Raw genomic sequence first — 72089 nt, 5'->3', positions numbered from 1 at the left:
AACTTAATTCACTATTAAACAGTCCTATAACGGAAAATGAAATTTTTAAATGCATCAAAAATCTTAAGAATGGCAAAGCTTGGGGCGATGACTTCGTCATTCATGAATATATTAAGAGCACCACTCAGATTTTCATGCCAATCTATGTAAAACTGTTGAATATTGTATTTGATACTGGAAAAGTGCCTGAACTTTGGCTTGTTGGTAATGTTATACCTTTTTATAAAAACAAAGGTGACCAGTCAGATCCACAAAACTACAGACCAATAACTATATTAAGCTGTATGGGTAAACTTTTTACGTCAATTTTGAATTTAAGACTGAGTAACTTTTTGGAAGAATATTTGTTGTTAAATGAAAACCAGTTTGGTTTCAGAAAGGGCTATTCAACTATAGACAGTATTTTTAGTCTGCATATTTTATTTGAATTACTGAGACAAAAAAAAGAAAAAAACTTTGTTGTTCTTTTATTGATTTTGCTAAAGCTTTCGATACAGTTTGGAGATCTGGTCTTTGGTCAAAACTCATTTTACATACAGTGAATGGGAAGATGTATAACACTATATCTAATATGTATAAAAATGTAAAATCACGAATTTTTAGTGATGGGGAATATTCAGACTAATTTCCATGTAATGTAGATGTAAGACAGGGAGAACATTTATCTCCCATACTTTTTTCTATTTATTTAAATGATTTAGAAAGCTTTTTTCAGAACAAAAATATAAATGGTTTGAAATCTTTATCCGATCAAATAGAGAACGAGCTAAGTATGTATTTAAAACTGTTTGCTGTATTGTACGCAGACGACACTGTACTTATGTCAGAAACACAAGCAGATCTTCAAAAACAATTAGACGCTTTAAAAGAATATTGTGATACATGGAAATTAAAAGTCAATGTCTCTAAAAGCAAAATAGTAATTTTTTCTAAAGGTAGACCACTACAAAATGTTAGTTTTAAATATGCTGATATTGAGTTAGATGTTGTTGAAGAATTTACATATCTTGGTGTATTATTTTCTAGAACAGGAAGTTTCACAAAAGCAAAAAAGGTACAGGCTGATAAAGCAACAAGGGCTATGTACGATATTCTAAAAAAGGGAAGATTACATAATTTGAATATTAAATGTCAAATAAAATTATTTGACAAAGTAGTTAAGCCTATATTATTATACGGGTGTGAAGTCTGGGGAATGGGTAACACATCTGTTATAGAACGTGTTCATCTAAAATTTTGTAAATTACTACTTAATCTTAAAAAATCCACGCCTGATTATATGATATATGGGGAACTTGGCCGATTCCCACTGGATATTTTTATTAAATTACGTACAAATAATTATTGGGAAAAGCTTGTAACTGGGGAAAATAAGAAACTTCCTGTTATTCTATACAATCTTGTTACTGGTAGTTATAATGGAAATATAGCTTGGTGTAAGAATGTAAAATCTGTGCTTGATAATTGTGGACTATCAAATATATGGAACTCTAAATATTTTATAAGTAAAAACTGGTTGTATGATACTGTTAAATTAAGATTAACTGACCAGTTCAGACAGACATGATATGCTACTGTACAGAATTCTCCAAAAGCTCTAAATTATAAATTATTCAAAAATAGTATAAATTTCGAAACCTACTTTGATATTTTAGACAAAATATTGCTTCTTTTTTTAGATTTAGAACGTTGAACACAAAAATTCCTATCAAAATTGGTAGATGGCAAAACATTCAGAGAGAAAATCGTATTTGTACTTTGTGCAATTCCGGTGACATTGGCGACGAGTTCCATTATATTTTAGAATGCTCGACAATAGACGATAGATGACAACTGCTATTAAAGCATCATTTTATAAACAGACCAAATATTTTAAAATTTCAAGGTCTAATGAATAATAGCAACCCGTCTGAACTAAACAATCTGTGCAAGTTTATAAGAATTATTATTAAATGCCTAGAATCTCCTGGGTAATCACTTTATATCTCTATTTTACATTTGTATTTGAAATTTATACTATGTTAATTTATTTGTATATGTCTCTGTACCATTGTACTTTGGTTTATGAGAATAAAGATATATATATATTACTTTGTGCACCAAAAGAGTCAATCATGAATCTTTTGAAGGGAAATTATTAATAAAACAATTTGATATATTTTGTCATAAATTGGTCGATTATTGGTTGCCTAATGTCCAGTGACAAATATTTCATGCATGTAAACTATTTACTAGACTACCTATGGGTACATACCAGGGGCAGATCCAGCCATTTTTAAAAGGTGTTTCAACCAAAGATATCGGAGGGGATCCAACTGTTTGTACTCTGCATTCAAAAGCATTTTCAATATAGTTATAGTTTGTATTTGAAATTAAAAAATGTTTTCAAGAATGTAAAGCTTCCACTGCAATTTAAGAATTGTCTGCTTTCGGTCAGTTTATTTTGTCATCTTACCAGGTAAATAAGTACATGTATAGTAAAACACCACTTTATATCAATAAACATACTTACACCAGCAGCTACCATCTTTTCATTCTAAAGTCAATTTCAATTCTTTTATTACTTTGAGCAAATGATGCTCATCAGTACAAATATAATATATATGCAAATACAATATATCATAAATAAATACATAAAACATACATAACTGATAAATGAATACATCCGAGAAGAATAATAATCTATATTAAGTATTGGTTATAACATGTCTGTTCTACGTTTAAATGCATGGAAAAGAAATTTACAAAGGTTACATATGTCTTTTACATTTTCTGTGCTCAACAACTGTAAAAGCTTAAATGACTAGGTGGACGCTTATAATAATATGACTTAATATACTGTCTCCTAATTGCATTATAACAATCACACTGTAAAATGAAATGAAACTCGTCTTCTATCTATACTATTAAACGAGAAGACCTCATTTTGGGTGTCGCTTCTCTTCTTTCCACAATAAAGTAATCATCATGCCTCTGTGTCCTATAGGTACAGTGCATAGTCGCTTTTGTCATCCATTTTTATGATTATTCAGATTGAGTTATTTTGGGAGAAAAACAAGAAAAAACGCATCCGGATATTGATTCCGTCATTGGGCGAAATTTTAAGTCATATTAGACTTCCGTTTTGCGTTTTTCTGTATTCTTTGAACTAACCCGAATAATTCAGTCGTTATATTCCGCTGATCTACGAACGGACACGGAAAGGGCTTGAATTATTCGAGTTATCTTTGAACATACATATACTACGAATAAAGTGTATTTTCTATCTGCTATCTTTTTTTCAAGTTTACTATCCACGGCGGTCACAGGGTAAACTAAAAAGAGAGAGAGAGTCTGTATAATATAGAAATCATCGGACCGCCGTGGATCGATTAGTAACCTGAGAACTGAAAGTAAAAAGCAAATACACTGTATAATTGTATACAGTTAAGCGCTAAAAGTATGCATGTGTTATTAATGTTAATACAAATAAATAAAAAAAAAATTAGCAGGGCTAGGAAAACAATTGTCCTGTCCCAAAGCACCTGACTTTTGATACCTTTTCTGAAATTCTCCATCAATTAAATCTTCTACAAAAATTCATTATAACAAAAACAAAGAAGGTGTGGTATGATTGCCAATGAGACAACTCTCCACAAGAGACCAAAATGACACAGAAATTAACAACTATAGGTCACCGTACGGCCTTCAACAATGAACAAAGCCCATACCGCAAAGTCAGCTATAAAAGGCCCCGAAATGCAATGTAAAACAATTCAAACGAGAAAACTAACGGCCTTATTTATGTACAAAAAAAATGAACGAAAAAAATTTATGTAAGGCTTAGACATAAACAAACGACAACCACTGAATCACAGGCTCCTGACTTGAATGTTCTTAATATACTAAATGTATGTGCATATTGAAATTAATAGAAAACAAAAAAATGGGAATTTGGGAAATAAAGGAAGTACCTATGACTTTTGATACTTTTCCTGAAATTCTCCAGTCATTAAATCTTTTGCAAAATTTTTCCTACAACACTTTACATATACTTTCAACCACGCTCTGATTGCCCGCGATTTCGCGGGTGTGTTCTAGTTGTATTTAAAGTACAGAGAGTGCATTTTCTTTCAGATCTATTAACACCGTGATATCGTCCTGTTTCAACAAATAAGTTATGTGAAGACAATCTTATTCTTGTTAGATACACTCTAAAATTCACATGTTTAGTAAGGTAAAATTGTAAACGAACATTATTTACACAGTATTTATATAAAAAACACTTTGGCGAGCCATCCAATAATTGATTCAAATGTTGATTAGCTTGATCAAATATTCTAGTTTTGACAAAATACTTAAGAGTGTCATTTACAACTAAATTATCTTGGTTATACCAGAAGTCATTCAGACCCAAATTAAACAATAAATACTTCAGTTGATAAATCCAACTATTTCTGTTATTCCATTGATTCCGTACCTGCTCTTTGTAACAATTTTCAAGAATACAATTATTCGTTGATAAAAGTTTAAACCAGTATCTTATAATATTATACAATCTAGAATATATCAAAGGATATCTTCCAAGCTCATAATACACCATTACATTTGTTGTACATTGTTTGACACCTAAAATATTTTTGCAAAAATCTAACTGAACTTTTTCAATATTAGGAGCTTTATGAAAGCCCCATATCTCACTGCCATAGCATAAAATACTACTTATATATGTATCAAACAAATTAAGGTATGTGAAAAAATTCAAATATAAGGATGACACTTTTGATTTCAAGGCAAATACAGCTTTCCTGCCTTGCTCAGCTAATTGTTTTTGAGTTTTTAAAAATTTTCCGTTATAATTCAACAGAATACCTAAATAACAAAATTCATCAACAATGTCAATAACACTACCATCAAAATACCACTTTTCTTCAACCTTCACACTACCACCATTTCTAAATACCATTATTTTTGTTTTAGCATTGTTCACAGTTAAACCCCATTTTTGAGTATACAATACAAGTGTGTCTACCATATCTTGTAAACCTTTCTACAGAATCAGAAAATAGTATCATATCATCGGCGTACATAAGCAAAAATAGAGACAATTCCTGTACTTCATACGGTACATTACCGTTATTTAAAAATTCCATTTCAAAATCGTTTACGTACAATGAAAAAAGGATTGGAGATAGTACTTCCCCTTGCATTAAGCCAACTGTACTCGTGAACTGCTCTGAATAAAAACCATCAATTCGTACACATGATTTCACATTTGAATACATTGACTTTAGTATTGATAAAAGTTTCCCTGTTATACCAACTTTTGACAATTTCAACCATAAATTCAGTCTACATATTGTATCAAACGCCTGTTTGTAGTCTACAAAACAGCAATACAAACGATTCTTACTGGAGAGTGTTTTTTGAATGACAGTTAATAAACTAAACATCGCATCAACTGTACTGCTGCCCGACCGAAATCCAAACTGTGCATCAGTTATAATGTCATAGGTATCGGACCAAAGTATTAATCTCATATTAATAATGGACGTGAACAATTTGGCTAAATTACTAACCAAACTTATGCCGCGATAATTTACAGGATCAGACGGATCGCCTTTTTAAAAACTGGAACAAGTATCGCAACTGTCTATGTTGTCGGAAAGTAACCAGAAGACAATACCCTGTTGAACATTTCCTCTAAGAACGGAATCAGCACATCCTTATATTCAATTAACATTTCGTTCAGAATCCCGTCAATTCCATGACTTTTCCCACGTTTCAATTTGGAAATACATTTCAAAATTTCGTCCTGCGTGATAACACGGTCAAGTTCTTCGTATGTAGTGTCTTGTATACTCTGTGTGTCATTGACTATTGGAGTGTTACTTGATAACTCTTTAAAATGTTCAAAAAATGACGAAAGGGGGACTTCTGTATTATTAGCGCGCTTCTTTTGGAACATTCTATAAAACTTTTTAGGGTCGCTTTTACGTAGATGCTCCAGCATGTCACCTTCTTGACGTTTATACTGCCGTTTTAACTTATTTTCGAACACTTTGTATTGTCTCTTCGTAGAGATTAGTCTCTGATGATTTTCTGCTATTTTGTTCTTATTAAACATATTTAACGCACTTAAATAAACATGGCGAAGCCTTCTACAATCGCAATTGAACCATGGCTTATCAGTAGTTTTACATACACATTTTCGGCTAGTACGTTGAGCTCGAGAGTCAATTGATTTACTACTGGAAATTCTAAAAAATGGAGCAACAATATCCGTTAACTGAGTAGTAAAAGTTTCAATATAATTGTCAATACCATCTTGCGATTTTTTAGAATCACTAAAAACTATTTGGCTGAGTAACCCACTATTCAAAATTAAGGATTCGTAACACTGTTCTTTTAAGTCATCTTTCCACCGAAAACTGTCAAATGTACTTGAAGATACATTACGGTTTTGTTGTTCATGTGTATAAGACAGCGTTTTGCATTGTAGACGTATGTGAAGAGGCGCATGATCACTGAACGAAGTAAAGTTACTAACTATAAACTGTTCAACGATGTGAAAATAGTCAAACGGTACTATCAGGTAATCAACGACACTCATACCACGCGAACCACAAAAAGTAAAATCGTTTGCCGTTCCATCTTTGTGTCGACCATTCACAATTCGAAGTCCAGTACTTCTACACAAATTTAACAGTTTTGTTCCGTACTCATTAGTACCTTGATCAGGGTTCCTTCGGACAGGTAGATTATTGTCACTCATATAGTTAAAAATGTGATTGAAATCGTCAAAAATTGATCCATACAAACTATCATGTTTAATAAAATCATTACCTATTGCAGTTCTAGCATTCATATCACCTAATAAAAATACCTTAGAAGACTCAGTTGAATATTTTTCAACACAATTAATCAGTTCATAAAATATATCACATTCATACATTTTATAATAATTTGAGCTAACTGGTGGTAAATAGACACAACCAACATAATAATCTTGACCACAAATTGTCACATCTTTTGATACTTGTAACCATATAATTGTATCATGGAGAACTTTAACAACTTTAATAAAGTTAGTGTAACAAAAATTGGTCATAGTTTATTTATTTCGATGTGAAATTCCAGTTGTCTTTCCTTATTAATTGTGCTTCTATATGTATACAAGTTTCTCCATAGTTGGAGCACCATCTATTACTAAAAACACCCCTAAAATTGGTATAGTCTTGATTTTCACCCCTTCACGTATAATGGACCGTTCCATATGGTAGTATATAAGCCAGCTCAAGACAGAGAAACTTTGTCAGTTATATGTGGACCGTTGAAGTGATAACATCAGGGATTATTTTCCAACTGGTAAGTAGAGTGAATTAAGTGATTCCAAAGGATATATAAATAGTGTTCGGATTTATATGTGAATATTGCAATAGTGATTGTGATACAATGTATAAAGTGAATCTGATATATATAAGTGGTTATTGTATTAATGAAAATACAAGGTGTATACTTGCTGGTGTTGCAAGTTGTACTATGTGGAAGTGTGAATACTTCATAGATTTGTATTAGTGAGAATACAAGGTGTTTACTTGCTGGTGTTGCAAGTTGTAATATTGTGGAAGTGTATTAGTAAAAGTGCACTGTGTTAAACCTTACCAGTTGGATAATATTCATTGTGTGGGAACTCAAAGGGATAGTTAGTGTGTGAGTTCAGCTGTGTTATATATATATTCCTTGTGAATTGAAACATTGTGCAAGTGTAATTGTGTCATTGTGTTATTGTGGTTAGTTGCAGACTAACAAGGTGATACTACATATTGGTAGATTTTGTGTTCATACGTTTTGTGTAATACTTAATTGATGCATGTTGCATAGTAATCCGTTGGTGACATTGTGTAATTAAGTGTCTGATGCATGTTGCATAGTGATATATTAGTGACATTGTGAATACTCAGGCTTAATACATGTTGCAAAGTGATTGCATAGTGACATTGTGTATATATATTCTGTTATGAAACATTGTGTTTATGCATTGTGTATGAGGTACATCACCCTGTAATTTAATTTATGTGCATTGTGTAGCTTATATATTTGACATTGTGAATTCATATAAGGGTGTGCTAATTGTTTTAAATAGGACAACTTGTTGTGGTGCAAATTTAAGTTGAACACTTGAAATCCTGATTTATTCAGATACGGATCCATTGATCGCCCGATTACACGTTACATTAGAAAAACAGTTTTTAATCATGAGGAAAATACCTCCTCCCTGTTTATATTTACTTTTTAATAAAGGAACGGCTTTACATGAATAACCATCTATAACATTATCATATGCATTATCAATCCAACACTCAGATAAAATAATTACATCATAAGAACAAATATAATTTAAAAAGTTAGGCTCAGACAGTTTGTCATGTAGACCCCCATTAATGTTCCAATACAAAAATGACAACGATGAAATACTTCTCGATGTTTCCTAATCAGATTCAGTATGCATTTCGGCTAATATTTCAAACCGGGACCCATTTTGAGAACTAGAACTAGCTTTCGGACTACTAATCTTGGAAGGAATTCGGGACTTGGTTGCCTTCTTCTTGGTCCCTGAATATCCTGGAGCTGACTGAGCACCTGTTGTCGAATTATCTGACTTGTGAGTGTTTTTTGTAGACCTACTCGATTTTATATGACTGTTTATGCGTGTGGTTTGGTTTATTTGTTCATCTGTATTCACAATTAAATTCCCTTCTATATACAATTTATCCCTTGTAAGAAATGCTGATTTTCCTTCAAGTTTTGCTTTTTTATACATTGGAATCAAAGTTTTACGTTTTTCATGCACAGACTTTAGAAAATGTTCTGAGATTGAAATGTTTGTATCCTTTAGCTTAGGAGAAATTTTTCGCACTTTGTCCCTCTGTTGACGTATCATAAATTTAGCAACAATCGGTCGTGACTTGGTAGTTTGAGTGTTATCAGAATTTGTTTTACCAACACCTTTTTTTCCCATCCTATAAGCAGCAGAAATTTCCACTGGTTCAGAAATAGACAAACTTGTTGAACAAATATTTTTAATAATATCAACACATTCTTCACCTTCCCCTTCCTCAACACCAAAAAACAGTAAATTGTCCCTTAAATTTTCACAACGAAGGGTTTCAAGTTGTTCTGAAATTTCCTTGTTTATGGATCGAAGCTCGACCATTTCAGTAGCAATACTTTCAACATCGGATTTATTTTTCTCAAAACTCTTAGAAATAAATTGCTGACTTCCCTCCATGTCACCCACACGCCGAACGAGACAGTCGACATCAGATTTCATTTGCGACAATTTGGAGTCAATGCTATTCACAGAAGATTTTATATCATCTACCGAGTTCAAGGGCCTTTTGTAATAAGTTTATTGCAAATCAGCATATAATATAATGCTATAGCATCAACAACATATATAATATAGTAAGCGACATAATATAAATGCAAACAGAAAGCAAAATAATAACAAACAAAAAACAAAACAAAACCATCATATTAAACATTTTTACAATGATATTAGTGAGTAGATTTACAAAACTACGTAAATGAGCTACATCTAGTCAGCCTAAACATGTCAAAAGACTAATTAAAGGATTACTCAAGTTGTAAATATGTGCTAAATTGGATAATGTATAGAAAGGTATATAATATTATTTACCTTTCTATACACTAACCGAGACAAATTATGTTGATGATCAAATTCAAACGCTTAATACCAGAAAGGGCACCGAATAAGCAAATAAAAAAAATGATCATGGAGTAAAGCAGAACTAACATCTTTTGAACATATCTAATTTATTTAGGCGTAGTAAAGTAGTCCCTCGCAGTGTACGTTTTGATGATTTCTTGCTCAAAATACATTTTGTTAAACATTGATATAGTTTAAATGATTCTCCCTATTTACTTCGAATTCCTAGCTAAACACCATTGTTCTGCATAGTATACCGATTTATTTATTAATAGATTATAAACACAAGAAAAAAGATTTAATATATTAATATGATGATTTATATTAAATAATTTACATGTGTTGCTGATTACTGCGTGCATTTATTATTGTGATTTTGTCATTTAAGACTGAACAACTATTTTAATTTTTACGATTTTGAGAAAAATTCTGTTTTAATTCATATTAAATATTTCAAAATGCGAGTTTAAGTTTAGATTATTGCGTTTACCACCCTGTCGCATTTTTGCATTAATAAAAACCTCGCAATAGTTTTGAATTTACAGTAAACTATATTTAAATATCCTAAATCATACGACTGTTGTTTTATCAAGATGCAATGAAAATAAAAGGCATCGAATTAGTAATTACAGCTCTAAGTCTAAATTATTATTAAGTAAAGGTCACTATGGGATAATTTATTTATTTTAATAAGATTTACACCAAATTTTAACAATAAGAATGTCCAAAAACTGCTTTGTTTTCATCATTGTGAAATTTGTAATTCAGACTATGCTGTACGTGATAAAACATCCATAATATTAACTAGAACCCTTTTACTTTATTTATTGTAACAATTGAAAACAACCATGTAAATGAATAAAATGGATCAACAAAAACAAGACGCCAAATATCAGTGATGGCACATAATAAGCAAACAAAAAAATACAAAATGGAGCAAAACAGAAGAAACATATCTTTTGAATACTTTCAATTTAAAGGCGTAGAAAAATTCTCCTTTCAATGCTCCCCCCCTCTTCAATGTACGTTTCGGTGATTTTTTGTTTCAGATATGTTTTGCTTAGCATTTGTATATATATTCCCAAATTATGTAACATCAATGTGAGCAGTTCCCCGCAAAAAGAATTGATAAAACCATGAGAGAGAGACTACGACACGAGTTACAAAAACGGGACCAAGTTCCCGCATAATATATATCATAAATGATTTTGAACAGCACGCCTGGTAAACCATCTAATCTCAACCAAATGTTGAGACGGAAAAAAGTATTCTGGCACTTCCTGTTGAGGTTTTCTGGTTCAAAATATTCAAAATAAACAAAGGGTAGGTCGACTTTTCGTCAATTTACTGAAAATCAATGACTTTTTTGTAAAATAGGAGAATGTCATGCCATAGATAAATGATAATTATAGCTAATATATCTCTGTTTGGTTCAAAATATCTAAAATTGAAGTCACAATCACTTTTCTCCTACGGATTATCATGTTTGCTTTCATAGAATCCGATAAAACTGCTATGATATTAATGACCTAGCAAGAAAATATGTCAATTATTTGTGGGTTTTTTTTTATGCTTTACGATAACCACGTCTGTAAATTGCAAAAATATTTTTTGTCAAGCCTATTCTAAGCAGAAAAATGAAAAATTCTAAATGGTTGAGATATAAAGGTACTGGTTGAGTCTTTCTGTCACAATGTTGAGACTTTCTGGTAACTTTGTGTCATAAAGTATATTATTGTTCAAATATTGGCGCTGAGGTTTCAAAGTTCAAATTAACTACGACTAGCAATCCTAAACGCATGCAATATTACTATATAAAGACAAAAACTGCTAAAATAGCTATGCTTAAGTTTAATTTAAATAATTAAATGTAATTTCTGTTGTAAAAATAAAGTTATTTCCCAAAATGAACAACGAAACTTTATCAGTGAGCGGTACTATTCGAGTTTACCTTTTTGCGGTTAACCTGATATATGTTTTCTGTCTGTGGTAAGTTAAAATCTAAATACTGATACAATTTCAAGAATGGCCAATAGAAAAATGCATGCTTTACAAGTATAAATAAGATTATTTTACAATATTCATTTATTATTATGTTTAAGATGATTTCGATTCCTAAAAGACTTTATTTAATGTCAAAAATGCTTACATTTATAAAGAAATAAAATAGTTAAAAACTATTCAATCGAACAGACCCCCTTTTCTAGGTTTAATTTTTCATACAGGATGACTTCTTAATGGTGATGATAATCTATTTGTTAGTAAAATATGTCATTTTTGTCATTATATTACTTATCACAAAAAAAATTATCGATTTTGAAACTGCTTTATGCAGTCCAACTTAGCGTAATAACACGTGTTCTATTGAAATGATTATAACTTAGATTGTTTGTTTACAACTGTATTCAGGGCACATCCTTAATATTTGGTAATATTCAGCAACATTTATAGTATACCCCAGGCCCCGTCACACTAGGCCATGATCGCACTACGATCTCTATAAAAAAATAATGCTTTTGACGATTGTACTACGATTGTGTAGATCGCAGTATTTGTCGTGGTACGGTCTTGAGGTCTTGAAGATCGTATTGAGAGTAGCCAACATGTTCAAAACAAAAGTGACATGTCGTTGCGAAATCATGTCTAAGTAGGAGCGCGTAAAGGTCGTAGTCCACAAAGATCGCTGTGCCATCGTATCTTGAGGGCGATTCAAGTCGCAGATACATTTACTGCGCTATACGATCTAACGTCGATGTTACTACTACCTTAATACAACCACTAGACTATACCGTATTAATGCGACCCAACCACTACGACTATTCTACGGTTATGCTTAGCAGTTCAAGACCGTATCCTTTACAAAAGTCGATTCTAGTACGATCAAGCCCGGTGTCCTCATCACGCTATTCTTAAGACCTGACTACGATCATATTACTACGACGATTTCCAGCTCTATAGTCGTGCTCATTGTCATTTTCACATCATATTACTACGACGATTTCCAGCTCTATAGTCGTGCTCATTGTCATTTTCACATAAAGATATAAAAGCTCTCTAGGTTTTGTATGTATGTATTTTGGACCTCATGTCTCTTTTTTCCATCGGGCCCAACCATGAATGACACATTTCATTGTGTCATTTCCACTATCTTTCATTAAAACATCGTTATTTGATCTACATTGACCAGAAATATGTTGTGATTCAGGTTGGATTGGTCGGTCCAACATTTTAACTGGATCAGGATAACGCCCGAGGACCTCTGTCTCTACCACTATATATATTACTACTACTTCTACTAGTATGTTTTGATCCAATGAAACAGAAAAACGATAAAATTATTGAAATCAATACAAAACGAAAAAAATACCGGATTTTGGTTGAAAAAAGGGGGGGGCCTGTCCACAAGAACTTATGCGCAGAATAAAAGTGGTGAGAAGAGAACGTGGTATAATCGTAGCAGGATCGTTGTATAGAAGCGTAATGAGGACGTTGTAGCAGAAAAAAAAACCATGAAAATAACGAATTTTCCGTGACATTTTATGCCACTTATACCACGACCTCAACACGATTTGAATTTATTTTAGATCGCCGTGAGCGTTGTGCGATCGTGGTCTAGTGTGCCGAGGATAGTCTCAATATCCGCCCGACATTTATTAAAAAAGGGAACAAACAGCTAGGAAATTTAAGAGTAACTCAAAACGATTTTAAGGTGGTATGGGTGTCTTCCTCCATCTTGGATCGTAAAAAACAGAGAACCAAAGGTCCAGACTTTCTATCAAGTCAGCAAAATTTGATGCAGGAATGCAGATATTTAATATGAATTTTCATTTTAAAGAACCAATTTATAAGACTATAACTTATAGATATTAATATTTTTGCAATTGTTGATTATTTTTGGTTGTTTTTAATTTTTTTTTTTAAATTGGCAATTTAAGGGGAGGTAACTCTAAAACAGTGCACTTTCTGAAGGAATCTACCTGGAATTTTCCTATTTTGTATTTTAGCGTGGAAAACGTACGGTGACCTTATTTTTCTTTTGAAATTCTGAAATCATTGTCTGAAAGCTATCTTTTTCTTAAGTTTTTAACAATTCTATCATTTTGTTTAGTTTCTAATCCCAAAATGGTGTTTTTTCCTGTATAATCCATACAAAATGTGTCATTTTGTTACATCCTGTAGCTTGAGAAAATGCACGGTGACCTATCATTTTTATTATATTTTTCAACATATATCAATAGATACTACGTTTTGGCAAAGTATGGACAAATTCTATCATTTTTATTTTAGACTCCCATACCACCTTAAAGGGCGAAACATAGGTTAAATTATTTGTGGATGTCCACCTCGTTTTACCAAACAACCGTCTTTGCAATAACTTAATCATTCTACCATGATGCTGATTGTCAATTCCGATTCATTTTTTAAGATTAAGTAGTTAATATTTATTTTAGATACACCCATAATGAACAGGCAACGGTTTGATTGTGATACTTGTGGCAAATCTTTTTCCACAAAGACCAGGCTGAAATCACATATTACTATCACACATTTAGGACAAACCACTGGAGTCGCGTGCAATTTTTGTGATTAAATCTTTACGAGAAGGGAGTCCCGAATTCACCATGAAAACACACAACATATGGGGGAAACCAGACACGAGTGTCAGTATTGTTATTTGAAATTAAAAACAAAAGTACAGCTAAACGCTCATTGCAGAAGATTACACAAAGAGCTTGGTAATCAATTAAAGTGTGATAATTGTTGTAAAACATTTATTTGGTTTAGGAGTTACCAGGAACACAGACTAGGCTGTGGAAACACACAAGAAAAAAACTTCAAGTGTTCAAAATGCACATCTGAATATACACATCAGAGAAATTTGCATAGACAGGAACAAATTAAACACAATACACAACAAACACGTCTGTGTACTGTATGTGGAAAAGAGTACAAATACGATTCCTCTCTTATTAGACACATGTCAACCAAACACAAAGAAAGTACATTTGTACATAGATTTAGTATTTCTCACGTAACATAAAAATACCAAATAAAAAATGAAATTTACACTTACTAGGTAGGATGTTGATTTCTGATAGTAGATTTAGTGAGACAAAATGTATTTTTCTACTGCTTACTTCAATGACGCTTTTCATGGTAACCTTTATAGGTCTTTATAATACAACTATGCTAGTGGTGCATGATGGTGACTACAAATGTATTCCCGTGTTTTGAATAAATAAATTTAAAGAATGACATTTATACCAGTATATCAAAAAGATTAATAAGCAATTTTGCTTGATTTTTTGCTTGATGAAGGAAGTTAGTCATTGGAAATATACATTTTGTCCAGTTAGTGTAAGCTTTATTTAGTTTGATCGTTTTGTCAGTTTATGGCCGGGTTGCACAAAATGCAAAACCGGCTTATATAGTTTGCCGAGGACGCTCATACTGTATAATGAACCGTACTAATAGATTTCAACCTGGATTCACAATTTTTTCCAGGAAAAATGTTTAACTTAAATTTCAAAAACTTTTATTTTACTTCATTTTCAAGTCTTTGCATACTATTTTTACAAAAATATTGTATCAGTATTGTTTTCATTTGTACCAAACTCAGTTTACAGATTTCAAACCTCTTAGAAGTATAGCATACCTTTTGAAGAAGTGAAAATTCGTTATCAAATTTTATTGTAATATTTAAAAACTCCTTTTATAGTTTATCTCATATTGATAACGGTTTTTACTGCACCCCGGCCATTTTTTGCATTTGTTTTCTTTGTTTGTTTATCATATGTTATAATATTTTAGATTTTTTTCATCTTCCAATTTTATTTTACATTTGTTATTTTTTTACATTCCATCTCCTTTGATTTTCTTACTGTATTACTATTTTACATTTGTTGTCCTATTCTATTTTATAGATATTTTTGTTTTTGTTATTTTTACATACTTCTTAGTTTAGTTTAAACATATTTTATTTGCATAAGTAGCAAAAGGGATTGGACACAAGTTATAACAACATTAGAGACGTCCTCTCCCAATATAAATATAAACACAAAGTACATTAGATAATGGCGAAAAAAAAGAAAAAAAAACATAGTAGTAATGCATGTAATACATACTTCAAACAAAAATTAGAAATAAAAATTAAAAAAAAATACAATATAATAAGGAATATACTTCTTAACTGAGACTGTTTCTTTTTGTATTTTATTTATTGTTTTATTTACTTACATTTCTTACATTACATTATTTACGAGCAAATACATGATGTTTTTGTTCTGATTTTGTTTTTTTTCTTTCCGTTTGTTTTTTTTTACACGCAAACTGAAATATCTACATAGCCCATATTGCTGATGTTTTGTGGTAATATCACTCTACAAATTTATCGTCAGTAAAAGATTTTTCGGCTTAAAAAATCAATCTTTAATTCACAAAAAATCTACCACGCTTATATAAATTTAAGATTAGAAGATGTGGTATGAGCGCCAAGGAGACAACTCTCAATCCAGATCACAATTTGTAAAAGTAAACAATTATAGATCGAAGGACGGTCTTCAACATTGAACATCAACCTACAAAAAGGGTTCCAAAAGTTTCTAGTGTAAAATCATTCAAACGATATAATCTTTATAAAAAAAAGGGAAACGAGAAACATTTATGTACCACATAAAAAAAGACAACTACTTAAAACATCATAATTCTCTTGTAGGACAATTACAAACAAATGCAGCGGGTTTAAAGTTTTTAAAAGGTACCAATCTTCAACCTTATCTGACACAATAGCGTAAATTAAATCATAGAAAGACACACTGTATGTATGATTATTAAATGAAATATTAATAGATGCCTATTTAGATAAATAGAAACAAAAGAAACAACTGGAACTAATCAGAACTTCTTGCCAATCAATTTCAGTAAAATCGTCTAAAGTAAATATGAAAAATACAAGCATCTGCACCGAATATCAACACTTAACAGTATGTCAATGCTTTTCTAAAACACAGTATAGTTTTGGTATTCAATGAGCTAGTGATAGCAAACAATCTCATCATTTGGATTCCGTCGCCGTTTTTCGTCCGTCGACATTTTTCAAAATCTACTCCTTTGAAATGACTGCATGAGCCCATTTGAACTAAAATTGGCCAAAATCATCATTAGATAAACAATAGTTTTAATAGAAAAATCATTAGCATGTAAAGACCTACAAGTTATTTTTTTGATCATCAAACATAGAAAATTTTTCATATACCGCTTTTAAATATTCAATATATGGTAGTTGCAAAATGAAAAAAAAACGAACTTATATTGCTTGCTTGCGATCTCTTTGACTTTATTCTTGCTTCCTATTTTGATAATTTTTAAAAGAAAATTTATATTCTTTTAAAGTATCAAAGATAAATGAAAACACCTATACCAGCCATTCGAGCATTGAAATGAGGACGAGGCATTATGTCATAAAATATCACAAATGTACAAATTTTATTGATACTCGAAATTCAGAATAAAATACAAAACCTAAACAATATTCAATCCTAAGCGTTTTGAAGGAAGGATCTTTGTCTCATTTATGCGATACGAATATTGAGTTCTTATGGGTAAATCTCCTTTAGCTGGATCATTTAGATTGGTGAACTTGAATGGTTTGACTTTTCTTCTTCGTCTTGTTCTTGCTTTGGTGTCAAAAAATGGTCTCTGAAATGGAAATAGATTTTATTGTAGAATGATGATAACAATGACATCGCAAGAGAATTATAGTTTCTAGTATTACATTTTTTATTTGACTAACGAACATAGAAAGCCTTCCTCTTCAAATTCAATAAAAATGGTCCAATTATCTCTTGAAATCCATTCATTAAGCATTGCAATTTTTTTCCATGTTTTGGCGAAATTATTTTATATAATCTTTTATGATAATCTTAAGAGGTACCCAACAGGTGCGTATTTTGGCACAAATTTTCTCATTTGGGTACATCTGGCCGGTGTGATCTTTTACAGATAATCTCTTCTGGACATGTTTCAAAATACTTTTAGGGTTTAACAATATCTTACCAAGACTTATTTAATATACGACATAGATACATAAAATTTGAAATTTAAGAACTAAACTATAAAAAAGATAAAGTTTAGTTAACAGTTCCATAAAAAATCCTAGCCTATCAAATCAAGGGCAGATAATAATTTTGAATTTAATAAGACATCTTTGTTTTACATTTTCAGAAAAGAAAACAAATAGGGCTTGTAATATCCTGCATTTACTTTTATTTGCTGCTTCTGGTTTATTCAATAAAAGAAGTTATCTCATTGAATTTTTAAAAAATCAAACCGATCAATGTTTCCTTATTATGGACTGTGAGTCAACACTTTAAAACAAAAGGGGACAATGTTGCATTTTTTGGATGTGGTATAACTGCAAATCACCTTCTATCCAGAAAAAAATAACACTCAACAACTCAATTCAGGACAGGTGCTTTAAATAGGCAGCCTCCAATAATTGACAAAATCTATACCTTATTTAACTGAAGCCTAAAAAACTGAATAAAAAGTGTCAATCGAATGCATAGAGAACGGCCGCTTATGTAAAAGGAAACCAAAAATGCAAGACAGGCACAAATTCATTGACTACGATCCTGCAACACGAGGCAGAAATGCAAAGAATACGACGAGGTTAAACATATATGTAAGCACCCATGCTTTTCATACCCAGGGATAATTTGTGCCTTTATCAATTTTAAATGAACCAAAAAAAACAACATATTTAATTGAAAATTGTACCTACTTATCATTTTTCATCTTCATTGCAGTGATGCTTGTGAAATCAGAAATATGTTTTTCCACTCCTTCTTTAGTAAGCACACCCTGTCCCCAGGGATCCATCTCTTTCATAGTGCTGAAAAAAGATTCAGAACAAAGAGTATTTGGCGCTCGGACACAGTATGTTCCTTTCTTAGACAGTGCATAAAGGAACAACTGCTTCATTGCTGCTTCGAAGTCCTTCGTAGAGTACATGCGACAACCCCTTTATCCGAGCACCGTATGGGGGAAAATCTCCAAATTCAACGTCCTGTTTTAGCCAGTTTATTAGGTGCATTCGTTTTTTACATCTTTCAATTGCTGGTATACCGGGTTCATCATCGGCTACATATATACTCTCACGAATAATTCGACAAAAAGTCGCTTCCTTGTCGTCGAGATTTCTTTTCATTTCTTCTTCAATTTCGATGGTAAACAAATTTCTCGTAATTCTTTCCTACATTTGGTCTAGAATTTTACCTTCTTCAGATACATCTAATAACACCGAGTTCAAAATTGATGGATTTGAATGTGAAACTCTCTCCCATGCATGTTTGGAAATTCCATCAATTTTATCGAGACATAACGCTTTCCTTAAGTTGCTTCCAAGATGAGTTTTGTCGTATACCCTAAGTTCGAAGTTACCTGTTGACTCGACAGTGTCTGGAACATATTAAGGATCGAATTCGTCATCTACTCCAAATATTGGTACTTTGTCATCTACTCTTGCATTTTTCTTCCATTCATGAACTCGGTCCTCCCATAGAAAATTGCAGAATGCTATGTTCATAACTTTCTTTGGATACGTTCTTTTTGTAATTACTCTGCTTGATAATATCTGTAAGCTTGGAACCGTCTTTTTTCGTTTTTTCGTAGGAGGATCTTCGTTCACAGGTGGGTTCATTAGTTGTGAAATTAGTTTACCTTTTTTCTTTCCTGATGTTTTCAATTTTCCTAGTCCTGTATTATTAGCATTGATAACATTGGTTAAAATAATAAGTTCCTTCACAGTAAACTGTTTAAGTGAATCGCTGTTTTCACGAATCTGAATTAAATCAGATATAATAACTTGGTCCCATTTTGTTTCGTTTGATGCACGCAGAGATTCTAGAAATTCGTTGATTGCATTGGGACATAAAGACAGAATTGAACCCAAGGATTCAGGCTTATTTTCCTGAATACCACTTGTTGAAACTTCAACATCTGGATTCTCCTCTTCAACACAATCGATGCTGATATGATTCATTTGGAAGATATTGCTTTCTATTTGTTGCTCTTCTTCTAACTCAGTTTGTCTAGCTTCTGATTCTAGCATTTGTTCGATTTCACAATTCTCCTCTGTAGTTACTATGTTATTTTGTGGTTTTCGTTCGCGTTGCCATCCTTTCATGGGGTGCATATTCTGGAAAGGGTTTTGTTTTTACTTTGCAATGAGATAGGTTTCATTGCGCAATTGGGTTCGTTTGGCAATCTGCTCATGTCGAAAACATATTCCTTTGTGGCATCTTTGAGCTTTTGAAGAATCTGATGTTTTGAGAGCTTTGATACTTCCGTCCACACATCCTTAGATAGTTGATGTTGTGTTAAAGTGTTTCCTTTTCGGCCCCTAACTATTAGGGGTAGGAATTCACCGTCTGCAGCTGACACAATTACGTCAATGTCCTTTTCTAAGCATTTATCTTTACACTCTTCTGTAATGCTTCGAAAAACATCCATGGATAAGCTGTATCCCCGTAAAAAGTATGCTGTAGGAATGGCATGCGGCTCTTCTTCCTTCCACAAGTGATCAAGGTCGGCCAACAAGTAAACTACTACTTGTGAAGCAATGATTCTCAAAATCTCATAAGAACTTAAGATTGTGTCTTTTCCTTGAAGTATTTGCCGATGCACTTCATCGTATGTAAGTTTGTCTCTATAATCATCGCTAGGTATAAAGTAAAAACACAAAAATACTGAACTCCGAGGAAAATTCAAAAAGGAAAATCAAAAATCAAAAGGCAAAATCAAAAGTCCAAACACATCAAACGAATGGATAACAACTGTCATATTCCTGACTTGGTACAGGCATTTTCTAATGTAGAAAATGGTGGATTGAACCTGGTTTTATAGCTAGCTAAACCTCTCACTTGTATGACAGTCGCATCAAATTCCATTACATTGTCAACGATGCATGAACAAAACAAACATACTCAAAGAGTAAAAATGTCAAAAATAGGGGTACAACAGTCAATATTGTGTTATCATCTTAATATCACTACATAAACAACAAATGTAACAAAGTAGCACAAAAAGGCATACATCAAATTTAACATTCTCATTTTGCTTTTCTTATACGGCTGAATTTATCTATGTAAAGTCTACCCATAAATGAAAGAAGGTTTTCATTACTGGTGTAAAATTGCGCGTTTGAAATTCGCACAGGTAGACATAAAAATAATTTTGTCGTATGACGGCATACATAAATGCAGATTCACGTAAAGTAGATATAACAAAAAACAGACTTACAGTAAAAATAATAAATAAAATAATGGTGTGGTTCAAAGTATGACGGGACACATAAGTACAGTTTCACGTCAAATACGGCTGAATTTATCTATGTAAAGTCTACCCATAAATGATAGAAGGTTTTAGGAAGGTATAGGATCTATATGTGCAGATGTACCGTTGGTAGTTTCATCATGATCTAGTTTTCCTTGAACAGTTGGAAATTCTCCAAGAAACACACAGCCAGTTCTGCTTATTTCTTGCATGTACTGTTTTATTTGCTTTGCTGCGGCTGATGAGCGTGTTGGTCGTTTTAGTATGTCGCAAAAGTAGATTTCTGTAAGTTCCCGTAATATTGTATTTATAACTTCTTCATTTGATAAAACTTTGAAAAGGGTACATGAAGTTGATGTCCAAGACATGTATAGAGTTCCATCTGTTGCATCTAATGCCTTTTGTTCAAAAAGTGTTTGTGCAATGTACCTTTCTGGAACAACATTGTGTAAAGATGGTTTGAAAGTATTTCCAGTCGGAGCCTTTCCCTCAAAGGCAAAACTTTTAACATTTTCATTTTCAGTTAGTCGAAGACTTCCATCTGGGGAAACCAGTACATTATTCGTGATGTAAGATCCTTCCTCATAAAAAACTAGTTTTGGAAAGAAAAATGGCATTATTATACTACACATTGTTGCAATTTGGTGAATCTCACTGTCAGTACCATGCTTCATGGCTGCAGCTTGCGTTGGCGAAACTTCGGGGGGTGATATACCATTTACAACAGAGTCGAAATGTTCTTTTTGAAACTTCAAACCATCACAGCCCAGAGCTCTATATATTGTACTACCAGTCATTTTCATGTTTGACCTCTCTTTGAACCATTTTTTCTGACCTTTGCTTGACAGTGGCTAAATCTGAAACGTTCAAACTACTTGCCAGCTTTTCGGGTGATTTTAGAATTCTCAAGTTTTGTTGATTTTCAAGATTGATGATGTTCGATTTAGCATATAAATGACCGACACCGTTAACGAAAGCACCAGTTTTGCAAAGGCATTTTTGAAAATTTGTTATTTGTTCAATAACGTTTTCTATCTTCCAGATGTTTGTTTTGCACAAGTCAATAGAAAATGCAAATTTTTATTTTCTCCAATCAACTCCATCGACTTTTTCCATCAGTTTGCTCAGTGCATATTCTTTTTTACATTTTAGGTTTCTCAGCTCGTGTAGATGTCTTGACGATATAATGTTTGTAGCCTTTAGCTGATTAAAGACATTAGCTTTCATATCTTCTGGTGTCAAGGACACATCATTTGTTGTTTCTTGTATTTGGTTAATACATATTTCAAGTGAACGAAAGCTTCTATATTTTGGTCTCTCACTTCTTGTCTCTGTTGTAACGTCATGCCTTTTTCAAACCCCAACAGATCGACATCGGCGCCTCTTTTGATTTGTTTCCCATCAAACATAAGAACATACGTCTTTGAATCCTCATTACGAATAGCTTTATATTCGATCATTTTCTCCATAATACCAGACTCAAATGCTACAGGCAAATCATTTCCAAATGGATTTAAATCCCGAAGAATGCTTTCAGATGGACATGCAAAATTAATACGAGATTTAAGTGGGTCGAAATGAGTTGTAGCATTTGTCAGCTGATCTGTTTCATTTTTCATAAAAAATAAAACGAAGAAATCTGCCTCCAAACAATTTGCGACCAATCCAAAAAAACTGAAGAGTACTGTTAGAATATCTCATATGCCGAGAATCGTCCTTGGAAAACCATTCGACTACATCGCAAAACAACGAAAAGGCGATATTGTTGGTTGGGAAATGACCCTCATTCATAAGGTTTAAAAATTTTAACAAAATATCACCCTTTCCAACTTTTTCCATTTGTTCCAATACAACTGGCAATAATGATGAAATATCATCGTAACGAGAATGTCCTTCTATATCCTCGTCTGTGATGTCCAACGATTCAAATGAACAGTCAAAGCTTGACAAGATTTCATCTTCCTCTAAACAATTGTTCTTATTACATGTAGTTGAAGGAATATTATTATTAAAGAGTGTGTCCATGCAATCATTTGACCAAATGTCATATGTAAACGTAGATGAATTAATATTTGTATTCAGCGGGTAATTTGAGGATGAATGCTTTTTTACAAAGTTTCCTTGTTCAATGCGTCTTCTTTTTTTGTCGTACATTGTAAATTTTTCTTTTCTTATCAGAAGCAAGCTTTAAGCCTTTTTTGCGCTTTCCTTTGAAAATACCCATATCAACAAAATACCTGTGAAGAAATGTCCTGACAACATGAAAAACTCATGGACCTTACTTCTTATATTAAAACATTTGTCAAACCTTTTGATAACCTTTGCTGAACAGCTGTGTCTGTCCGGGCAGAATCAATTTGCGCCAATGGCAGTTTTGAAAAGGTATTAATTGCGCCACTCTCTTTTATTTTGATGGTATTAATTGCGCCAATTAATGAAATGAAATTGCGCCACATTTACCTGTAAATATTTTTTACTTATATCCTACCTGCACATGTTTTACCTATAGCATACATGTACTATTATTAAAATTTCCACTAAAGATTTAATTGAACACTCATCAAATTTAAGAAAACTCACCAAAAAAATAAATTGTTTAGTAATAGAATATTTTTTCACGAGTCAAGAGTGTCTGATATACCATTCAAGAAAATAGAGTCTGATAGAGGAAAAACCGGTCATCATTGTTAAAGAACACAAAATTCCGTCAGGCATTTGTTCAGAAAACTGGAGAAATAAGGTGGAGATGTAACAGTTAAGGAAAACTGGAGAAATAAGGTGGAGATGTACAGTTAAGTCGTGTTGTGCTAGGTTATTCACAGATGAATCGTGTACAATTATTTCGAATGGAGAATTAGATTATATGTCATGAAACAAAAATCCAGAAACAAGAACGTCAAATTTTGAGAACTGCGTGCAAAAGAAAAGCAACCGATATGTTGCCAGAGCGACCTTCTAAAATAAAAAAATTCAGAGCTCTTCAAAATTGAAAAAGAAAATTTAGAAAAGAAAGATTTAAGATATGTGCGTCAGTCAATGTATATGGAGAGAATAAAACTGCATCGGGCTCAACCTAAAAGTCAAGCAGAATTTCACAGAATATTGGATGATATTGGTGTTGTTACAAACAAAGATGATGACTTTGTATTGTGTAACGAGCCATAAAGCGGGATAATTTTATGAGGATGATTACTTTATTGGCGCAAATGATACCTATAGTTTTGAAAATTAGGTGGCGCAAAAGAAGTATTGGCGCAATTAAGTTGTGGCGCAAATGAGTTACTTTTTGGCGCAAAAAGATATCGCCCGTCTGTCCGAAGTCAGGAGTCTGTAATTCAGTGGTTGTCGTTTGTTTCTGTGTTACATAGTTTGTTTTTCGTTCATTTTTTGACATAAATTAGGCCGTTTGTTTTATCGTTTGAATTGTTTTACATTGGCATTTCGGGCCTTTTATAGCTGACTATATGGTATGAGCTTTGCTCATTGTTGAATGCCGTACTGTGACCTATAGTGTTAATTTCTGTGTCATTTTGGTCTCTTGTGGAGAGTTGTTTCATTGGCAATTATATCACATCTTTTGTTTTTATTTAGTCATGATGGCGGTAATGTGATTATTTGTGTTCAATGTAATAACACATGTTATCAAATATAGGGACACTTTAGAAATTGGAGGTTGATATGTACATAAACCTTTTCATTGTTGAATACTTAATGGTCCCCTCTACAGGTACTGTTGTTTTGATTAGTTACTGTTTCGTTTACATAAAATGTAGAATGGAACCGGGGAAGGTGTAAAAGAGACAACAACCCGATCAAAAACCAGAAAACAGTCTAAAGCCCACTAATAGGCTTTCAACACATCGCGAAAATCCCAAACCTTGAGGCGGGTTTCAGCTTGACCCTAAACAAAAATGTTTACAAAATTGACGTCACACAAAACTCCAAAACATATTCTAGTATAAACGAATCGAAATAATAAATAAAATATTTTAAATGAGTATAACTTTGGGTGAAATGTATGAATGTATGAAGGTATCGACGTAGCTAAAGTGTGGGAGATGGTTAGTTTGGTCTCTGGGCAGGTCAACTGAAACATATTTGTGTGTGTCTATGCTTAGCATGCAAGTTCTGCTTAAAACTGTGGTCACACTTTACCAAATAGCTCGAACGGACGCCGAAAGGATGGACAAAACTTTCTATTTACAACATGTTCATCCGTTGGGAGTCCGTTATGTAATGAACAAATAAAACGGACTTGTAGTATGCCGAGAAATGGTAGGGGTTGAAAAGTATTAGAAAACAAATATCAGAATAAAAAGCCAATAACTTTGCCTGATCATGATTTAGAAGATCATATAAAAAAGAAGATGTGGTATGATTGCTAATGAGATAACTCTCCACATGAGACCAACATGACACAGAAATTAACAACTATAGGTAACCATACGGCCTTCATTAATGATCAAAGCCCATATCGCATACATGTAGTCAGCTATAAAAAGCCGTTAATATGCATGATACTAAAGAAAACCAACATACCAACAATTGTTTTTTCCTGACGCGGTTTTCAATTGGTGTGTATCAGTTTTATAATCAATTATCGTTCTGTTATCCTTCTGTTCATGTCCGTCTCGCATCCGTTTTATCCTTTATATGTCCGATAAAGATCGTTAGTGAACCTGTCTACCGGACCTCCAACGGATGTTTCACGGACGAGTAACAGATACAAAACGAACACAGAACGGACGAGTATTGTAAACAAAAAACAGACTCCTACTAGACACTTCATCCGTTGAACGTCCGTTCAAAGGGTTTTAACATGCTAAAATTTTTCCACCGGACCAACCGGACGTCGACTGATAAAGTTGATACTGAACGGAATGAAACAGATATGTACGGACGTCTAACGGATAACAACACTCGTTTCACGGAACGAACGAATTGAAAAAAAGTTATCCGTGCGGCGTCCGTTCGCGCTATCTGGTAAAGTGTGACCGGAGATTTAAGCACATGTTACACTTTTTTTTAACGATAACAAATATTTTATTGCATGTTACACCTTACCGGATAGCGCAAACGGATTACTTTTTACAATCCGTTCATGTCCGTAAGACGTCCGTTAATTTTCGTTTCATATCCGTTCAACATCCGTGATATCCATCAATGTCCCTTCTGTCCGGTGGAGAATTTCGAGCATGTTCAGGTAGCAATACACAGTTAGGAGTTTAGTTTCGCATTTTGGCCCCTGTGGATTTTTCAAATAGGAAAGTTATTGTGTAATAAAATTCATTTTTAGACAGCTGAGTGCTAATTTAGCCTTCAAAGGTGGTTTATAAGTGCATCAAGATTATTTTTTACACATTTTATGGGCTGTTTTCTGTTTGACAATCCGTATTTTCATAGCTAGACCGGCCATCGGTCCAGAAATTAATGTAATGTTTACAAACACTTTTTTTCTACACGAAGTTTTTGACGCAATTTTACAAAAAAATGAGATGAAAGACATATGATTTTCCTTGGATTTGCTGAATGATATATGTACACAGTTTCAGAAAAGGTATTACTTCAAGCGATTGAAATTCTACTTTTAGCCAAATTTTGGGGAAATATGTGACATCTTTTCCCCCCTTTTTGCAATATTTTATAACAAATAAATGCAGATTGTTGCCATGGATACACCCAAAAGAAATTATATTTTACCATTTTATATACTGGATATAAAATCTATGGAAGATTCTGATTACATACATATGCCCATATATGACACAAACAGTAAGCTTGATATTGCAAGAAAGCAATGAAAAGGGGATGGTAAAATTTATAAGGGCAAATTTTAATATTTTTTCCTAACTGTTTATTGCTACCTCAATACTTTGAATTAACGGACATTCAACGGATGAAGTGTCCGTTGTACATCCGGCAGTCGTCCGTTTTTTTACGGATGGGCATGCGTTCTTAAAGAGTGACAAATCTTAACTGCGGGATAATACCTTGTATACTATAAATATATATATAAATGAAGTATGATTGCCAATGAGACAACTCTTCACAAGAGACCAAAATGACACAGAGATTAACAACTATAGGTCAACGTACGGCCTTCAACAATGAGCAAAGCCCATACTGCATAGTCAGCTATAAAAGGCCCCGAAATGACAATAGTAACGAGAAAACTAACGACCTTATTTATATAAAAAAAAAATGAACGAAAGACAAATATGCAACACATAAACAAACGACAACCACTGAATTACAGGCTCTTAACTTGGTACAGACACATACACATACATAATATTGCGGGGTTAAACATTTTAGCGGGATTCCAACCCTCCCCTAACATTGGACAGTAGAATAACAGTACAACATAGGAACGAACTATAAAAATCAGTTGGAAAATGCTTAATTCATCAGATGGACAAAAATACAAGTGGACGTATATATCAATTTCATTTTCAAAAGCACACACGGCGTGTCAATCTAGTACAAAGGAGGGTTTATGTTCATATAACATTCATGTTTACATTTCATGTACTCGTCCTGAATATGCATTTAGTTAGAAAATGAGTATTTTAATGACTCATTAAAACATCAATACTACAATCTGCGCAGTTTTACTCCTGTTCATGTTGATTATAAACATAGAAAAAAACGTTATAGAAAAATAACTGACCCACTGACATTTTACTTTGTGAAATTGCTAGAAATAGTACCTATGCAAAAGTAGCTGTGTATAGATAAAGTTTAGTGCTGATGTTAACCCCCAGCACTGCAAATGTAAAGTATAGCGATGTAGATTTCGAAAAGCTAGCTATTGCGATGTCAAGTTAAGCGATGTAGGAATAAATTCTAGCGCTGGATATATGAATTACAACATTATTGACTTTATAGCTTCTGTGCAAAACTGCCTCTCAAACGCTAGACTATTAATCTCCAGCGCTAGACTATTAATCTTCAGCTCTAGACTATTAATCTCCAGCGCCAGAAAAAACACAGCTATTCACTATTAACTATTCACTTTATTACAACCAAAGGTCTCTTTAGAAGATGCCTGTCAAAACTATACAGACACGAATAAAATGACAGTTGAAAAAGATAAGATTAAAATGACAGTTGAAATGTCAAACAATATACGGCAAGTTTATGAATTTTAGCGGTTGTACATTTGTATGTATAATTGATACTAAGCTAGTTGAAAATTTCAATCGACAGAAGATCTCAACATTGTTCCAGAATATCTCAACCGATACCAGAAAATCTCAACATGATCTACTTCATAACATATCTAGCTTAATTAAATTATATTAGTAAAGAAAAGGAGCAAACTGTAATTTTATGTTTATAAGGTTTTAGAAAAATACTAATTTACTGATATATACGTAGTTTATCAATGATTTCACTGTCATTTTGTCAATAGCTGACTGCACTGGCCACATTTACCTGCAGGAGAAAAGTCATTCCAATGTCATGTTAAATCATATTGGTCCGTGTTATACACGAAACAAATCCTAATTCAATTATCTATGGCATGACATTCTCCTATTTTACAAAAAACTCTTCGATTTTCAGTATATTGACGAAAAGTCGACCTACCTTGTGTTTATTTTGGATATTTTGAACCAGAAAGACTCAACAGGACTTGCCAGAATACTTTTTTCCGTCTCAACATTTTGGTTGAGATTAGATGGTTTACCAGGCGTGAACAGGTTCTTTCATGTTAAAACACAAAGTATACCTATTTACCTATTAATAGAAACAGAAAAAATGTCAATATGTCAATCGATTTACTTATAATTAATAGATTACAAACAACAGAAAAATCGGTCAATATGTTGATGAAAAACGATAATTTCTGTAAGATCTAGGAACCTTGTGTTGCATATATTTTATCGACTAATTAAAAAAAAAAAAAAAGCAATACGTGAACCTAAGACCGCTGACTGGTCACTAAACGATTGTTACTGAATTTTTGATTCCATTTTAATTGAAATAATTAATTGACTTTGAATGGAAGAAGATGGTGATGAAGTTAAACTTATCTTTATTAAAAATATGTAATTGCATGAACATTCTTAGAACAAGTCAGTTGAAAGTAATGTTGGATTGTTGTGAATAGAAATGTGTATATACAGCTACTATTTGAATGTACAAAATAAAAATCGACTATTTCATTTTGTTACTTGGGATTTTACATTTTTTATAAACCTATTGCAAATCCCAGTTTGTATATAAATTTGTTGTAGACTGCAAATTGTAAAAGCCAATTACGATATAGATTTAAGTTTGCTTTATAATCTGGATGCATTTATTTTATCTATTATATCTTTATATTGAGTTTCCTTCATATTATCAACTCGTTATTGATTTTATCATGTACGCATGGTAGATATTGTATAGATAAATGTTCCATGTGAAGTGAAACCCTGTGTCATGTAACTTTTTAGAATGTTTCGTATATATTTCTTAAGAGTAACACTCCAGCTTAATTTCGGCCTCTTATATAGAGACTTATTTAGGTATCATAAAACGTCTCAAATTTTACGTGTACGTACATACAAAATTTAGTCTTGGTATCTATGATTAGTTTATTTAAGGATCATATCCTGATTTTCTTAAATCAATCCAAATATTTTACAGAGAAACTTAATTTTGAATTATTATATCTTATTTCTAAGAAGTTTTGAAAATTCATAAACATACTGTCAAAAGCACCAGTCTTTATAAAAAAAAGTTAAATCACAAAAATACTGATCTCCGATGAAAACTCAAAACGGAAAGTCCCTAATAAAATTGCAAAATCAAAGGATAAAACACTTCAAACAACTGTCATATTTCTGACTTGGAACAGGTATTTTCAAATGCAGAGAATGGTGGATTGAAAAGACATAAAATTGAGAAAGGAAATGGGGAATGTGTCAAAGCGACCTATGTATAGATATAAAAAAATAAAAATGTTGTACGCCCGACGCGTGTTAACCTAATTGTGCCCCTTAAATAGCAGACTTGTTTTGTTCTGTAACGAATCACAGTTTATGACTAAACTCAGTAAATACCCGTCGAAATTGCATTTAATTGATAAATTCAACAATACTTACTGTTATCTTAATGATAATTGTTTCGTTAAGTAATCAAGAATTTCCTCAATATACTGCTGAAATTTACCCCAAGGAACTTACTTACTTTAAATAAATCAAATATATACATAACTGTCCTCACCTGGATTTAGATATTTCGGTTTTAAACGGGAAACTCCACACTAAAATTTTCGAGAAAAGGGACGATTTTTTCGTTCCCTATGGTTAATTTTCCATTTTTAGATGGTGTTTTCATTTCACAGCTCGTTCGCTATGCCCTATTCTGTTGTGATGGCTTTTTTATTTTAACAAACGCAATTTATGTATTTCTGGTAAATTATTAAACCAGGTATATCGTTACCATCAATTACTTAAAACCTTTACTAAACTTTTCCACAGATATAAAGATTTGGTTTTGAAGTTTGGTTGTACCTGTAGAAAACTTATTTCAAACGGGATAGCACATCCTCATTTTAACGGAAACGTTGTTAACCGTGCCCGGAAATTTAGAAATGATCCTTTTAAACTTCTTTAAATAAACTTATTCTAAAAGGTTATCAATTCAACACTGTAATAAGATCATTGGATATTGTTTTTATTTGTATTAATATTGATTTTATTATCAGTCAATTAAAAACAAACTAAATATTACTATTATGTTACATAAATATACACATTCATGGATCAACAATCTGTAGATACCTGTAACTTGGCATTGCATAAGGTCATGTTTTTCTCTGACTGTTTATGACTCTTAAATATATTGGATGTTGGATGTGTACGGATTGATAGTTAAGTCTTAGATGCATGCTTTTTTTTTATATGTTGTTATTGGGATCCCGCTAACACGTTTAACCCCGCCACATTATTTATGTATGTGCCTGACCCAAGTCAGGAGCCTGTTAATCAGTTGTTGTCGTTTGTTTATGTGTTACATATTTGTTTTTCGTTTATTTTCTCATATAAATAAGGCCTTTAGTTTTCTCGTTTGAATTGTTTTACATTGTCACATCGGGGCCTTTTATGGCTGACTATGCGGTATAGGCTTTGCTCATTGACGAAGGCCGCACTGAACCATAAAAATGAGGTCAAGGTCAGATGACACCTGCCAGCTAGACATGTTCACCTTTCAGTCATTCCATACACCAAATATAGTAGACCTATTGCTTATAGTATCTGAGATATGGACTTGACCACCAAAACTTAACCTTGTTCACTGATCCTTGAAATGAGGTCGAGGTCAAGTGAAAACTGTCTGTCGCATGAGGACCTTGCAAGGTGCGCACATACCAAATATAGTTATCCTATTACTTATAATAAGAGAGAAATTAACATTACAAAAAATCTGAACTTTTTATACAAGTAGTCACTGAATCATAAAAATGAAGCCAAGGACATTGGACATGTGACTGACGGAAACTTCGTAATATGAGGCATCCATATATACAAAGTATGAAGCATCCAGGTCTTCCACCTTCTTAAATATAAAGCTTTTAAGAAGTTAGCTAACGACGCCGCCGCCGCCGGATCACAATCCCTATGGCTCAACAAAAAGCAGGTTTTATGTATGAAAATCATATTGTAAATCCAAGTAAAAGTAACCCCGCCCACAGTTTTGAAATATTGTTTATTCATTTTATTTATAAAAAAAAATCAGAAGAAATTTGTTTATTTTCTTGACTGTTTTTCTGAACACGTAAACAAACAACTTTAAAAGAAATAACAATAAATCATAAATAACTAGAGCTCACCTTGGTCTATGTGCATATTTAAGAAAGGACACAGATCGATTCATGACAAACTTGTGTTTTGGTGATGGTGATGTGTTTGTAGATCTAACTTTACTGAACATGCTTGCTGATTACAATTATCTCTATCTATTATGAACTTGAACCAGTAGTCACAGGGGAAAATATTTTGTAAAAATTTACAAAATTTGTGAAAATTGTTTAAAAATAACTATATAGGGCAATAACTCCTTAAGGGATCAATTGATCATTTTGGTCATGTTGACTTATTTGTAGGTCTTACTTTGCTGTACATTATTGCTGATTACAGTTTATTTTTATCTATAAGATTATCAAAGATAATTACCAAAAGCTGCACAATTTTCTTAAAATTACCGATTAAGGGGTAGCAAATAGTTACCCAACAACAGGTTGCCAGATTGGTCTTAAAATTTCAAGGCAGATAGATCTTGACCTATTAAATTAACAATTTTATCCTCGATCATTTTCTGTAAATGCTTTGGTTTCAGAGATATGAGCCAAAAACTGCATTTTACCCTATGTACTATTTTTAGCCATGTCCGTATCTTGGTTCTCGGGCGGGGTCATCAAACCCTAATGATGACTGTGGACAAGTTTGGTTAAATTTGTCTCAGTAGTTTCTGAGGAGAGGATTTTTGTAAAAGATTACAAAAATTAAATTTTTTTTTTTAGTCATGTTGACTTATTCGTAGATCCTACTTTGCTGAACATTATTGCTGTTCACAGTTTAAATCTATCTATAATAATATTCAAGATAATAGCCAAAATAACAAAATTTCCTTAAAATTAATGCTTTGGTTTCAGAGATATAAGCCGAAATCTATATTCCCCCTTATGTTCTATTTTTAGCCATGGCAACCATTTTGGTTATTTTTGCGGGTTTTAAAAAAATCGACCAACTCTTATTCATTTATATTTCTTTTAATATTGATTTAAATCACTGAAATGAAAAATTGTAAAGAAACGCTTTTGTTCCAGTATTAGCAACTAGAATGTTCTTCTTCTTTCTATCAACGAAAATGGCAGACGGAGAAGAGAGACCTTGATGTTTGGTGAGAAGTTCCCTGTAACTGTTTCCATCACTTGCTATGGTTATAACGTTATCTGTCATTTCACCAACTACAAACACATTGCCGTCATCCACTGCTATTCCCCGCGGGTTCTGAAGAACAGAGACATCTTTAAAGGTCCAAATATGTAATCCCTCACGATCACAACAAATCACACAATCTTCGTTATTGTCAGTATAGTATATTTTGTCGGAATATACAGCTATATGGGAAGATGATGTAATGTCGCACCTTATTATTCTTGTAGTTTTGAAATCTGTCAAATTTATTTCATAAATACCCTGATTTTGAACACAGGTAAATAATGATTGGCCTTCTTTTGTTACGCCGTATGTACGACCTGGAAGTTCTATAAAAGTTTTCTTTTTCTGTAGTTGAAGGTTTAAAATGGCAAGGCCAGGTTTAAAACAATGAATCCCTGATGAAATAACCACCGTGTGTGCATCAACACATATTATTCCGTATCCCAAAGTAGGCTCAATTAACCAAGTATTCCTCAAAGCACACACTGCATTAAGCTGATATACACAACACTTAAAGCGATCTGTGAACAAAAATTGACCGTTTGGAGATATGCAACAACCTCTGATACAGGTGCTATTACTTTGACTTATTGAGATCTCCTTCCGCAGACTTAAACTGATATTGTCAATTCTCTCACACTTAAGGAATAACTTGTTTGTTACAGTACTTAGTTCTTGTGAGACAAATCGTTTATGTGTCTTAATATCAAACGTCCCTATTGTCTTTAAATCATGTACAATATTCATGATATTAAGCAGCCCTGTATCTACAACTACTTCAACGTTGTCGATTCCCGTTTGGAGGTATTGTTCTTTTTCTGTTATTATTTCTTCAATATCTTTTAATATTACAAAAGTCTGCAAGTTAGTGGCATTTTGTTTTATATCATCGACAATGGTCCTACATTTTACTGTTTCCGTTTCTCTTTTATTCAGTTTCGATGTAATCTTCTTGATTTTCTCTCGACATTCATTTTTCTTTTCATCAATATCTTTTTCTAGCTTATCTAAAAGTTTGTTTATTTCTTTTCTTACAGTTTTTACTTCTGCTTTATGTTTCTCGATGGTGGACATATTGGACTCTCTTTCTTCCTTAATGCTTTCAATGTTTTTTAGAATGTTTCCCATACGTAATTCTAAATCGATAATTTTTGCAAAATTATCGACGTCATCGAGGGGGATAACACCACATTGTCCATGGTCCTTAATACATTTATAACATAAAGTTGAGTCATGTATTCTGCAATACAATTGGTATATCTCGTTATGATAGACACATAATTGGTGAATGTCGGTTATAAAGGAAGGCAGAGACTCGTATTTCGAGATGGGTATTGGTTTGTGTTTCCGGGTTATTTTCCGTTTTTTGTGATGCTCAATACAATAGCTGCATAAAGCTTCCTCACATTCCAAACACCAGTGTGTTACAGTTGATGTCTGCCGACATACATCAAAAACGTTATTGTTAGTGGCCATAATTCATCTGAAAAATTCAAGAATTCATTTAAAGGTACACACTAAATCGTTAATAGTAATAGACCATCTGATGTTAAGTTATCAGTAATAAAAATGTTTAAGCAAGAATAAGGATGGACGAATTTCTATTGTTTGAAAAAAGAAAGAGATGTGCTATGATTTTCAATAAGACGACATTCCACCAAAGTTCAAATGATGTCGATGTAAGCAATTATAGGCAACCGTACGGCCTTCAACAATGAGAAAAACCCACGCAGTATGGTCAGCCACAAAGGGATCTCAACATTATCTTCATCGTCCTGAACATGCATGAAATATTGACCACTGGACATTAAGTATTTAATAATCAATCAGTTATTTATCATACAATGATGTTTTAAATTGCTCGACTAAAGGTAATTATTCTTCGTCGCTTTATGCTGGACACAAAAATAATTTATCACCAAAATGTTGAATGATATTAAATTCAACGTTAAGTTATAAAAATAAGATGTGCCTATGAGACAACTCACCAGAGACCAAATGCACTATAGTTAACAACCATATGCCTTCAACGATGAGCAAACCCATAAAGCATAGTCGACTTTAAAAGGCCCTGAAATGACAAATTAAGAAATAATTGATGCAAGCTATACTTTATTGTAGTTTTACCATGGGTATGTGTCATATTCGTGAATATCTTCGCCCGTGCGATAGTGAGGGATAAAATAACACGAATATAATGCCTATCCATGTAAAAACTACAATAAAATATAACTTGCATCAATTATTCGATTCTGATTAGGACAATTAAGGTAATTGCTATGTCCAATGTGTATAAGGGTAAGGCGATTGTGTAGACTCTTCCATGAACCTCCCTTTTTTGTTTGTAAAGAAGCAAACAGCTGGCACTGTGTTTTTTCAGAGGGAGGAGTTTTTGAAAAGCCAGCATGAACGGTCGTCGTATCGAGGTCAAATATGTCAATTTCGGAATGCAACACATTACAGTCATAATAAATGTATAAGTCATAATAAATATATAAGTAACAACGTTTGCATCATTTAAGAGTTTGGAAGTGTTTTAAGTTAATGAAATATATATTAAATGCATGCCAATTTGATAGAACCATTAATCTGCAGTAGTCAATGTACGCATGTGCAAAAATAAATATTGGATTTAGAGCATGGGTTTATTCATAAAGCGAAAGAAGCACGTCATATTAGAATGTAAAATAATTCAAACGAAAAATTAACAGCCTAATTTGTGTACAAATTAATAATTCAGTATTTCGTTTCATAAAACAATTAAGAATTGAATGCTTCTTTTTGTAACTTCATTGGGGTGTAAAAGCGTTGACCGAAGAACATTTTGTATGAAGTGCGGAAGCGCTTCATTCTAAAAATGTGCGCACGGTCAACGCTTTTACAACCCTATGAAGCTACAAAAAGAAGCATGCGATACTTATAATTACATTTTTTTAGCTATAATTATGAAAACACGTATTCTATATTTTTTTTTATCTAATTCACCTGTGCACTTTTTTGTGGGACCACGTGTTATCATCAATGAAACTTGAAGTTTTATTGAGTAATGCAATTGTTTAAGGAACAACACGTGTTGTGCTGTTAGCCAATCAGAATAAAGTATTATAATGAAACATACATCTAATGTAATTATTCGCTAATAACGACTAACGTTAATATTAGCGTGCAATTTAACGACTTCATAACAACTAATTAAGTTTGAACGTGCTTTTCATAAAGCACACGTAGACGAATCGTTGGATTTTTCGATCACTAGACAATCGCTAACTATTTTTAGAACGGGAATCCCAGGATATCACACTCTTTTCGTTGGAGAAAAATATATCCACATGAAAGGGTCAAATAAGAAATCCCTATTTTATTTTTAAAAAATCCTCCAACATTTAATTTTAGTATAACTTCTATCTTCAAATACACATGTTATGTAATGTTTAGAAATAAATAATACTAGTAAGACAATGTAAGAGATGCGAACGGGGTTTTATCACGCCTAGAGCCATCCAGATGTGAAATATATACCGAAATAGGTGAATATTTAGGACATTTCACGAACAGATCTAGCAGGTAAAATGTTGTTGCAGAAAAATATTCATTTCAACACAATTATTAAAGTTTAACGTAGAATAGGTTTTGTCATTCAGTTTCTTCATATTGAACTAAAATCCACTATGATGCTTTCTTTATGCGAGTAATGTTTACTGTCGAATAATATTTTCACTGTAGAGCGATTCACTAGTTATGTATATGCGGTGCATTTTCACTATATGATTATTTTTTTTTTCTATTCTAGTCTTAATTTAGCCGACTTGCTCAAACAATAGGTAAAGTAAGAGGATGATTTGATAAAGTTTAACTTGCGGAGGAAAGTTTGATTTAACATTTATTTCAAATGTATTCCATTTAATTTCTTATAAATCGTAGGGATCTTGTTCGTTGGTTTTTATTTATCCATTGCAATGACACTTCATAACTAGTTACGTACATCTTGATACATCTTCCCGTTTGAAAGGTTTTTATTTTGGGGCCCTTTATAACTTGCTGTTCGGTGTGAGCCAAGACACCATATTGAAGACCGTATTTTGACATATAACGGTTTACTTTTATCAATTGTGACTCAGATGGAGAGTTGTCTCATTGTCACATATGACATCTTCTTATATCTATCTATGGCTCAAACCGAAAATGGATGGGATAAAAAGCGATAAAAAAAACCCACACTACTTTTCTACAATATTTATAATGGGCTTAATATGAGTGTTGTCAAATCGTACAATTTTGCTTAACAGGTTACTCGGATATTCGTTCGACGGATTAACCGGTAGTTTAAGTTCATGTTTGAGAGCCTTACCTATAGTACAATTCAAATGTTCGTTTTCATAATACGATGAATTTTAAAAAAATGAAGAATCCATGGGAATGGGGTATATGTCAAAGAGACAACAACCCAACCAAAGAGCAGATAACAGCCGAAGGCCATCCACGAGTCTTCAATGACGTTTGTCCTTTTGCATTATACATGTTAGAAGGATTGAGGAATACTGGCGAAGCTTGAATTTTAATAATCCAATACCACCTTTTATACTATGGCGTTTGTAATATATTCATATTGAAAAAAAAAAACCTTCTTGATCTCGTCGAATTAAAATGATTCTTTCTCTTTCTCTTGATGTCTCAAAAAATAATGTGGGGTGTTTCAATTTGAAATTATTAAGACAGTTGCATCAAGTATACATTAATTACATTCACGTTCATTTTAGTACATTTTTTTGAGTTGACATTTCGATTAAAGAATGACAAAGCCTTGCACATTCAGATGTAGGTCTACGCAATATTAGATCAAAAATAAAATAATTAAGTAAATCCTAAAATTTAATCGGATTACTGATTTAAAGTAACTATTTAAAAAACATGTATACTACTCATGTTTACTTGAGATCTTGTCCCGAGCTGATAGTGTGAGCTAAAATTTGTTCATGTTAAAAAAGTTCCAGTGGAACTTATATCACAGAAAATATGTTCTGGGAGAACTTTTTTTCACAGACAATTTCTATATAATTTGTTCCATCTCTCTTCATGCTCGAGTGCTTTGAAAGACGGGAGGTATACATGGCGACACGACAAGGTATTAGGAACACTAGCAGACACCCTAGAGAGAAACATCAGGAAGCCAGGAAAAAACAAGGAAGGACTTACTTTGTCAATTTTGTAAAGGAAGGAGAGAAAGGACAGAAGAAGTTGGAAGGAAGTGGTTTACTGGTAACAGCAACTGATTGGCAAATGTTGGTGGATCTGAAACAGAAGTTACAATTCGCGCCACAGATTGCAGGAATAAACCAGAGACCTGACATCGTCGTTTTGTCAGCCACAACAAACAAGCAATCCTGCTGGAACTAACCGTGCCATGGGAAGAAAGAATAGAAGATGCCAACGAGAGAAAGAGATTGAAGTATCAAGACCTACTTGCAGAATGTAGAGACAAGGGATGGAGGTTTGGTTATTTCCAGTGGAAGTGGGGAGCAGAGGATTTGTAGGACAGTTTATGTAGCGAGCATTGAGAGCACTTGGTATTGTTGAGGGGAAAGAAGTAAACTGATTGGTAACTTGTGTAAAAAGGCAGAGACAACATCAATATGGTTATGGAGAAAAAGGTCAGAACAGTGGAAGCAGTAGAGTGTAGAGGCAAGTATGGATAGTCATGTGGTTTCGGGCTGGGACTTGATCTCCCCAGTCGGCGCACCTCTGGAGGTTGTAGTGGACAGCGCCGAAACAGCCGAGGAAGGAGGATTCACCTGAAGACGGAACCACGCATCTTTCCGACAGGATGTATAAAGGTAAAAGTTCCATCTCTATAAAATAAGTTCCACACTTTACCTAGTGGAATAAGTACTGGGTTGGTGAAATATGTTCCTTACCTGGTGAAATAAGTTCTGGGTTTGTGAGATTTGTTCCTCCCCTGGTAAAATAATTTCTTTATCGGTGAAATATGTTCCACTGGTTAAACAAGAAATCTTCTATACTGAGCATTTGTCATCAGTCAGTTTACAGTTATCATTCAAGTGCATTATAAAAATAAGTATGTCTTTGAGATTTTTTCCATCACCTTCTGTTATTGCCTATCGCAGACCCAAAAATCTCAAAGACATACTTGTGACATCAAAAGTAAAGAAACAAAAAACTTCTAAATTTGGGTGTTACAAACAATGCGGTAGAAGCAATTATAAGTGCTGTAGAGCCGCCAACACTGACCACTCTTTCAGCAGCACAGTAACAAAGCAGCGATACAACATCTATGTTACATCTAATTGCAAAACGGAAATAGTATTTATATTCTTACTTGTGGAACTTGCAAGCTGCAGTATGTTGGTGAAACAGAAACTAAATTCAACATCAGACTTAACAATCACCGGTCGTTCTATATAAAAGGAAGAAACTGTCTAATTACGAGACACCTCTTAAGAACAGGACATACTTTTGATAATATCACCTTTCAAATAATTGAGGTAAACCAAAATTGGGACTCCGAAAGAAGAAAACAGAGAGAAAGGTTCTGGATGCATCAGCTACGTACTCTTGAATCTGATGGACTTAATGAGAGGGATAAAAAACAGTTTTACCCAAAACCAAAGGAATAAATTATGAATTTCATTCTATTTAACTAAAACAACTATTTGTTTAGATTTAAAAATTGGTATGTACAATAAACGGCAAAAATATGTTTTATATACCCCATCAATCAATATGTTAAACTTTTACACAAATTTTGTGTAGCCGTCAAGCTACAAAGATATTTTTTGTCATGCATCCGATTTCACCTAGATAGATGCACACGCCCGATGAATCTTATTTGTTTAGCGAAATATTGCGTGAATAATATATAAAATATATTAACAACTAATTTTATAACACTCATTAGTGTGTTAAAGTTACATTCTTAGACACTTATATATATATATATATATATATATATATATATATATATATATATATATATATATATATATATATATATATATATATATATATATATATGTTAACTTGTTCATTGAATCAACCTATTTTGTTATATTTTGTTAATTTGTATTCAATTGTATTTTTTCACATACCCTGGTTAAGGTTCTTAAGAAATAAAAACTTGAAACTTAAAACTTGTAGGAGGGGGACGTCGGACTATGTGCTCTGTTTGCCTATATTTTCAAAATACCAAATTTAGCAACCTAGCTGTCATTTTTTTGTCATTTGACTGAATATCCGCACTCTTGGTATATACATATGTAGGACTCCAAAGTGCGACGGTACTCTAAAGTGCAATGGTCACGCTAAAGTGCGATGGTCTACGCTAAAGTACGATGGAGTCTCACGCTAAAGTGCGATGGTTGTTTGTTCGCTAAAGTGCGATGGTGTATCACGCTAAAGTACGAGGTTGGACCAAAAGGATAAGATTCGAGGGATTAAAACATCGAGGTTAAAAAATAGTCTTTTTACAAAAAGATATTACCGTTCACACAGTCTATCACTAATGGGAACACATCCTCATACAGTTGTTATTGTAAATAACAAATACAAAATTAGATTATTGTCGGAATATGTAACATTTTTTTAAGCTTTAATCTAACACAGAGTGATGTAATGTTTTCCCGCAGAAAAACTAAGTGCATTTATAAGTAAAATACGGAAAAAATGGAATTTTATTTTCACAAAATTTACTTCTGGATACTATCTTATGATCATAAATAAGCTTCTGTCTAAGTAGGATCGCTTACGCTTTTTCGACTAAAGTCGAAGGCTCGACAAAAACATTTGCCTCAGCCGATAAAGCACGGTCAGGTTTAAATCATTTCAGTCATTGACATTTGGTTTTAATTAAATGTGTTAATAAAATATTTGTAATTTATCTTCCAGCGTGTTCAACTTTTAGTTTGTATCGTACTCTAGCGTAGACCATCGAATACTGCTTTAGTTTGTATCAACGACTAAACGTCATAATCAAACTACGTTTTTACGTCTATATTTTCCCGGGCCATCGCACTTTAGCGTATGGAACCATTGTACTTTAGCGTAGACTAGACCATCGCACTTTAGAGTCCTACATATATTTATATTTAAGCTAAAGTTGACATAAAACTAGAGGCTCTAAAGAGCCTGTGTCGCTCACCTTGGTCTATGTGAATATTAAAGGAAGCAGATGGATTCATGACAAAATTGTGTTTTGTTGATGTGATGTGTTTGTACATCTTACTTTACTGAACATTCTTGCTGCTTAAAATTATCTCTATCTATAATGAACTTGGCCCATTAGTTTCAGTGGAAAATGTTAGTAAAAAATTTACAAATTTTATGAAAATTGTTAAAAATTGACTATAAATAACAATAACTCCTAAGGGGGTCAATTGACCATTTCGGTCATGTTGACTTATTTGTAAATCTTACTTTGCTGAACATTATTTTTGTTAACAGTTTATCTGATTCATCTAAAAATTTCAGAGCAGATAAATGTTGACCTGATAAACAATTTTACCCCAATGTCAGATTTGCTCTAAATGCTTTGGGTTTTGAGTTATAAGCTAAAAACTGCATTTTACCCCATGCTCTATTTTTAGCCAAGGCGGCCATCTTTGTTGGTTGGCCGGGTCACCGGACACATTTTTCAAACTAGATACCCCAATGATGATTGTGGCAAAGCTTTGTTTAATTTGGCCAAGTAGTTTCAAAGGAGAAGATTTTTGTAAAAGATTACTAAGATTTACGAAAAATGGTTAAAAATTGACTATAAAGGGCAATAACTCCTAAAGGGGTCAACTGACCATTTCAGTCATTTGACTTATTTGTAAATCTTACTTTGCTGAACATTATTGCTGTTTATAGTTTATCTCTATCTATAATAATATTCAAGATAATAACAAAAAGAGCAAAATTTCCTTAAAATTACTAATTCAGGGCCAGTAACTTAACAACGGGTAGTCCGATTCATCTGAAAATTTCAGGGCAGATAGATCTTGAACTGATAAACAATTTTACTTCATGTCAGATTTGCTCTAAATGCTTTGGGTTTTGAGTTATAAGTCAAAAACTGCATTTTACCCCATGTTCTATTTTTAGCCATGGCGGCCATTTTGGTTTGATGGCCGGGTCACCGGACACATTTTTCAAACTACTAACCCAAAAGATGATTGTGGCCAAGTTTGGATTAATTTGGCCCAGTTGTTTCAGAGGAGAAGACTTTTGTAATGCCCGCGTCACACTGTCCCGATTTTTACGCCGATGGCAACACGATTATGGAAATTTTCAAAATCGGGACTGATCGTATCCAGATCGGGCTATTCGTAGTGCCATCTTTAACCATCGTAGAACCATCGGCCACTTTTTCTAGCCTTCGGGGACAACTTCGGGAAGGGTTCTAAATTTTTTAACATGTTAAAAAATCCCCGAAATTGCGTCCGATGTTGAGGGTTCGTATTGAGTTCGTATCACCATCCTCACCATCGTAATGTCACCGGGAATGCATCTTTGAACATCGTATTGCATTCGTATTTCCATCGTTTCCATCGGGCAGTTTTGACATTACGATGTCTACACGAATGAATCACGAAGCTACCCGAAGGTCTAACGATGGCAACACGACTTCGTAAAGACCTCGTAATCCCGTCGTGTTGCCATCGAATAAAAGTACGAAGGCGACAAGATGGAACTACGACGGCAATAAATCCAGCTAAATGTAAGTTAATTTTCGCGGTAAAATACATTTAAAGTGCCATGCGCGATATGCACTGGTCAGTCTAATACGACAGTTAAGAAAGGCGTTCACAAAACATGGAGCTCATATCATATAATTCTATGAGAACAAGAAAGGCGACAGCGTTGTTTCTATTAATCCAAATGGAACAAGAAGAGCATCTATTACAGGCTCAGGATTTACTTTTACAAGTAAAAATTTTTTTTTGTCAATTTTCCATATCAAGTAACATAATGAAAATCATAAACGCGCCTCGTACACCAACACTGCATGTACACGTATATAGGGAAACCAACTTTTTCTTCATTATTCTGATTTTTTATGTATCGTCTGAGTTGTTGTCACACGAATGTTTACTCCATAACCATTTTGTTTTCTATATGTCATATTTTGCCGCATTTATTGCTTTCCCCACATCCTTCCTTTTGTCTATATTATTATGATATTCTCCTGGAAAGAACTCTTTTTGAATAAAAGGGATCAACGAACCCATTACCTTACCTTTAAGATAGATCAGTCAACATGGGAATAATTATTGGTGATTATTCAGACTAGTGCACCTATTTTACAGTTCAAACAAGGCAATGCCGAGCGTGGCATCCCCTCGTTTGTAACATATTGGGGACAAATATGGACACTATATTTGTATATGACACATGCAGAAAATGGTAAATTGAATATGCATATTTGATACATAAACTATTTTTTTTAGAAATCAACCAAAACATTCAGTAACTGGAAATACCTTTAATATTGTCTTTAGAACCAGCAGGTAAAAAAATGAGCAACCAATTTCCTGTGTATTATGCTATTTCAAGGAGAAAAAAACAAGTCCATCTGCATGACCTTGACCTTTTGCCTTGAACGTAAAAAATGCCAGATCATTACAAGGAGGAACAATAAATATACCAAATGTGGTTAAAATCTTTTGAAGCATATTGGTTTTAGAGTGTCCACAAGGGTGATATTGCCTTGTATTACAACTGCCACTGTGACCTTGACCTTTGAACTTTAAATTCAATAGCGCTTAAGATATTCGTAACAAGTAACACCATACCAAATTAAATGTACAATATAATATATATTCAATATTGATCAAACAATTTAAAACGCGTGAGGCCTTCGGCATATAATTTAAATGCATCGTAAGCTGTACACGACGTCTTTTAGACATCGTATGGCCATCGCGCCATCATCGTAATCCATCGTGTAGCCTTCGTAATCTATCGTGTAGCCTTCGTGATCCATCGTGTAGGCTTCGGCTGAGATATGAAGCTTAAATACCCGTCTTCGGTTAAACTTCGTATGTCCATCTTTTGCTATCGTATATAATTTCGGCACCATCGTATAGACTTCGTTATTCATCGTACTTGCTTCGGTCACTTTTTGGTATTTTAACGAGATCGGGACCAACTTCGTACGAACTTACAATTTTCGCATTCGGGTGTCCATCGTATATAAAAATCGGGACAGTGTGACACGGGCATAAAATATTACTAAGATTTACGAAAAATGGTTAAAATTGACTATAAAGGGCAATAACTCCTAAAGGGGTCAACTGACCATTTCAGTCATGTTGACTTATTTGTAAATCTTACTTTGCTGAACATTATTTAATAAATGGCTATTATCTATTTTGAATTTATTGAATCATAAAACTAATTTTTGACTCTTCACATTGAATAATCAGCGAAGCGGATTATGTTAGATACATGTGAAGAGTCAAAAATTAGTTTTATGGTTCAATAAAATCAAAATAGATTATTGCCATTCATTATAAATAAATTTTTATCAAAAATATGGCTTAGAGAACTTTTTATATTATTTATATTAACAATAACAACGTACACACATGTTGGCGTATGAATACACAACGTCAGAGTGGGCGTGTCGCCATCAAAATTGACAACATTGAAAATAAAACTAACAATTTTAACCAATCAGAAGACAGTAAAAACAACAAATTTATTTATTGCTGTTTATAGTTTATCTCTATCTATAATAATATTCAAGATAATAACCAAAAACAGCAAAATTTCCTTAAAATTACTAATTCAGGGGCAGCAACCCAACAACGGGTTATCCGATTCATCTGAAAATTTCAGGGCAGATAGATCTTCACCTGTTTAACAGTTCTACCCCATGTTAGATTTGCTCTAAATGCTTTGGTTTTTGAGTTATAAGCCAAAAACTGCATTTTACCCTTATGTTCTATTTTTAGCCATGGCGGCCATCTTGGATGATTGGCCGGGTCATTGGACACATTTTTTAAACTAGATACCCAATGATGATTGTGGCCAAGTTTGGTTTAATTTGGCCCAGTAGTTTCAGAGGAGAATATTTTTGTAAAAGTTAACGACGACGACGGACGACGGACGACGACGGACGCTGGACGCCAAGTGATGAGAAAAGCCCACTTGGCCTTTTAGGCCAGGTGAGCTAAAAAAATTGGCACTTCGAAATAATTTGTATAAACCCTTAGCTACATCCTATATACCGATTAAGTGAGGGACGAGCTTCCAAATGGACACGGATAAAACAGTGTGCCCGCGACATTTTGTCGAGGGACTAAAATCTATAATAATATAATATATGATTACAAAATATTTGGTGATAACATTTATTTTTGAATAGGCAGATCATAGTGAAATATATTGAGAAATCTCAATTGTACATCATGTCCAACTGAACAACAAAACACACCAATCCCTGTACACCCAAGTGTAAATTACCTTGAACCAAAATGATGTTTAAATGTTAGCTTTTTCAGTTTTTTTCTGCATTTGAAGAAAGATAGGTAAACAGACATATCTCTTTAATTATTTATTTTTTTGCGTTCGGAGCGCTTTTCTGGATTAACCTTCATCGAACGGCACCGATTATTCATTTATTGAGGGCTACTGGGTTTTATTTAATGATCCGTGTGATTGTAAATTTCAAGAATTAATTGGTTTGAATTCTCTAATTTTATTTCGTCCAAACGGGTGTGCATTAAGTGTTGGCATCCCAAAATGACAAGCCTTTTCCTCATTCAGATGTTGCTGTCCTGTGTAAACTGCGCATATACGATTACAGTATTGGCAATCTATTTTTTACAAGCTTCCGGAACCATAATTTCTGTACAGTCCAATAGTATTCCAAAACTGGTTACACTTGGAACATAAAGGGAAAGTTGTGCTCCAAAATAACCAAGTTCAAGGACAATTTTATTATTCTTCATTGATAATTCCATTCAAAAAAATGATTTTCTGCCGGATTTTCAACGACTGCTTGTACTATGTATTTTTGATAAATTAGAATGAAATTCAAAACAGTGTGGCTGTGGCCATCGATTGACACATTAAAATCATCCATTGACTGGGACAATTTAGGTGAACGTTTGTATGTAACGACCACTGCTCATTATGTACTTTTTAAAGACACTTAAACTATGGGGTCACCAAAGGTTCTCAACACCTTAATAAAGTAATTCGAAAAATTAATCAGAAATAACACGGTGTTTTGATTTATATCAATTATATAAATCAAAACATAAAGGTTATTCCTGATTAATTTTTCGAATTATTTTATAATCAAAGGCGTTAAGAAACCTTTGGTGACCCCACAGTTTAAATGTCTATCGTAGGTACGTCGTGAACAGTGGTCGTTATAGACAAACGTTCACGTAAATTGTCCCAGTCAATGAATGAATTTAATGTGTCAATCAATGGCCACAGCCACACTGTTTTGAATTTCATTCTATATCCCGTATTACTTTCCAATAGAATTTTATTTTTCTATTTTGCAAGCAGCGTTTTTCGGCAACAATTTTAAAACGAATTGGTTTCTTTACGAAATTGCACTAAAAATGTCACAAAAATTTCCCGTATTTTCAAACATCCTGCGTTTCTATAGTTTGGATGTGTACTTAAAAAAAGCAATTCATCAGGAAACGGCGACCATCAGACCAGGTGACCATCAGACTTGCAAATTCAATGCAAACAGACAGCTTAACAGTCAGTTAAAAGGTTGTTGAGATTCTTGAAGCAGAAGCAACAACACTTCTATCATGTGAAAGGAAAAGACGGGGACGAGCCATAAACTAGAGGCTCTAAAGAGCCTGTGTCGCTCACCTTGGTCTATGTGAATATTAAACAATGGACACAGATGGATTCATGACAAAATTGTGTTTTGGTGATGGTGATGTGTTTGTAGATCTTACTTTACATAACATTCTTGCCAGTGGCGGATCCAGGGGGGGGGGGGGGGGGGGTTCCGGGGGTGCGCACCCCCCTTTATTTTTGCCGATCAATGCATTTGTATCGGGACATATGTTTTGCACCCCCCTTTGCCCTGGGTTAGCACCCCCCCCCCTTTCGAAAATTCCTGCATCCGCCCCTGCTTGCTGCTTACACTTATCTCTATCTATAACAGTACTTTCTGTGGAAAATGTTATTGAAAATCTTCAAATTTTAAGAAAATTGTTAAAAATTGACTATGAAGGGCAATAACTCCTTAGGGGGTCAATTGACTATTTTGGTCATACTGACTTATTTTTAGTTTTTACTTTGCTGTACATTATTGCTGTTTACAGTTTATCTCTATCTATAATAATATTCAAGATAACAAAAAAAACAGCAAAATTTCCTCAAAATTACCAATTCAGGGGCAGCAACCTAACAACCGATTATCCGATTCATCTGAAAATTCCAGGGCAGGTAGATCGTGACCTGATCAACAATTTTACTTCTTGTCAGATTTGCTCTTAATGCTTTGGTTTTTGAGTTATAAGCCAAAAACTGCATTTTACCCCCCATGTTCTATTTTTAGCCATGGCGGCCATCTTGGTTTGTTGGCCGAGTTACCGGACACATTTTTTTAACTAAATACCCAAATGATGATTATGGCTAAGTTTGGTTAAATTTGGCCCAGTAGTTTCAGAGAAGAAGATTTTTCTAAAAGATTACTAAGATTTACGAAAAATGGTTAAAAATTGACTATAAAGGGCAATAACTCCTAACGTGGTCAACTGACCATTTTGGTCATGCGGACTTATTTGTAGATCTTACTTTGCTGAACATTATTGCTGTTTACAGTTTATCTCTATCTATAATAATATTCAAGATAATAACCAAAAACAGCAAAGTTTCCTTAAAATTACCATTTCAGGGGCAACAACCCAAAAACGGAATGTCCGATTCATCTGAAAATTTCAGGGCAGATAGGTCTTAACCTGATGAACAATTTTACCGCTGTCAGATTTGCTCTAAATGCTTTGATTTTTGAGTTATAAGCCAAAAACTGCATTTTACCCCTATGTTCTATTTTTAGCCATGGTGGCCATCTTGGTTGATTGGGCGGGGCACCGGACACATTTTTTAAACTAGATACCCCAATGATGATTATGGCCAAGTTTGGTTAAATTTGGCCCAGTAGTTTCAGAGGAGAAGATTTTTCTAAAAGATTACTAAGATTTACGAAAAATGGTTAAAAATTGACTATAAAGGGCAATAACTCCTAAAGTGGTCAACTGACCATTTTGGTCATGCTGACTTATTTGTAAATCTTACTTTGCTGAACATTATTGCTGTTTACAGTTTATCTCTATCTATAATAATATTCAAGATAATAAGCAAAAACGGCAAAATTTCCTTAAAATTACCAATTCAGGGGCAGCAACCCAACAACGGATTGTCCAATTCATCTGAAAACATCAGGGCAGATAGATCTTGACCTGATAAACAATTAAACCCGTCAGATTTTCTCTTAATGCTTCGGTTTTTTGAGTTATAAGCCAAAAACTGCATTTTACCCCTATGTTCTATTATTAGCCGTGGCAGCCATTTTGGTCGATTGGCCAGGTCACGCCACACATTTTTTAAACAAGTTACCCCAATGATGATTGTGGCCAAGTTCAGTTTAATTTGGCCCAGTAGTTTCAGTGAAGAAGATTTTTGTTAAAGATTACTAAGATTTATGAAAAAATGGTTAAAAATTGACTATAAATGGCAATAACTCCTTCAGGGGTCAACTGACCATTTTGGTCATGTTGACTTATTTGTAAATCTTACTTTGCTGAACATTATTGCTGTTTACAGTTTATCTCTATCTATAATAATATTCAAGATAATAACAAAAAAACAGCAAAATTTCCTTAAAATTACCAATTCAGGGGCAGCAACCCAACAACAGGTTGTCCAATTCATCTGAAAATTTCAGGACAGATAGATACCTGATAAACACTTTTACCGCATGTCAAATTTGCTCTGAATGCTTTGGTTTTTGAGTTATAAGCCAAAAACTGCATTTTACCCCTATGTTCTATTTTAAGGCATGGCGGCAATCTTGGTTGGTTGGCCGGGTCACGCTACACATTTTTAAACTAGATATCCCAAAGATGATTGTGGCCAAGTTTGGATTAATTTGGCCCAGTAGTTTTAGAGGAGAAGATTTTTGTAAGATTACTAAGATTTACGAAAAATGGTTAAAAATTGACTATAAAGGGCAATAACTCCTAAAGTGGTCAACTGACCATTTTGGTCATGCTGACTTATTTGTAAATCTTACTTTGCTGAACATTATTGCTGTTTACAGTTTATCTCTATCTATAATAATATTCAAGATAATAGCCAAAAAACAGCAAAAATTCCCTAAAATTACCAGTTCAGGGGCAGCAACCCAATAACAGGTTGTCCGATTCATCTGAAAATTTGAGGGCAGATAGATCTTGACCTGATAAACAATTTTACCTCGTGTCAGATTTGCTCTAAATGCTTTGGTTTTTGAGTTATAAGCCAAAAACTGCATTTTACCCCTTTGTTCTATTTTTAGCCATGGCGGCCATCTTGGTTGGTTGGCCGGGTCACGCCACACATTTTTTAAAACTAGATACCCCAATGATGATTGTGGCCAAGTTTGGTTTAATTTGGCCCAGTAGTTTCAGAGGAGAAGATTTTTGTAAAAGTTAATGACGACGGACGACGACGACGCCGGACGCCAAGTGATGGGAAAAGCTCACTTGGCCCTTCGGGCCAGGTGAGCTAAAAATACGTATAACAAATTTCTCGAAAGAATGCAACATTTTACATGAAAATGACGAACTCGATAATTAGTAAACACGTTAAATAAGTCGGTATTATAGTACTAACAAGCTTATGATCTGGTATCATTTCTTGACATCCTTTTTAAGTATACTTTAAAGCATTTTATTCAGTTTGCTTCATTCCCGCCAAAATCGCCCTTTTGACGCCGTGTTTTGACGTTGTCAGTGCCCCTGAGTATTGTGACGTTACAATGGACCTTTGACGTTCTACACAATCAACAAGATTTGTGTGTAGAAGCCATAAATCAGTTGGAAAGCAAGTTCTTGGAAACGTCCGTTGTCGTCAAGCTCTATCAGCAACAATAGCAGGGGGAATTAATTAGGTGGCGCTACAGTCGTCCGTAACGTCAAAAAGTCCGCCAAATCAATCGGCTAAATGATTGACTTTTAAAGTATTTTTTGCAACTTGTCATGCTTTTATTACAATTAAATTTTAAAATTTGTAGGTTTCGTGACCAATATAATTTCTTTACGACATACAAACATTACAAAAAATAGCTTGTTATTGCTATTCCTTTATCCTGTCCGTTCTAAAAAAAAAATAGCCATCTTTTTTGTTCTCCAAAAAAATCGATTTTTCCTAATTTGACGTTTGCGTATCCAAATACAGAAAAGAACGGTTATAATCTTAAATGAAACCGGGAAACCTATTTCAAATTTATACACTGTTTTAAAGCCATCATTTTTTACTTTTATACATCAATTTTAGTGACCACCAGCCATGTCAATTTTTATCTGGTTTTAGCTACGTTTCTACTTCAACAGAGTTTAGCTTCTTTTCATTGTACCTGTTTCAAAGTGCTCTAAAATACTGATTTTATTAAAGACATGAATGAAATTTTGATTAAAAGTTGTGGATTTTCACAATTCCATACGATACTCAGGGGCGGATGCAGGAATTTTCGAAAGGGGGGTGCTAACCCAGGGCACCCAGGGCAAAGGGGGGGTGCAAAACATATGTCCCGATACAAATGCATTGATCGGCAAAAATAAAGGGGGGTGCGCACCCCCGGAACCCCCCCCCCCCCCTTGGATCCGCCACTGATACTTGTATTTTAAAGTAACTAAAACCCCTTTTGATCCCCTACACAAATTGACGGTGACATTGTTTTCTTTTTTCAACATACGTCATGTAACGTTTATAACAAAATATGTGTCAGGGTCATGTGCATAGTAAAAATTTACACATTGGAAAAGTGAAACAACAAAGATCTTCTTTAAAGCGGTTAAAGCTAAACGTCTTTGAAAATTCTGACAGATCTGACAAATTATTGATAGCCTACAGTATGGATGGACAAAAGCACAAAAATAGCAATAGAAAATGCATTGCAAAGAAAATTCTGTAGGAAAAAAACATATGAAAAAAGAAAATGAAGGTCAGTTAATAAAATCTTGCTTATATTATTATCTCTTTACTTAGTAAGCTATATTTCCATTCTTAATTTTATAGTAATAAGAGCAAAAACTAGCTTATCAAGCCAAGTCAGCCAAACAAGAAGTTTATTCATAGAGATGTGTTCTTACAAAATTGAATTTATTCAAATGGCAAATTCATGTCAAATTTAAGCATCTTTGATCATTATTGAAGTAAAATGCACAAAATTTGTCCCACCAGTTTCATTTCATTTCCTATTACTAGTATTCAGGTAAAGTATATATACAATACTTTGTTTATAAATATGTAATTATTTAAAGAAGCTGATACAGCAACCTGTTCAAGAGAAGAAGTCCAATTTTTTCCAAAAAGTTTACTTTCATAATCTATAAAATACCCTGAGAAATAAGACAAAGGGCTACTGTGCAAGCTATTCTAATAGTTTAATTTTACAATAATAATGATTCTGAAATTCAAAATTGTGTCACTTTCACTTATAATTTAAAGCATATTTTTTTACAGAATTTCTGTCAATATTTTTGGTATAAAACTTATAAATCCCTTTTTTGTATTTTACTGTTCAACTAAGAAACATAGGCTTGAGTTTAAAGGCTCTCTTAATTTGAAGAAATTTGTTGTGACTCTTATATATGATCAGTACTATTTATTTAATATTATATTATATCAATTTTCAGAAAGATTATTGAAATTGTATAAACTATGTTTTATTGCATTAAATATAATCAGAAGTGTTTAAAAAAATTCTGCTAGGAATGATCCCACATATAAAAATTACATGTAGTATATTTCATCCGCCAGATCTAATTTCTTTCAATATAGCTAGGTTTTTAATATTACATGTAGGTGTCATTATCCACATTTCTGAATTGTTTTATTTTTTTACTGCAGTAATATTTTGTCTTTTAATATTTACATTTAGTCCTTCTCTGAAAAATAGGGGGAAGTATCTCTTTATATTATCATAACATAGTTATAAATCGAGTTTCGTTTATTTTCTTTCTAATTTTTGTAAAGTAAACTCCTTTTTTAATTTTTATGCATTTTGCTGGGTTTTTATTTTTGACTGGTGATATTAAGGGGAGATAACCACTTGCACAAATCGGCATAAAAACCACCGCTTCGGTTTGAAATCAATTTGACGTTTGCGTATCCAACATTCTATTGCCGAGATATTCATATCGAGTGTTTGTCTTAATGAGATGCTTTATTAAATTTAAATTCAGCCCATCATTTATAGTTTCCTCGTACATATTTAGATTTTTCGTTCAGGAGACTTGACAATTTTCACCCAAACTCCAAGTTTGCAGATAAAATAAAGAATAAAGGACTTTGATTTGATGTGTGAGCTTTGACGAGAATAAACTATGGATACTCAAGATTAGTTAGGTCAATAAGTTTTTATTACGACAATAGTATTCAGTAAGTTAAAATGAGGTTTGTCTAATCCGTTTTTTTACTGAATTTTCACGGTCACGTGACTCTATTGTTGCTGATAAACTTGGGGTCAAACCGTGACCTGCTTTCCAACTGAAATGTCCCTTTGGCAGCAAGAGGGTTAAAAGTAAAAATTGGTTTAAACTAAGATTTTGTCGTTGATGACGTGGTGAATTTTGAAGATTTATTGCACTAGCCAGTAGTGCAATATTATAGGGTTATTGCATGAATATAGGGGAATATTGTCCCGAGTAGAATTTTATATTGCACGAGCTTGCGAGTGCAATTTATGTTCTACGAGGGACAATATTCCCAAATATTCATGCAATAACCCTTTTATTGTATAGATATATAATATTTAAAAGTATAAACTGGTTTAAACTAAGATTTTGTCGTTGATGACATCATGAATTTTGAGGATTTATTGCACTAGTGCAATATTAGAATTTATTGCACGCTAACTTTTGGTTACTTTCTGTTGGAAATATTATATTGCTATACAATAAAATAGTACAATGCACTTGTATTTATGGCAAAAATTCTTGACATTATGAAACAATGGACATTTGGCTTGTTAAAGACTAAGGTTACACCAGGGTATCCTTCTATCGGATGTTGTCCTCAATGTGGGTCTCATATATATTGGTCTAAGCGTGACGTGGGATTGCCGATTTTTTGAAAGCGAAACACGTGAAAGTCAAATTATTGTGCCGTGAAAACAGGAAATAAAGTCTAGCGGGACACGGGAAATTACAAAAAATGAGAATTGCTTAAGTAGATTGTGTAGCGGGATACGTGTATCTAACAAAACAGTAAGACGGATCCGGGTTCAGAACCCCCCCAACGAGACCCCCCCCCCCCCCCTCAATACATTCTGAGGTGTATGTGTATTAAAATACCTTACTAGGAATATTACCAACATATGATAATTGAATCATTTGAAATCTTGCAGTAGTTGAAAAATATAAAATCAACGGTACCAATTTTGTTGCACCAGATGCGTCGTAAACAAAAATGTAAACCCCCATTTAAATTTTTCTTAACTCATTTTTATTTTTTGAAACTTTTTTACTTTTCTTTCATTTTGATTAATTTTAAATTTTTGATATTTTTTGTGTGAGTTGTACATTCTTTTATATTATTCTATTTTTAAAACCGACAATCAATGTTTTCATTTTACACGCCACTGCTCAGAAATTGTATTTATGTGATTGTATATTTTGCTTTTACGTTATGTATCTTATTTTTTGTTTATTCATGTTAAGCGCTTAGGGTAATTTTTCAAATTATATAATGCGCTATATAAATATTGTATAATAATAATAATAATAATGCGCATTTCGACAAAACATGTCTCTTCAGTGATGCTCGTGGCCCAAATATTTGAAATGAGGGGGTATTTTTTTTAACACATTTTGAAAAGGGGTGTCAATCATATTTTTTCATTTCAATTTACATTTTAGAATAAAAAACTGGTTCCTTATAAGATTTTAAAAAATGTATACCAGTCCTGTTTATTCATTGTGTACCTATATCACCCCTGCTCGGAAAGTCTATTTTTCATATTTTAGCACCTCATTTTTCTCCATTATTTATATTTTTGACCCATTTTCTCTTTTCACTGTAAACCCCCATCCGCATCCTCGTTTATATTAAATACGTGACTGACGTCAACCAGTTCCCACTGATTAATTATGTTATTATTGACGTAATTCACACATTTATTGATCCAGACTTGTACATGCGATTCGATTCTTTTAAATTGAATTACTATGTATATGAAATATCCATCTACTTACTTTGTCTTGACGGTAAAAATTCAAATAACGCTATAAACACGTGTAACGGTGTATAGGAAAGGACATCAAAGGGTGATAACCGAGAAAAATGGTCCATGTAAAGTAAGAAACGGGTCATGAAACGTACCCGAAAAAGAAGTGAAATGAAGAACGAAAAAACAAAAAATATTTTAATGAACGGCACATTTTGGAATTAATCATTTATATTAGAAATAATTTCTGCGATATTAATCTGTTAATTATGTTATAAAAGAAGGTCTAAATTGGGATTCTCCATTTTGTTTTTCTTTATAAATTTTGCGCATTTGTCTCTTTTCTTATATTTAAGCTGCCTGTATTCTTTAATTTTGGGGGTCAATGAAAATAAACAAACTTCAGACCATCATGTTTGATTCTGAATATGAGTTTGGGGGTCCTAGAAGATTTTGGAAATAAATATGATGGCGCTTATTTATTAAAGTACAGTAGTATAATGAATAATCTTCTTGTATCTGTTTTAATGTTGTTTCATTTTATGAGAATATGCTACTAATAAAAAAAATATCAACTCCAGTCTCCTTATTGAAATTGAAAAGTAATATCCTAAAATTCCCATTTAATTTTTTTTTATTATTCGAATAAAAGTCAATAATAATTTAGGTCAGTCCTGACCGAATTATTAAAATGACAAATGATCGAATAATACGGACAATTCAGTTCACTTATAACAATTTCTAACAACAGAGATCTAAGTTATTATTAGGGAAGCACTTAGGCCATTTGTACCTATAACTCTCGATCATTTAGTCTCGCAAATAAGACAAGTCTCATTGCACGGTCAGGGTTATAATTACCGGTAGGGCGGTGCTTAGGCCATTTATACCTCTAACTTTAGCTCATTTAGTCTCGTAAAAAACACCTCCTTGCACGGTCAGGGTTACATTAGGACGGCGCGTAGGCAATTTATACCACTAACTCCTGCTCATTTAGTCACAAATAAGACCAGTCTCCTTGCACAGTAAGGGTTATAATTAGGGCGGTGATTAGGCCATTTATACCTCTAACTTTAGCTCATTTAGTCACGTAAAAAAATACCAACCTCCTTGCAGTCAGGATTATAATTAGGGCGGTGCTTAGACCATTTTAAAAATTTTGCTCATTTAGTCATAAAAAGGACCAGTCTCCTTGCACGGTAAGGGTTATAATTAGGGCGGTGCTTAGACCATTTAACCTACAAATCTTGCTTTTTTTTAGATACAAATAAGACCAGTCTCGCACGGCAAGGGTTTTAATTAGGGTGTTGCTTAGGTCATTTATACCTCTAACTCCTGCTCATTTAGTCACAAATAAGACCAGTCTCCCTGCACGGTAAGGGTTTTAATTAGAGCGGTGCTTAAGCCATTTATACCTACAAATCTTGCTCATTTAGTCACAAATAAGACCATGCAGTCTCCTTACACGGTAAGGGTTATAATTAGGGCGGTGCTTAGGCCATTTATACCTCTAACTCCTGCTCATTTAGTCACAAATAAGACCAGTCTCCCTGCACGGCAAGGGTTATAATTAGGGCGGTGCTTAGGCCATTTATACCCCTCAGTAACTTTTGCTCATTTAGTTACAAACAAGACCAGTCTCCAATACTTCAGTTGTACTATGAGCCATATCGAATACCCTGTCCTTAGTTGTTTTATTCAGAGAACTGCTTTCGAATTTCATATTTGTTTAAATATCTTTTTCAACAATAATCTTTTTTTATGTTCCATAACATCCAAATGCATGGTATAAAGCAATACACGGTTAGTAGCACTGTTGTGACGTCGTTGTAAAAATCAACACAGTTGAGGTATATCTCAAGGGTTTCAACAAACGAAGAAATTGATGATAAACGAATGAAATAAATGCATATTACCGGGTTTGTAATAACATTAACAACAAGACGGGTGCCACATGTGGAGCAGGATCTGCTTACCCTTCCGGAGCACTTTAGAAAAGCTGTTACTTCTTACAACTATGTAGATCTATCAGCCATCCTTTTTGTTCGACAAAACATCGAATTTTAATAGCTTGACTTTTGCGTATACAAATGACGGAAAAGAACGATTATAATCTAAAATGAACCCGGGTTACCTATTTCATATCTCATAGTGTTTTACTGTAATACATCAATTTTAGTGACCACCAGTGATGTCAATTTGTATCTTGTTTCGTCTGCATTTCCAATTCAAAACAGTAAAATTTTTCATTGTAACTGTTTCCAAAGTACTCTAAAATACTGATTATTTTAAAGATATGAATGAAATGGTGATTAAAAATTGTTGTTTTTCATAATTCCATAATTCCATACGATACCTCCATTACCCCTTTTTGACCCCCTACACAAATTGACGGTGACATTGTTTACTTTTTTCAACATACGTCATTAGCGTTAGCAAAATATGTGTCAGGGTCATGAATATAAAAGTAACTGTTACACATTGGAAAAGTGAAACAACAAGAAAGGTCTTTCTTACGTTTGAAATTATACGTCTTAGAAACTTTCATTCCTACTAGAAATAATCTGACAAATTAATGATAGTCCATGGATGGACAAAAGCACAAACAATAACAATAGAAAATACATTGTGAAGAACATTTCTGGAGGAAGAAACATCTGAAAAAAAGGAAATGAAGGTCAGTAAGTATTGTATTTAAGTTAAAAAAAAACTTGCTCAGGCAGCAACCATTTGATTTATTTTTTTTTTTGGGGGGGGGGGGGCTATGGATTTGTTTGTTTCCAGTTTCTGACTTTGAGAAAAAAAAAATTGTTTGTATCACCCTCAGCTGCAACTATATGTAATGCTAAAATTGAAAGAAAAAAATTGTTTTCGCATGTCGCCAAAAAAAGGGGGAAAAAAGTTTGTCCGAGAAAGAGATCCATAGCCCCCCCCCCCCCCCCCCCCAGAAAATCAAATGGTTGCTGCCTTATATAATTATCTCTATACTAAAATAAGCTACATTAATAAAAGCAAAAACTAGCTAAAGAAGTTAGTGGTGGAAAGGGGGGGGAATGCAATACCTTTCTATGTTAAACTGTTAACAAAGGTGGATTAAGAGGCCCCCCCCTTTTTGGGGAAAAAATTTGGTTGCTTATATAGGGAATCACTGAAACGTGACTGGAGCGAGCCCCCACTTATCAAAATTTCTAGATCCCCCAGTGGTTAACTATTTCAACCCACTGTGTTAAGTTCTGTTATCAACGTTTTGAATTTGTTGTTTTTGCTTAAATCGAAGTGTTGCTAACATGTTAACGGATCCCCTAATGCCCCTCCCCCTCCTAGAGATGTTTTGTAACAAACATGAATTTATTCAAATGGCAAATTCTTGGCAAATTTAATAATGCATTAATCATTATTTAAGTAAAGTGCCCAAGATTTGTCCCATAAATTGTTATGAAATATATAGAATATAAAATATAAATGATCAGTACTGTTTATTATTTTATTTTGAGAAAGATTATGCAAATTGTTTGAGAAAGGCAACAGAAGTATACCGCTGTTCGAAATTCATAAATTGATTGATAACAAAATAAATCCGGGTTAAAATATGTTTTATTGCATGAAAGTAATTCTACCAGGAGCATATAAATTAATCAAAGAACTGAAGTACTGAAAATCGGATAACCGCAATTTTGTATGGATGGTTAAAAACACTTGTCACTTGTCACAGAAAAAAAAATCACAATTCTATACCTAAAACAGAGATTTTTTTTTTTTTGGGGGGGGGGGGGGGGGGCACAAGTCGTGCGTGGATGATGAAAATATATTATAAATGACAGGAAATTCAACATCACCGTAATGACTATTATATTGTAGTGATATACATCAGTATACACTGGTTTGTTGTTAATATAACAGTTTACTAGAACACACCCGTGAAATCGCGGGCATTTAGAGCTTGTTTGAAAGTATGAAAACTGTTGTAGGATGAATTTTGTAAAATATTTCATAGAGAATTTCATTAAAGGTATCAAAACTGAAGAGGCGGATTAAGAGGGTTTTTCCGGGGGCCCGGGCCAACCCTTTTCTGAAAAAAAGGTTGATTATATATGGAATAATTTAAGCATGACTTTATCAGCCCCCTCTTAGGCAGTCAGTGGGTCCCACTGATGGAAATTTCTAGATCCGCCACTGGAAAGTCATAGGTACTTCGAGACAGGACAATTGTCATAAGCCCTCCCCTTTTGTAAAAGTCCGTTTTTTTCCTATTACATTCCATGATCTTCGCGTTTCTTTATACAGTGTAACCTGCCTAATCCGACACCTACGTATTCCAACATTCTGCTTTAACCGACACATTTCAATGGAACAAAAATAGGCCTGTCCTTGTAGAAAAACTTGGAGTATTCCTACACCCTGCTTAGTCCGAGATTAGGCAATTTCCATTGTACTATGAACATACGTATATTATTAATAAAGTGTATTTGCTATTAACTATCCATTCCAACTTGCTTCTCCACGGCAATCATTCCTATATCATATATAGTCTCTCTATATAGTATTTATTATTATAAGGAGTATAATTATAGTATACATGCAGAATAACGCAAAAATAATTGTCCTGTCCCTAGTCCAAATAATTATGACTTCTAGCAAGGCTATTATGTTTTTTTTCTGAGACGCCTTACTCCCAGAATAAAAATTAATATATACTTGCCAGACGTCATAATTATTTGTACTATCCTCTCTCTGATCATGAATAATTATGTTTAAAAGTTAAAAACCGGAAATATTGTCTATGACTTAAAAGTCGGTCCGATGACGGAAACAATACCCGGACGCTTTTTTTTTCGTTTTTCTCCCAAAATAACCCAAACTGAATAATCATAAGAACGGATGACAAATGCGACTATGCATGGTACCAATAGGACACAGAGGCATGATGATCAGTTTATTGCGGAAGGAAGAGAAGCGACACACAAATGAGGTCTTCTCGTTTAATAGTATGGATATATGTATATATATAATTTTCATCCAATTGTATATCATTCTATTCTACCATTGTAATAATAGGGCAGTGCAACGCATGGTGGACACACTTTTGTAAAAAAATCATATTTTTTCGCAAAAACAATCTTCCACGTAGAGTATTTTCCTTGCCGGGATTGTCGAATTTCGTTTATTTTCTTTCTGGTATTTGTAAAGTAAACTCCTTTTTTTACTGGTGATATCAAGAGAAGATAATCACTTGCACAAATTGGAAGAAAAAAAACACTGCATATTGTTGAAAATAACTTGACGTTTGCGTATCCAAATTTATTTTGCCTAGATATTCATATCGAGTATTTGTATTTATGAGATACTTATTAAATTTAAATTCGGCCCATCATATTTAGTTTCGTCGAAAATATATAGAATTTTCGCTCAGGAAACTTGAAGTTTGAAGATACACTTGAGAATAAAGGACTTTGGGTTGGTGTGTAAGTTTTTACGAGGTAAAACTATGAATATTCAGGATGTCTCATCCGTAGCTTCACTGGATTTTCACGGTCACCTCTATTATACATGATATACCTTGGTCCAACCGTATTCTGTATTCCAATAAAACGAATGATTCAGCGCCTTCTGTCGGTCAGTGTCCTCTAGTTAATGTAGCTCGATAGGGAGTCGGAATAAAACGACTGGATAAGTCGCGTTGATGTAGCGATCGATAGGCAGTCGGAATATAACGACTGGATAAGTCAGATTAGCTTTACAACTGCTTAATTTTAGCAAAACTGCATGTACCACCATAGCAACAACTTCACATTAATTTTGCGTTCACATATGGAAGACAGGTAATTGACCCAGGTTCAACCCACATTACCTCCACCTAATATGAGGCGTAATTTTAATTTGGGTTCGCCATGGGTTAAGGCGTTCACATTTCATGAATCTAACCCGTATTAACCAATTGGGGTCGACCCCGGTTTAGAAAGGCATAGTGTGAACTGTGTACGTGGTATAAATCTAAGATGCATGGTTTTTTTCTGAGTTGTTATTGACTTTGAACAAGCTGTCAGTACTCTCTGCTCTGTACTTAGTGTCTTTTTATTATTGGGATGTAAAAGTACCCTCCAACGTCCACCCTGTGTTTTGTTATATTAATTTTAATTTGTATCTAACGGATGAGCCTTTTTTAAATGAAGTTCACAATCTGTTCTTACGTTGTACCGTTACATCACTGTCCCAAGTTAGGGGCGGGTTTGTCGTCCGCTAAGATGTTTAACCCCGCCACATTGTATGTGTAAAATTGAGAATGGAAATGGGGAATGTGTCAAAGAGACAACAACCCGACCATAGAACAGACAACAGCAGAAGGTCACCAATATGTCTTCAATGCAGATAGAAACTCCTACCCCCGGAGGTGTCCTTCAGCTGGCCACAAAACAAATATTTATACTAGTTCAGTGATAATGGACGTCATACTCAACTCCAACTTATACACAAGAAATTAAAATTAAAAAGCATACACGACTAACAAAGGTCAGAGGCTCTTGACTTGTGACAGGCGCAAAAAGCGGCGGAGTTTAGTTAAACATGTTTTTGAGATCTCACTTCTCCCGCTATATCTCTAGCCAATGTAAAAAAAGTAAACGAATTTATAACACTACGCACAGTAAAATTCAGTTCAAGAGAAGTCCGAGTCTGATGTCAGAAGAGGTAACAAAAGAAAATAAAGAAAATTACAATAATAAATAAAAATAACAACAGACTACCAGCAATTACTGACATGCCAGCTTCAGACATCAATTAAGGGCATACGATACAGTTACAGGGGAGGTAATGACGTTGCTAACGTAAAATGTTATTTTCGCGACGTCAAACTGTGACAAATCGGGAAAAGATGCATTTTTTCGACTGATTTTTATCATTCAAACTGATTTAATTTGAAAATGAGTTCATGGACCCCTATCTTTTAAAACGACATCTTGTTTCATTTTCCAGGGAGATTATGTGGACCAAATTTTATAAAACTGTAAATAGCGCAATTTTTTTTAATTTTGATAAATATACAGCAAAAAATGACGTGTTTTTCTAAATTCACGACTATTTGATAAATATGAGTTATTTCTGAATAAAAAATGCATAAATTGTTAGGATACTTATAAAATACAGAAATTACAAATTATTTAACAAAAAACAATTTGTGTTTATCTTTTAAATCAAAAAAGTTATGTCTTTCTTTCGAAAGGAAAAATACGGCCACAAATCTGAATTTTGAGCAAATATACAAAATTTCGACCTCATATAACTCAAAAAGTAGCACATGGAGGTATATTTTTTATTACATATTTGATTTAATCAGGCAAAAAATAGCCTATATGGAAATTGTCATCAAACTGTAAATACAGGATCAAAACTGTATCGTATGCCCTTAAACTGATTGGGAGATTATGTCTTCATCATATGAATATCAGGCACAATCCCTCCCGTTAGGGGTTTAGTATTATACCATCATAAAATATATGAGAAGAACATAACCCGTGCCATGCCAACAACTGGCTAACTAAATGTGTTTAATTCCGATGCAAAGTGAATCAATATTAAAGCCAAAATATGCAATCTTTGATGACCTGACAACAGTATCGTAACTTTATCCCTTCTTAGTATAAATGTGTAAAGGTTTTGATAGCTTCTGAGGTGTATACTGACATTTGTGTGCATGCATAGTAAAGAATATTACCATAAAAGATTAGATGTGAAATACCTGAACGTATAAGAAGTATGCAGGTTTTTTTGTTGTACCAAGTGTACTCGTGAGAAAAATAGATAGTTTAGTAGTGGAACAATGGCTTGAAGGCGAAATAAATACATATTTGTAAGGTGTATTGTGTAGCTTCGGAAGCCAGTAAATAGTTGGGATTTTCACTATATTTGGTTCTGCTTGTAAAGAGGTAGCTTAAAGTTTATGTTTGTTACTGAAAATGAAGTCAGTTTGAATGTTAGGGAATTGGTGATTTCTTTTTTCAAAACCTCAAAGTGAAATTTACTTGGAACAATAATGATATTATAAGCAGCGTTATCGTCCGAGACAAAAACAAATTTCTTTGGTTTTCATCCTATCTCTCAAATAGAATAGGGACGAAAGATACCAAAGGGACAGTCAAACTCATAAATCTAAAACAAACTGACAACGCCATGGCTAAAAATGAAAAAGACAAACAAAAAAACAATAGTACACATGACACAGCATAGAAAACTAAAAAAAAAAAACACGAACCCCACCAAAAACTAGGGGTGATCTCAGGATTGCAAGATTAACATTGGAACAACTGAATCAGGTTACAATTAAGTAACATTTGGGATCCCACCTTTGTTATTCTTAATCTATGTAAATGATCTCCCGTTTAAATTAGAACACACAGTCTGAATAATATATGCAGATGACACAACTTTGCATATATCATCCAAATCTCTTCCAAACTTAAACTCTTGTTTAAATAAAGACTTTGAAATCGTAATTGAATGGTGTGCTAAAAACAATGTGATAATAAATAACAAGAAGTCTAAAATTTATGCTTATGGGATCTGAGAGAAAACTTGAGAATTGTAATGATGTCTTGTGTGTACATGTATTATCGCAAAATCAAACTGCATTTGACAATGTGAAAGTAGAAGAACTTCTTGGTATCAGACTTGGGGGAATTGTAATTGTAATCGTGAATCAGCTGTAATTGATTACAATTTCTCAAGTAATCATTGTAATCATTAATCAGCCTGAAATCTGATTACATGTAATTTAATTTAATCAATTACTGTTCAAAATAACCTGTAATCCTGGGCCCAGTTTCACGAAGCTGTCTTAGGACTAAGACATGTCTTAGGATGGTCTTACGACATATCTTAGTCCTAAGTGGGTTTCACAAAGTGGTCCTAAATTAGGACATCTCTTAAAGTTGGTCATAAAGTTAGGACAACACGAGAGGTGTCTTATGATGGTCTTAGGATAGTCATACGTTCATTTATATAAATTGCACTCATTTTTTATATTAATTTTGCTTATTTATCTTATTATTATCTAATTATCTATTCTCCTTTTCCTGTTTATAACGTAATCTTTACAGATTGACGGATTATCATGATTTGTAAACAATGAAAAATCGATGTATTAATATCAAGAATGCATGATTTTATCCTTTAACCTTAAAAGTTTTATAACCAATACAGTGGAAATTGAAATCAACTCACTTGTACCAAAAAAAATGTCATCATTTTATATTCTTCTTTCCTTAATTTTGCATTAAATTTCATATGTATTTGATGTATTATTTATAGATAATCTTATATAAATAACATTTATTTTTTATATTAATTTTGCTAATCATGTCATTATATTAAACAATAAATTTAGTATAATTCATTGTAAAGACATACTACATTTACATGAATTTTCCATGTATCAATGTTTATATTTGAAAATTTTAAGATCTTGCGACATGGTTAGGATGTTTTAGCTAAGATCATTCTAAGACAGCTTCGAGACGAGGTCTGAGATATGTCATAGGATAGTCCTAAGAGGATCATAAGACATGTCCTAAGATATATCTTATGACATGTCTTATAGGATAGCTTCGTGAAACCGGCCCCCGATTACTTTATTCTTACATTCTGATTACAATGAAAAAAACTATGTTTATGGCTTTTTGTTATTCTTATTTAATTAATATTCAACATGTTTAGATAGTTCCGTTTACTTTTTTTTTATAAAGCATGATAATTGGTTTGTAACCTTCAGTAAAAAATCAACTGTTACAGTATTGAAAAGCCCAAGAAGAGACATATAATACAATTATATGTTTCTGGCCTTAATAAAAGATATTGTGCATTTATTCGCAATTTAAAGATGTACATATATATATTTGAAAATAACTGTTATTTTCAAGTAATACTTTTCTTTAACCCTTAATTATAATCTTTTGTTAGTGTTGTGATTTTTGTCAACTTTGAATTGACAGGTAGGAAACCAATTAACTTTTGTTTTTTTTTGCAATTACCAATTGAGTGAAGCTGTAGGACAATATATATAGATAAACCAGACATGTGATCACTTATCTAATTAGCACAAAATTAATTAAAAGTTAAACAAATATCTTGTTTAAAATAAGCAAACTTGTGTATGTATTTGGACTGGACAAGTAAAATGCAATGATTTTTAGCACTTGTATTTTGTTTACAATTTGATTAAACTGGTTAATTTTATAATATAGCAAACACAATACTTTCGTAAAAAATGCTATAGTTATAATTGAAACGTTTATTCATTATCATCATACAAAATGTTTTTTTTTTAATTCATTGTAATCAGATGTAATCATGATTACTTTGCCAAATGTAATCATCAATTTAATCAGAAACTTTAAGAAATGATGTAATCATTAATTTAATTTAATCGTACAAATGACAAAGTAATTGTAATTTAATTCATTACATTGAAAGTAATCAGACCCATCTCTGCTTGGTATCCATATTGATAAAAATTTATCAGTCAATTCACATAGATAAAGCATGTGAAATATTTTCAAGCAGATTATACCTGCTTAATAGATTAAAACGATACTTACCTCGCAAAGGTCTTATCCTTTTTTTATAATAGTTATATATCACCAATATTTGATTATTGTTGCACCTAGGGGGGTTTTGCCGCAAATTGCAACATTGAGCGCATTCATAAACTACAAAAGCGCGCAGCAAGATAAATTTTGATAAATTTTGAATAAGCTTTTCGACTATCCATCAATATCAATGTTTAAAGAACTTAATTGGATGACCTTTATTACGCGGATAAAATATTTTCAAGGCATTTTAATGTTTAAATGTATGAATGGACTCGCGCCAGATTATCTTACAAGTAAATTTACTGCGTGCAGTAATCTATGTAGTTATTCTCTTAGGTTCAAAAATCTCTGTTTCAAATAAAAAAATGCTTGGAAAGAGTAAAGTGTTATCCTGTCCAGTACAATAGAAAAAAATTCACATAACATTTCATTGCATATAAGAAAATAACATTCACTGGAAGTTAACCAATCAAATTTCTCCTCTTATTTAATCTGTGTACAAGGTTTAGTAACCATTTAACCTCAAGTTTACAAAATATTCTATAGAAATCCCAAATAAAGAAATAATGGTGCTTTGAAATACCCAAGACATATATGTTTATGACACAGAAATGTTTTACTGCAATAAAATGTTGAGTTAAGTGCCTGCAACTGTCAAATTCACGGGAATATTTTTTTCGACCTAATCTATTTTCGTGTACAACCAGATGTGACGTACCATGATTTGGTGGTATTACACCTTAAAAGATGAAATGTGCTAATCTCTTGATCACAAAACAAAATGAGTAGACAAACTTTTTTTAGGACATTCTTGTCATGCTAGTTTTACAGTCAGTATTCATGCTTGTGTATATATGTAGGACTCGGAGGTGCGATGGTACTCCGAACAGCGATGGTTACGCTGAAGTGCGATGGACTACGCTGAAGTTCGTTGGGTAACACGCTGCAGTGCGATGGTGACTTTGTGACGCTTATGTTGATAACTATACGCTGTCGTGGTTACGCTGAAGTGCGACGGTCTGTCTGCATGTGAGTAACAAAATACATTATTAAAAATTGACAAAAGTAGCTGCTAGCATCGCATTTTAAATATCTTTTAGTTTCTGTTCAATTCCAACCAAAGACTTTACTATCTTAATTTTTTTAATCTAATTCATTATTAATTTTATCAATCAATATGGAGACAGAAAATATGGTGTAGAACATTGACACGGCCGACACTCGGCTAACCGAGAGATAGGTCGGTTAATCTGTATTGAGTATGCGGCTATATAGGCGGTTGGTCTGTTAATCGGGTTGGTTATACGTCTGTTAAGAGTAAAACGCACAATTTAAATGTTAAAATCTATTAAATATACAGATTTTAGGAACATTATAAGAACCAAATCAAAAAAAGAAAAGTGTCTGACAAAATAATATCTATCATAGAACATTTTCCAACTGTAAAAACATTTCATAGTCTGCGCAGTTTTCAGTAAAACTAAAAGGCGTCGCGCAAGTATGTGGTATTTATGCTTATACGCATAGCAATTTTTGTAATAAAAGGCGAAACAAACAATTAAAAATATCATTTAAAGGACACAAAATCGTACTTTGGTTCTAAAATATAAATTGACATTAGTAAATATTTCATAATTGTAATATAACGTGAGTAATACCACATTTTAGTGAACATTATGGGAATAAAGTCTGTTAATGGATTGGACAATTGAAATTGTGTCCGTTAAGAGTTATATTTAGCCACGACAATAGTTGTGCTACCTTTATATTTTCCCTTTGAAAAAGTTAAGAATGAGATGCTCTTGAGAAAAAACAAATGACAATACGCTGCAACAGTATCCTTCTAGTAAGAGCATTTTTATATTGACTTCCTTTGCATTTTATTAAAGGGTGTGTCACTTCAATATAACGTGATATGGATTGCCTGCTGGAATATGCATGAATCTATTATTAACGTTTTCTTCAACCTTAATTTTTGTGTTTGTTCAAAGTAGCACGTTCTCAAATCCGTCCAAAAGTGTCTTTCTAATACAACACATGGTACATAACGTGTTGTCGTTCTCATATGCACATGATATTTGTCACTGGACGTTTTACTCTAAATCGTCAGCATCATCCAATTGGTTCTTTTCTTCTATTACTAAATCATCTGTTGTTTACAAATCAGTCTAAAGAAGTATATGGAAAGGAGCGAATGCAGCTACATTTGGTTATCTTAAGTTTTAATTCATTTTATTTCGTTTAGTTCCTTTCTACATAAGTGCAGAGGAGAACTGCAGTTGTCCGCATGAAAAGTTTTAGCATTTATTACCAATATGAGTACATAGCAATCCGTTACTGTTTCAACACCCAGGGGTGTTTCATGTCTTTATTCTTAAACAGTTATTATTTTTTTCTATCTTTTTAAGTAATGCATCAACGTCATAAAACAAAATATCTGACGCCACAATGGAAAAGTGAGTGTTGTATGCGTCAAACGTTCAAGCGGCCAGGTCAGCTGGGATTAGCGATAAGGTGTATAACAAATATATACTCCTTTTTGCTCCAGGCAATTTTGAGGTTATTGCATATGCAAAACCCAACTATCCGTATCAAATATGTGATAATATATAAATAACACATAGCTGAGAGGGTGATAGAGCAGATTTGTACCCGAGAAAACATTGTCAACCGCGGCGAAGCCAAATAATTGTAAAAGAAATAAGTTGGATAGTAAATAAGATCTTCAAGCATTGTCCATAAAATAACTTGATGTAGATTCAATTCATTGTAGTTTAAACTGCCGATTTTTGATTGGTCTAGCCGAGAGGGTGACATTCCAAAAAAATGTCACCCGCTCAGCCATGTGATAGAGTAAATTAACACCCTCGTATTAGCCAATCAAAATATGACATTTTTACATGAAGTATAATTATAATACTTTAATATTACACTTTTTTATATCAGGTTTCAATATTCATTGCCTAAATTGTTCATTGTTCATGTCAGTGTTTCCGTATATATTATGTTTCATTGCTCATGTGTTGTTTCCGTATATTTTAGCCACTCGTCTTAAGTCTACCCATTTGATCCGATAACACCCTATACAGCAATAAAATTATACTTTTATTGCCATTCATAACTCTTAACAGACCAATTAACAGACCGGGTTTTATACATCCGACCCATTAACAGACCAGGTTTTAAATAAAGATTGATTTATGTCACCAAAATACAGATTTTTGTGTAGATTTTTCACACAATGATATCAATTTGGTTGACAAACATAATGCCAGTCTTTTTTCGATGTTCAAAATATCGCATGCAAGTAAATTCAACCAACGTGTCTTTTTGTGTACATTTTGTGTGTGTAAAATGTGTATAAATTTATTGATGAGTAACACGCCTTTTCATTTTATAGATCGTACATCGAAGCTAGAAAAATAATAATTACACCACTGGATTCAGTACATTGAATTGTTTTGTTAGACATGAATAATTTTTATGATAAACATATATTTAAAAAGTTATACAATGAAACATGCAGAATTTGCAATGATTTCCTCGATAACACCTGATTAACAGACTTTAGCCAACCCGATTAACAGACTAACCGCCGATATAGCCACACACTCAATATAGATTAACCGACCAATCTCTCGGTTAGCCGAGTGTCGGCCGTGATTGAACAAAAAAGATTCAGTGTAGATCTATATAAATTAAATAGTAATTGTAACGATCAACACCCAAATTTTTGAAATAAGCTGATTCGCCGCTTAGGAGAATAAGATAAATTATGAAGTACACGTATAGGGTCCAGTCAGGTTATTTTCGGCCTTACTTGTTGTAGAACGCTTAATTCTGTAACCACAAAAAAAGAGAAGGCTAGAGTGACGGTGTTCTTACAAATCTGGATTTATCTCGGAACTAAAAGAACATTATATCAGTTTGATATAGCAAAACCTTGCTTATACTATTAAGTAAGTTCTTTATTATATTATCCACACACAATCGTGAGAAAAAAGTAAAATCACAAAAATGCTGAACTTAGAGGGAAATCTAATCGGAAAGAGAGGCATACTTTAAAAGGAGACAAAATTAATGTTAAGCTCAAGACATTTCATTTGTCGTACGGAAAGTTTGCAGCGAACCAAGTTTTTTGCCGCTATGTTCCCAATGGTTTGACGCCGGCCATAGTTTTAAACTTTTTTTGTAATATCCACCTGCATTACGTTAAATTGATCGAGACTAGAATCGTTGGTTTTTTTTTATCCCTTACTTCATCACATCCAACTTTCATCTACTCGCATAATACTTTATCAACAAAATCTTATTCTCCTGCCTGCGAATCCCAGTTTTATTCTGTATTCTGTTGTATTTGATGTAACGTTGTATTTGAAAACGTCACAATATTTTTAAAAACGTCAAGCCAAACCATCGCACTTCAGCGAAAGGACCATCGTACTTCGGCGCAGACCATCGCACTTCAGCGTGACCATCGCACCTCAGCGTCCCATTCGCACCTCCGAGTCCTACATATTTGTAATTGTGTACATATCTATTGATTATTGTGCTATATATCTTTATTACCAAAGTCTATATAAACTATAGGTATACAATTATATCAACATCAATAAAACATATAATACATACATAAACACAGACTATGTGACAGCAGAAGGTGTTGTAATGATAAACAAACATTATTTTAACATTTCGGATCTAAGCTTAAAAGATCTAAAAATAAATTTACCTAAATTACACAATTCTTTTACATTATTAGTACTCATCAGTTTAATAAATTTGTACATCGACGGTTTTTTCCAATAAAATGGCTTAATATAAATTGTTCTAAAACCTTGAAAACATGGACATTTGAGGATGAAATGAAACTCATCCTCTATATCATTTTTACAAAAAGTACATATTCTATTATTTCTTGTTATACCATAAAATCTTCCATTTTCTATAGCTAAGTTGTGGCTACTTAATCTTATTTTTGTTATACATTTTTTGTAAACATTTGGAATTGGTTTGCATAAATAAAATTGCAGACAAAAATTATCTAACATATATTTATAATTAGAACATTTTGGAGACATGTGTAACTGAGCATCAAGTTCTTGTTTTAGACAATCGTATAAACGTTGCTTTATGACAGCAAAATATACATCAGGCAAGTCACAAATAAGGTTTTTGCTATACCATACATCACCTAAACCAATAAGAAAAAGTTCGTTCTTTATAAAATACAACCAGTTACACTTATTATTTGGACATCTCTCTAATTCACAATACAAGTAGTTATAACAATTTTTCAATATACAGTTTGAAGTATTTAGTAATTTAAACCAATATTTGAAAATCTTACATTTTCTTGCGAAAATAAGAGGCAATCTACCTAGTTCTTGATATATCATAACATTGTTAGTAGACAACTTTACACCAAGTATTTTTTTACAATAGTTCATGTGGACTCTCTCTATTGCCGGGGCTTTATGTGCACCCCATATTTCGCTTGCATAACTCAATAAAGAATTTATATAAGTATCAAACAGTGATAACAAAGTGACATAGTTTAAACACATACTTTTCACATTTCTTCTTAAAGCAAACATTGCTTTTCTACCTTGTTCTGACAATTTCTGTTGTAACATATTATATTTGCCATTAAAATTTAAAAGTACACCAAGGTAAGTAAAATTATCAACAACTTCAATTTCCTTATTATCATAATACCATTTCTCATCAACATGAACTCTTCCACCTTTCCTAAATACAACAATTTTAGTTTTATCAATATTAACACTCAATGACCATTTTGATGTATACTCATATAATGTATCAAGCATATTTTGTAACCCCAAAACAGATTCTGAGAAAATAACCATATCATCAGCATACATAAGTAAAAATAAATTCAATTCTTTCATCTCATATGGTATGGCATTACTATTAATGAAAGCCATTTCACAATCGTTAACATATAATGAAAAAAGTATGGGAGATAACACCTCTCCCTGCATCAAGCCCAATTCATTGGAAAAGTATTCAGAATTAAAACCATCAACACATACACAAGTAGACACATTAGTATACATAGATTTAATAACAGTTAAAAGTTTACCTTGAATACCAATTTTTGATAATTTATACCATAGCATAAGCCTTTGAACAGTATCGAATGCTTTTGTGTAATCAACAAAACAACAATAAAGACGTTTGTTTGCTGATAGGGACTTAAAAATTACAGAAATTAGGGCAAAAATTGCATCTACAGTTCCAAAACCTGGGCAAAAGCCGAACTGGGCGTCAGTAATGACATCAAAAGAATCAGACCAGTCCATCAAACGTTGATTTAATACGGAAGTAAATAATTTTGCGAAATTACTTACAAGACTTATACCTCTATAGTTATTTGGATCGTCTTCGTTTCCTTTCTTGAAAATAGGCACAAGTATAGCAATGGCCCAGCTAGTAGGGAATATACCGGATTGTAAAATACCATTGAAAACCTTGACTAATATTGGCATAAAAACATCTTTATACTCTATAAAATATTCATTCAAAATACCGTCTCCTCCATGACTTTTATTGCGCTTTAAATTGCGGATGGCTTTTAAAATCTCCTCCTCTGTAATCACTTTATCAAGTTCAGGATATACACAATCGCCATCAGTGTTATTAAATAAATCTTCGTCACATGTATTGTCTATATTCACAGAAGACAATTTTTTAAAGTGTTCATAGAAAGATTGTAACGGTACATTATTTTTCTTTTCGGTCCTTTTCCTAAATTTAGAATAAAACAGTTTTGGGTTACTATATTTCAAAAAGTCCATTGCATTACCCTCTATACGTTGGTATTCTCGCTTAAGACGACGTTCCATAACTTTATATTCCCTCTTTGCACAAGTTAAGTTTGTATGGTTTACAATTGATTTTGAACGATTGAAAACATGTAGATAATCTATATAACATCGATAAAGTTCCTTGCATCGTGTGTTGAACCAAGGTTTGTCAAAATAATTAACTGGTTTATACGGCTTGTTGTTAACATAAGGCATCGTTTTAAAGAAAGGCGACATAATGTCCTCTATCATACATGTAAAATTGCTCAACGATTTATCAAAAGAATT

At 33.1% G+C, this 72089-nt stretch overlaps 2 long non-coding RNA genes across 2 annotated transcripts; both read right to left on the bottom strand.

The window, feature by feature from the left end:
• Positions 1-17247: 17247 nt before the first annotated feature.
• Positions 17248-28744, bottom strand: LOC143084801 (uncharacterized). Its single transcript, XR_012981169.1, has 3 exons — positions 28637-28744; positions 18495-18605; positions 17248-17410 (listed from the first exon to the last, which is right to left on the bottom strand). It is a non-coding gene; the product is annotated as an uncharacterized LOC143084801 (long non-coding RNA).
• A 4005-nt stretch (positions 28745-32749) lies between these two features.
• Positions 32750-54492, bottom strand: LOC143043052 (uncharacterized). Its single transcript, XR_012968162.1, has 3 exons — positions 54420-54492; positions 34968-35050; positions 32750-34462 (listed from the first exon to the last, which is right to left on the bottom strand). It is a non-coding gene; the product is annotated as an uncharacterized LOC143043052 (long non-coding RNA).
• Between the last annotated feature and the right edge of the window lie 17597 nt (positions 54493-72089).

The sequence above is a fragment of the Mytilus galloprovincialis genome, chromosome 8, assembly GCF_965363235.1.
Source record: "Mytilus galloprovincialis chromosome 8, xbMytGall1.hap1.1, whole genome shotgun sequence".
Classification (NCBI taxonomy): Eukaryota; Metazoa; Mollusca; class Bivalvia; order Mytilida; family Mytilidae; genus Mytilus; species Mytilus galloprovincialis.
This window is presented reverse-complemented; position numbering and strand designations above follow the sequence as displayed.